Source organism: Silene latifolia, chromosome 1 (genome assembly GCF_048544455.1).
Source record: "Silene latifolia isolate original U9 population chromosome 1, ASM4854445v1, whole genome shotgun sequence".
Lineage (NCBI taxonomy): Eukaryota > Viridiplantae > Streptophyta > Magnoliopsida > Caryophyllales > Caryophyllaceae > Silene > Silene latifolia.
This window is the reverse complement of record NC_133526.1, coordinates 9,456,142-9,528,230: the sequence shown is the minus strand read 5'-3', so window position 1 is coordinate 9,528,230 and position 72,089 is coordinate 9,456,142. Positions and strand designations below refer to the sequence as shown.

Here is a 72,089-nt window from a genome sequence, read left to right as displayed (position 1 = left end):
TTTATTGGTAGCAACTAGTACTCATATTTTTAAATCCCTTGAAAAGAGGTGACGGCAATGGAGCGCAAATTCATGTTCCAATACTTCTATGGCATCAAGATTGTCCATAAGACCAGAAGTACTCGAAAATTCAATTTGACGGATTGTATCCTCGCTTCAAAACAACCAAGTTATTCACATTTTGGTTTGCGTATCATCCCGAATAAAAAATTTGGAGTGTATTAAAATTTTGTTTTAAAATATCGCTCCTTCAGTCGTGTTCATTTATTTAGCTTTTTTTTATTATTATTTGTGAGTGGTTTTTTTAATTAAAATTAAACAAATGATTGAGACAGGGGGACCACTCCATATAAGTTATTCACAAATTAAACACTTTAACACAGTCAATTATTAACGATCCCGTGATTTTCACGGGCTCCAAAACTAATTGTATAGATTTGTAAAGGTTATATAAATTTTGGAAGACAATATATTTAATATAAAAAATTAATTTAAGAATAATGACAATATCCCTTAATATTATAGATATAAGTGAATTAAATTAATTTATAGATAAATGATTTAAATTAACGTCATGTAATAATAAATTGATAATCCATGTCACATTAATTCGCAATGTCACATTTAAAATATGTAACATCACATTTAAATATGCCACGTCACATTAAAATTTAATCTAGGTGGCTTTTTGGATCCTACGTGGCTTTGTCTAGGTGGCGTTTATTTGTCATTTTAGGGTAACCTTTTAATTATATTTTATAGATAATAGAATTTTAAAAGGGTAGTAATACCATACATTTAGTTCATGAAATTATTTCACGTAAAGGATAACGTTTTGTAGAAAAAAAATTGCATTGTTTAGCAATATATTTAGTAAGTAAAACTAAAATAATTATATTTATAATTTTGTGTTCATGGTGAATTTAAATGAGATCTTCTCCATTCCACTTTTATTGTTTAATTATTCTTTAAAATTTATTCCAAATTAATTATTGTTTCGAATTTTAGTATGATAAATGACTTGACTATTAGTATCTATACAATATAATAAAAAGGCAAGATGAGTAGTTTATTATTTGACGTGTGTCATGTTAAGCAATTTTAAGTGCCTCATTTTATGTTATTTTCTTTGCATTTTATTAGGAGTAGTAAGAGACTAGGAGTTGGTATGTATAAATTATGACACAATGAATTATCATAATTAAGTTTATTAGTGAAATTATGATACAATAAATTTGCATAATTAAGTACATTAGTGGTGACTCTTCAGTTGCTCAGTTTGTATAAATACTCTCTCATAGAGAAATAAGAGAACAAAGCAAATACAAAATCAATATTGTAACTCTAAAGTCAAAACAAATTTTATATAACTCATCCTTAATTCTCCATGGGTCATATGAAATGTACAATGAAGACAAACATTTCATTCGCCTCCGTTTTATTGTGCTTTGAAAATCAATAGTTCAATTTCATATAAATTTTGGATCTCAAAGGCGCTACATTGCTACTAAAGTTTAAACTTTTTAGTTTGTTTGCAGGTTTATTTCTCCTGATTGTTGATAGTTTTCATAGTATAAAACTACAAATTTAAAAAATTAATATTTAAGTTCTGCGTAAAATAAAAAAGTTCAACTTCATAGTTATGAAGTCAAATAACCAGCTCTGGTTCCTTCCTTGCTAATCTTTAAATCACATGATTAGTATTTGTAATCTGCTTATAAGGTGATTAATTTGTTTACATGTATTTTTTTGTTGACATGCAGGTAGTACGCATAGATTATGTAATTGAACAAGCCAATATGGAAGATGTTGTGCATTCATTAAGTAGTTTGATTTATATTGCTAAGAAAAATTCATCCTATTTCAAGATTCCGACAAATTTGCAGTATGTAATTAGTCACAACAATTGTTTGGTTTGAAACGTGATGTAGAATATTCGGTTGTTACCCTACAAAGTAATTAAATACAATGAAAAATGATTATGCATATGACTTGAGGCAACAAGTTACATCATCATGTTTAGAATGTTATGTAAATTATAACTGTAATACAACTCAAATTCACAAGATAGTCCACCAAAATGAATTTAAGTTTGCATATTTTGTCATTAACATAAGAATTTCCACGTAAATAAATAATCTATGTGTTCCTTCTTTGTTTATAATGTCATCACATTAAGTACATGTCGACTTACTGACAAAAAAATACATTTCGACTTCGCAACCCACTTTGAACAAACATATGCATGAATAAGTTTTAAGAAGGATTATACTCTATATTAACTATCCACTTCTCAAATTAAATTCTTCCTTATTTTAAATCTTACCACAACATGGATTATTTCACAACATGTGTCACCCATTTTACATTTTATCTTTAAATCTTTTATTTATAGTTGAAAAAAAAATTGGTCTACATTTTCTTTCCCCTTCATTAAATTTTCGTATCAAAACAAAGTTTTAAGGAAGCATCTTGATAAAACCCGTGCATTGCACGGGTCACAAAACTAGTTTCAATTAAAATGTCAATTTTAATTATAAATTATGACATTTATTAACATATTTTTATTACAAAAGTTCAATTAAAATGTCAATATTGATTATAAATTATGAAATTGATGTAAATTTGTAAGGGTTACATAAATTAAATTAATTTATAGAAAAATGAATTAAATCTATAAAATAAGACAATTACGTGGCAATGAGTTTTGATGCTCACATTTACGTGGCATTTTCGTGGCTTTTTTGGATCCTACGTGGTTTTGTCTACGTGGCGTTTATTAATCATTTTAGGGTAGCCTTTTAATTATATTTTATAGATTTAAGGTGTGGATTTCTTGAATTTCATTGAAATTATCCGTATTATGCATGATTTAAATTGTGGGTTTCTTGAATTTCATTGGAATTATTCGTATTATTCATGATTTAAATTGTGGGTTTCTTGAATTTCATTGAAATTATTCGTATTATGCATGATTTAAATTGTGGGTTTCTTGCATTTCATTGAAATTATCCGTATTATGCATGATTTAAGTTGTGGGTTTCTTGAATTTCATTGAAATTATCCGTATTGCATGGTGTTTTAAGTAGCATGGATTTCCAAATTGTGGGTTGTATGAGTTTCCTTTTTTGGGTTTTGTTGACGGTTTCTTGAATTTTATTAAAATAATTTGTATTATGCATGATGTTTTTAAGTGGGTTTTGGGTTTCAAGTTTCTGATTTGGTTTTGGTTTTTAAGTTCGTGTTAGGGTTTCATCTCTCTCTGGGTTTGGATTTGGATTTTGCACTGGATTTTTGGTTACCAATTTGTATTATGTTCGGGATCTGAGTTGGGGTAATTTGGGTTGGGATTTTGGTTTTGGAGTTTCTTGTCGGTTTCAGGTTTTGGGTTTAGGTTTTGAGTTCTAATTTGAATTTTGGGTTCGGGATTCTTTGGCCTCGATCATTGATTACTGAATTGGGTTTCGGGTTGTGATTTATATCCATTACTGAATTTGGTTTAGTTTCAATTGTGTTGTTCTGACGTTGGTTTTCGACTTTGGGTTTGATTCAAACAAAGGTTTAATGGAGGATCCCATAATCGTTGGGTGCTTGGTTAACTACTCTACTGAAGTTACAAGTGTTAGGATTCATTAATCTCATAAGTTTACATATTCATATATGAATTAATTTATTTAGTCATAAAATAAATACAAGATCTTATGCATGCAAACATAAAACAAAGTAGAGAAGAAATCGTCACTTCTTACATTTGTGTTTCAGATATTTGGGCACCAACAAGATCTCCTTCTTGTTAATTCTTGAACTTTCCAACAATGGATGAACAAAGGTTCAAATTAGAACCTCTCCAAAAAGCACATACCCAAGGAATACCCTTAATAACCAATATTATTATGAACTAGTAATAATATTATTCTTTCTTAAAATTTGACACAAAAAAATAATTTGTATTTGCTCTTGAATATTTCGGTCCAAGAGGGAGTATTTTGTGAGGTTTTATTTCTCTAAGTTTTTCCACAAATTATAGAGAGAATGTATTTTCTACCACTAGAAAAATATTAAGTGAAGTAGTGAATAATAATAGAAAAAACCATTGACATTTCTTAGTGGAAAAAACCGGTTGGGGTGGGAGAACTAGAAGCCAATGCATGAGCTTGTGTTCTTCTCAAGATAAACTAGACATGCAAGGTAAGAGTATGGTTGTTATCATTGTGTTTCCATTTAAATAAAAACAACACAATATAAACTCTATCCTCCCACCCTTATTTTCGGTACATACATAAAATGGAGAATCCATTTTATTTTGACATTTGTCAATTGTGACATATGTGACATGTTACTTGACATGTGAAATTGTAATGTATTTTTAACATATTAAAAATCAACATACTCATAAAATATGTCATATACAAAATCGACTAGTAATTCGTAATTACTTGTACCAAAACGGTTTATCAAATTATAAATTACAACGTCTTGTATTTATAATAAATTATTCATTCAATTTCAATTGTTTCGTAAACAATAATTTTATTCTAAGTAATAAAACAATTCGATTACTTAGACCGTATCTAATTTAATCGAATTACAATAAGACACGTTAACTTTACTCACAAAATCATCCGTCAAATTTAAGCAATTTAATTAACTCGTATCGGCATACGATTAATTAAATAATCAATTAAGAGTATTTCCCTATAGGTATGACCTAAGGGGATCAACTGATCACCACCGTCGCACGACAGTAATGTCAAACTCTAGTCAGCCAATCATTACCGATATGTGTGGACCAGTTGACTGTAAAATATTACATCCCACATGTATTCTTAAAATGAGATTTAAACATGTGATCATTATGATCGACAGTTGTGATCGCATTATTGTCGGAGGACACTTATTCCAACAACAAGATCTATAAAATATAATTAAAAGGCTACCCTAAAATGACTAATAAACGTCACGTAGACAATGCCACGTAGGATCCAAAAATGCCACGTAAATGCCACGTAAATGTGAGCATCAAAACTCATTGCCACGTAATTGTCTTAATTTATAGATTTAATTCATTTTTCTATAAATTAATTTAATTTATGTAACCCTTACAAATTTACATCAAAATTTCATAATTTATAATCAATATTGACATTTTAATTGAACTTTTGTAATAAAAAACATGTTGATGACCGGTTTTTGCCGTCACTTCCGGTACCAAAAACAATTTATAAAGCCCAATTAAAAGTAGTATTTATTCGGGGTCGGACACAAAGATGGCGGGGGTTAGATACTTGGTTTGTTAAAGTCTTTAGTTTAGCCTAATAAACGAAGGAGGTTTGATTAGTTGTAAACTAAGATGCAAATAAGAAATAAAATTAAACTAAATGAATGGAGTTGTATTCAATTCATGGGAGAACTAGAGTCTTCGGATTCACTTGGGTAGGAGGGCATAAAACAAGATTAAAACAAGATATGGGTGATGACAATGGTCAAGGAATTAAGACTAATTTCCTAGTCACCTTAAGTTCATTAACAAGTTGTCACTTAATTAAGATGAACTCAACACTAACATGGCATATAGATATTCCAATAGCATAAGCACCAAGACAAGTCAAATATGTCAAAGAAGGTTCAAACTTTCATTCAAACGATTCTACGAACACTTAATATGAATGAGAACAAGACCGATCGATCTACTAATCATAGCATAAAGACCATCCAATAGCATAATGCACCAAGATAAGTTAAACATGCTAATGAAAGACTCAAACTTTCGTTCAAACATTTCATCGAGCACTTCATATGCATGAAAATAAATACCAAGTAATCACCCAATTCCAAATGTTAATAACCCAATTTTACCCCCATTAATGACCCAAGATCCCTCTAAACTCTAGATGAGACTACTCACACATATTCATGGATGAGAAATTACCAACAATTTCCAACAAAATACAAACAAGCATGGTAAATATGATAAAGATTGTAACTTTGAGTGAATAACAATTAACCGGCATAAAATATGTAAACTAATGAAGCAAATATAAACAAAAGATGAGAAATATACCAACTAAGAGGAAATGAACAAGCTTGGATAATAATGGAAGATAAATTTCTTATTTCTCCAAATTACAACCCAAATATTAAAATGTATACTATTGAGAAAAATAAAGAACTTGGATAAATTAAAGAGCAATTACATTAATTTTTGAGTAAGACTACAACTTGAGTAGAGGAAAACAAATCTAAGGTTCTAAACTATTGAGAGAGAATGAACTAACTAGTCTAATGTGTTGTCTTAAAGTGGTAGTAGTATTTCTTATATAGGAGGAGTGTTCTAATTACTAATCTACTAATAATCCTATTAATAATAATACTAATACCAATAATACTAATACCAATAATAATAACAACAACAACAACAACAACAACAACAACAACAACAACAACAACAACAACAACAACAACAACAACAACAACAATAATAATAATAATAATAATAATATACCCCTTCCTAATAGTCATAATCCCCAAATACCAAATGAAAAATTATTGGGTACACCCGGTGTACAAGATTATCGTACACCCTAGCCAATGATAAACCTTTAATCATATTCCACTTAGATTTTGCTTTGTTATTTATGGAAAATGTGGGTAATTCTAATATTCTTATTGGCTAGGGTGTACGGTGATGTGGTGCACCGAGTGTATCTAAGAATTTTTCATATCAAATAGACATAACTAAATAAAAAAAATCAAAACTATCGACACACTTGAAACAAACCAAAAGACAGAGCAGGGGTGGCATGCCGGTCAATCGGCCGCCGTTAGGGGCAGCGGTAGCAAGTCCATTAAAGAAAGGGAAAGAATCGAATGTCTTGTGTTGCATGCCGGTTGGTCGGCTGCCAGGCAACCGGTAGAGGGCCATTCTGCGCGAAATTCGAAGAGGGGGAAATTGTGTGCCAGCTTGTCGACTACCGGTGACCAGACCGGCAGCGAGGTCTTCTTTTAATTGGATCAAACTATGATGTATTCCCATGCCGGTTGGAGGGCGGCTGCCGGGGTACCGACACAGAACGAGAATTGGGTTGATTGAATTGATGGTGATGTGTGGTTGAAACAGAGGAAATTTATGGTGGTTGATGTCGGTTTGGTGGTTGAATGTGAAAGGAGGAGGACGGTCAATGACAATGGAGGTGAATTATGATGGTGGAGGTGCTTGGGATTGAAATGGCGATTGAAATGGTGATGTAGGTGGTTGGAGGTCTGGGCATGGTTGATAATGGTGATGTAGACGGGAAGACGGAGTGCAGGTTTTTGCGGGTTGATGGTGACTGATAAGTAGCATTTTAGTCGTATTTTACCCATACTTTTACTCTTATTCAACTCGATTTTGTGTGCTTGATTGTTTAATAGCTCATTTAATTTACTAATTTATAATAATTAGTCATCTAGTCATATTTAATAATTAGTCGTATTTTTATTATTATAATAATCATATTACTTTAATTTTACTAATTTATAATGTTTAATCGTATTAGTCATGTTTAATAATTACTCGGATTTTTATAATATTAGTATTAATCTTATTTTATCATTTATATTTGGTAGGCGGGGTGGCATAATAAAGCGGAAATTCGAGTAAGTAAAACGAGACCAAATCGAGACGGGTCAAAGAGCAAAAGCGGATCAAATGAAGACCAAAATGAAAAGTCAACCATTGACTTAACAGTTGGCCATCACCATCGTCCTTCATCACCCCCTTCATTCACCTGCAAACATTCACATTCACCATTAAACCATCATCAAGCTGCTCCATCAACAATTCTACTCGCCAACCATAATCCAACTCCCATTTCACCATCATCCATCACCATAGCTGCCTAGAATCGAGCTCCAATTTCCGTCATCAAATCAAACCACGCAACCCAATTCAATTCTGAACTCGGAATTAAAACCTGAGTCAGTTCACCAACATCAGCTGCAACTCCCTCCATTTTCGCATCATCATCATCTCATCGTCTTCACCATCGCCATTAATACACCAGTCCATCACCATTTTCGCCCACCACACGAGAACTCGGGCCAAACCCGAGTCCAATTCATCAGGGTCGTCTCGGGGTTTTGGGGGCCCCAGTGCGAAATCTAGATATGGGGCCCTATATAACATTTTAAGAAATAGAATCTTAAAAAAGAAGGATAAAAAAGTCCATATATGTAGCTACCAAGCCTTGAACCTGAGACCTTATGTATAAAAACTCAATTACTAACCACCAAGACACTATCCTTTATTGAATATTTAGTGTACTGCATTTATTTATTCTTTCTTTTACTTTGATTTCTGACCCAAAAAATTGGGGGCCCTGTGCAGCCGCACGGCCCGCACGGGTCCAAAGACGGCCCTGCAATTCATCATTCCCATCAACAATTCCTCCATCACCATCAACAACCTCCTTCACCTCCATCAATCCGTCTCATCACCAACCTCAGACAATATCACCACTCAATCAAATCTAAACAGCCGCAGCAGCAGCTCGTCACCATCAGTTCAATTCACCATCAACAATTCATACTTTCACCACCAACAACCAGCCGCCAGCAGCAGCACGGCAACCGCCATCCTCATCAATCAACAACTCCATTTGCGACATTTAGCAGCAGCGATAACAAACAATCCCGCATCTCCATTTTCATAACAAACGAACTCCCAGACGGTCCCTCACCGGCGGCCGGCTACCCGGCTCCCAACGCACAACAAGCACAAATTGTTCTCCCAGCCGGCTACCCGTCTGCCGTTCCCCATCCCGGCTGGGAATACATCAAAATTCAACTCAACTTTCCAGAGAACTCCCAGCCGGTGCTATCACCGGCGGACGGTGGACCGTCTGGGAGGACAAAGCCGCGTATTAGTCCATTGTTTTGCCTTTTTGTTCTGATTAGTCGTTTCTGTGTAAACTTAATCCCCTTTCCCTTTTGAATGGTTGGAGAGTCGTGTCTTTCTTTTGTGATGGGGTCATGGGTTATTAATAGAGTAAATTATAAATTACTCCCTTTTAAGTTTCACTTTTCTAAACTTACTCCCTTATAAGTTTTTTTTTTGAAATTACTCCCTTAAGTTGACCTCAGACCAAAAGTTGCTACCATTTTCGAACTTTGGGGTGTATTTCCGTCTCATTTTGAATTTTCCCTCCATTTTTTTAGATTCATGATGAAAATGCCCTTCACCCTATGTTATGTTAAATCACCTCAGACCAGCCGCCACCTTATCCTTGCTCTCCGACACCCCACCACCCGCCCTTCTCCTCCCTCATGAGAACCTTACCATCCGCCTTTATCTATTCTTTCTTGCCCCCATTTGCGTTTTTTTGCCGATAACGACCACCGGAGAGCGACGTCCTCGGCGATTCAACGACAAAAAATATTGGCGAAACCAGTTTCGGCCTTTAATTTTGCCGACAACTCGCCGGAGATATTAGCTTACTGAATTTGGGCGTCGTTTTTGGTACATCTAGCGTTTTGAATTTATGTCGACTTACGGTGGGCTGGTTGGGATAGTCGTCGGATGACGGTGGTGGAGGTTGTGCGGTGGTGTGGTGGTAGTAAGGTGGATCTAGGAGATGGAAGAGAATGAAGTGGGTAATTTTTCAGAGGGCAATTTCGTCTCTTTACTTAATTTTTCACCTGAGAACTAGCTTGATAGCAACTTTTGGTCTGAGGTCAACTTAAGGGAGTAATTTTAAAAAAAAAACTTATAAGGGAGTAAGTTTCGAAAAGTGAAACTTAAAAGGGAGTAATTTGTAATTTACTCTTATTAATATTAATAATTATTATTATTATTAGTATTAGTATTAGAATTATTAGTATTATACTATACGACTACTATTATTCGATCATTAGACTAGTAGTAGTATAAAAAGGAGAACACACACACCACATTAGTCTACACTACCTTACATTAGATAGAAAATTAGATTAGTTCATCATTCTCTCTCAATATTGTAGAACCCTAATATTTCCTTTCTCATTTTTCATTCAATAAAAAGTTGTAATCTTTCTTTAATTATTAGTTTAAATCTTCCTTTGTTTATGCAAGTTCTTCATTCTCAATAGTTTACAATTAGTATTTTGGGTTGTATTTTGAAGATTTGAAGAAATTCATTCTTCCATTATTATCCAAGCTTGCTACTTTCCTCTTTGTTGGTACAATTCTCATCTTTTGTTTACATTACTTTCATTAGTTTACATTTCTTATGTTGTTTTATCACAATTCATCTAAAGTAGTAATCTTTATCATGTTTACAATGTTTACTTGTGTTTTGTTGCAATTTATTGTTGAATTCTCACCCATGAACATGTGTGAGTAGTCTTATCTAGGGTCTAGGGGGAATTTGGGTAATTAAGGGGATGAATTTGGGTTGTTAACCTTTTGAATTGGGTGATTATGTGGTTTCTACTCTTAATGCATTTGAAGTGTTTGTGGAAATGCCTCAATGAAAATTGGACATCTCATTAACATGTTTGGCTTACCTTGGTGCATTGTGCTATTAGATAGTTTTAGAAGTGCTTATCGATGAGTTTTAATGAAAGTTAGAACATCTCTTTGATGCATTCGATCCGTCTTGGTGCTCATGCTATTGGGTAGTCTTTATGCTTTATTTGTAGCTAGTTAATCTCGATCAAGTGACAACTTATTGAGGAGCTTAAGGTGACTAAGAAATTAGTCTTAAACCCTTGACCACTATTATTACCCTTCTCTTGTTAGACCTTGTTTCTCCCCCTAATTGCCCTTTGTGAACCCAAAGACCTTAGCCTTCCCTTATTAATTAAAAGCAATTTCATTTAGTTTAAATTTTATACCTTGTTTTATCTTAGTTTATAATTAATCAACTTTGTTTTTGTTTGACTAAACTAAAGACTTAAACAAACCAAGTATCTAACCCTCGCCATCTTTGTGTTCGACACCCGAATAAATACTACTTTTATTTGGTTCTTTATAAATAGTTTTTGGTACCGGAAGTGACGGCAAAACCCGGTCATCAGTGACTGAGGATGTGGGTCGTTTGTGTTGATGATTGTCGAATTGTTGCAGGGGATGGTGAATCAGCAATGGTGATGTCAAAAAATGGTGATGAAGCTTGATGGTGGTGTGCAGCGGTGTTGCAGGTCTGGGTTGAGCTGCTGCTTTGATGACGGATGTGGTGAGGAATGGAGGTGAGTGGTGGTTGGATTGATAATGGTGAAAAGGCCGATGATAGACGAAAAGGATCGAGTCGCGGTGGTGAAATGCAGAAGATGATTCAGCTCGTTTGATTGAGGAGGTGATTAAATGTAGAATGGTACGGGTTTGTGGTGATTTGTATGACGATGGAGTTTGAGCTTGTTGATGATGAAGATGAAGTAGCAACAGGGACGACATTGACTTTGGAAAGTCAAATGGCAAGCTTTGACTTTTGCTTTAATGACGTATTCCCAGTCCAACCTTTTCAATTTGATTTCGTCTCAACCCGTCTCATTCACTTGATTATCGTCTTGCTTGACTCGTCTCATTTCCGTCTTCATTCTCAATTTCCGTCTCTCTCATTTTGGTACCTATAGGATTTAATAACGAAAGCAATAATCAAATTCCGACAAATATATACATTTATTCGCGATAAATAGAATTAAATTATTAAATACTAATTAAACTAATAAATGAGTTATTTAACGATTAGAGCACACAAAATCGAGTCGGAATAAGATATAAATGCGGGGTAAAAGATATCAAAATACTACTCATCAAATCTCCCCACACTTAAACCTTACTCGTCCTCGAGTAAGCTCATTAAATTAGTCTAAGGCCCATAATATAAAAGTACTATCTAAATTACTAATATCCGATGAAAGACAATTAACGGGCCTTCTCCGTCCCTTCAACTCACACCGAAACACAATGAGGTATGCATTCCAATGCAAGGCAAGTGGGGGCTTGCGGAAAATTTTGACACATCCAACTTTTAGCACGAATCAACATATAAGATGCATCACAAAAAGTCAAACCGCTTTCCTCATCTAAGCGGCCGTTTTTCTTCAAAAATCGAACAAAGAAATTTATTGAGGATGTCGTCTCCGGGTCTTACCAAGGTGTCGACTCCCTAATTTTGGCTCAAGCAACCTAAATTGACAACACGGGGTGCCTAAGAAACAAATTCTAGGCGGGAAAGGGGAAGTACTTCGCTATACTCCCAAGAATGACGCGACACACACAAGATTCGACTCCATATATATCAAACCTTTGACCAAAAGGAGACCAAAGCCCCCTCTTACGGGTTTCACTAGTCACTCAAATGAAAGAACGAGGTGAATTTTGTGACAAAAAGTAACCAAAATCACTCTCCTAACTCGACTTGCGACGCATGCCCGCAATCTAATATGGTACTCCATCCAATATCCGCAAGAGAAATGTCAAAATGATGCACATACAAGAGAGACAACCGGGTTCTAATGGGGCTTGGGTTAGGTGAAAAGGGTTCGGTGCAAGCACCATTTTAGGATACGTGGGGCTAAAGATCGAGTAGTCGCAACATTGTACGATGTCGTTGTACTTACGAGGGTCGAACCCAAGGGACGGTATTATGGTTTTAGGATTAGATATTTAACTACTAGTTCAGTTCAAACAAGAAAGGTTTAAGTTGGTTTAATTAACTAAAGAGAATTACTAAAGCAAGGAAAATTAGATGAATGCTTAAGATGGTGAATAACAATAATTAAGAGACTAGGATATCAGGTTCACTCATATAGTTGAGGGGAGACATGCATAGGGTGATAAATTGAAAAAAAAAAGTTTTGAAAAAAAAAAAATTGAAAAAAAAAATTTCGTGATATTGTGTTGTATAGTGCGTGATATTGTTTTATGGACTCATAGATTCAAATATATAGGTGGACTCACCGGATCTTGCCTCTCTCTCTCTCTCTCTCTCTCTCTATATATATATATATATATATATATATATATATATATATATATATATATATATATATATATATATATATATATATGAGACTAATCCCTAAGTTAAGATCGATTAGGTCCTCGCCTAATCAACTCAACTACAATTTTATCATGCGAATCCTACTTACTAGCCAAGTTCTCACTCAACAAGTAAAGATAGATAGTTAAAGCACTTAAATCCTCATTCAAGCATTAACACAAACACCTAGCATGCATAGTAAAATTGAGATGCTTAAACTCAAGAATTGTATCTTTCTATGGTATAATCTACCCTTATGATGTTATATGAGATCCCCCTCTATCCTAATAGGGCACTACTCACACATAGCTATGATAACAAACACAAAAGATGGATGCTTTGGCATGTAACAAACAAGAGGAGACATAATGTAAAGATGGATTAAGTAAATAAATTTGAATATGTAAACAATTGAAAGACAAACAACAATAAAGAAGAGATTATACCAATAATGAAGACAAAGTTGCAACCTTTGATTAAATAGAAGAATAATCTTCACCAATCTCCAATTAACAACCCAATACTAAATGTAAACAATCCAACAATACTAGTTCTAAGCTAGAATAACAAGTAACTAATGATTGATTAAGAAAATATTAAAGTTTTGATTAGGGGTTTGCATAAGATTAAGGTAGTAATTTCAGACCTAGGGTATGTATTTACAATTGATTAGGGAGGGGGTATTTATACTATTTCATTGGATTAGATAAAGGAGAGAATAAAGCCCAAATTTGCGTGTTTGTTGTCTTGTGCCGGCACACCGGCTGCCGGCCTCCTCAACCGGCAGCGATATCTCCAAATTATGGCCAAAATGTGACTTGGGGGTCTCTCTGCCGATGAACCGGCTGCCGGCCTGCCGGCAAAGAGTGCTTCTTCTTGGCTTTATTCTTCATAAAGGGGAGCGTGTGCCGGTTGACCGATTGTCGACCATGTCTATATATATATATATGAGACTAATCCCTAAGTTAAGATCGATTAGGTCCTCGCCTAATCAACTCAACTACAATTTTATCATGCGAATCCTACTTACTAGCCAAGTTCTCACTCAACAAGTAAAGATAGATAGTTAAAGCACTTAAATCCTCATTCAAGCATTAACACAAACACCTAGCATGCATAGTAAAATTGAGATGCTTAAACTCAAGAATTGTATCTTTCTATGGTATAATCTACCCTTATGATGTTATATGAGATCCCCCTCTATCCTAATAGGGCACTACTCACACATAGCTATGATAACAAACACAAAAGATGGATGCTTTGGCATGTAACAAACAAGAGGAGACATAATGTAAAGATGGATTAAGTAAATAAATTTGAATATGTAAACAATTGAAAGACAAACAACAATAAAGAAGAGATTATACCAATAATGAAGACAAAGTTGCAACCTTTGATTAAATAGAAGAATAATCTTCACCAATCTCCAATTAACAACCCAATACTAAATGTAAACAATCCAACAATACTAGTTCTAAGCTAGAATAACAAGTAACTAATGATTGATTAAGAAAATATTAAAGTTTTGATTAGGGGTTTGCATAAGATTAAGGTAGTAATTTCAGACCTAGGGTATGTATTTACAATTGATTAGGGAGGGGGTATTTATACTATTTCATTGGATTAGATAAAGGAGAGAATAAAGCCCAAATTTGCGTGTTTGTTGTCTTGTCAGGCACACAAGACCGCTTGGCCTCCTCAACCAGCCGTGCGATATCTCCAAATTATGGCCAAAATGTGACTTGGGGTCTCTGGAGTGAGCCGATGGCTTGGCTGCCTGTGCCGCAAAAGTGCTTCTTCTTGGCTTTATTCTTCATAAAGGGGAGCGTGTGCCGGTTGACCGATTGTCGACCATGTCTGCCGGCAACGGGCTCTCACAATTTTGGCTCCAAAAACCTTCTCAAATTTGGCTAAGTGTTGGCACATGTTCCCTGCCGGTGGGCCGGCTGCCGGCCTGCCGGCAGAGAACTCTTCTTTAGATAGAAACAGACGGCGTAAACGGCGTAGTGGTGGGCCGATGATAGTGGTATTAGATAGGTGAAAGGTTTGAGGGTGGTCGCCGGTGCGAGGAGAAGCTGGTGGGGGTGTGGTCATTGGTGATAATCGTTGGTGGAGAGGCCTGGTAGGAGGTAGATGAAGCTCCGATGCTCTTTTTCTACGCAAATTTTCTATGTAGTACATGATTTTTGGAGATGAAAGGGGTAAAATGGTCAAATATGTACTTCGATGAGTAAAATATGTACTGCGAAAATCACCACCCGAAATAAATTGGCTGAAAATTTCGATGAAATAAGCTAACGAAAACGGCTTGCCCAACAAGTCTCATAAGTCATAACCCATTGTTGAGCTCCTCCTCCCCAAAACCAAAAAAGAATTCTATAGCCCGTACCTTCTTTTACCAAAGAAATTGATTGCAATTGAATTACTCCTTTTCCTTCATCGTCTCCGTCTCCGTCTCCGTTTCCCATCTCCCTAATTTCTTCTTCAGCCTCAAACCCTCATTATTCTCCTTCTCTTCTTCATCAAAACCTAGCGCCCCCAATTTTCTCCCTTTTTCTAGGGTTTTTAATTCCCTCTCTTCATACTTCAATTCAATTTTCTGCACTTACATTCAACCTTCTAATTTTTATTGGTGAAATTCTTAAACCCCCGCGATGCCACCTGCGCGCAAAAAGGGTGGACCAATTACCAATAACAACAATAGTAATAGTAATAGTAATAGTAGTAATAATAATAGTAATATTAATATTAATAATAATAATAATAATAATAAAGTGAAGAGTGTTACTGAGTTGCAATTAGGCGATCTTGTTCTCGCTAAAGTCAGAGGTTTTCCTGCTTGGCCTGCTAAGGTTTGCTACTTTATACTTTCTATTTTCTTGCAATGCTGTGTGTGTTTTACGCCGTTTTCGATTGCACCCATTTCAAGTACTTTTTGTTGTTGTTATTGCTGCTTGTCTAATCATGCTATTCGTTTCGGTTGGAATCGTGTTGAGCCACCTTTTGTCGGAATCGATAATTTATTAGATGTATAGATAGATAAATCAATTGATAGAATCCCTAACCCTAATGGTTTGATCACTAGGGCGGGCGGATGACAATGGATTGGAGATTTTGTTGTCAGCTAGCCTTGCTGGCAAGTCATTGCACTGACCTGCGTTTGACGCGGTTGCGAATTCGACTTTTGGATGTTGAGGGGGATTTATGATTGCCCTTGTTTTACTTTGTGGCCAGATTGTCCGATTCTAAGGGTGTGTTTGGATTGAGGGATTTGGAGGGCCAGATTGTCCGATTCTAAGGGTGTGTTTGGATTGAGGGATTTGGAGGGGAAAGAAAGGGAGGGAGAGTAGGTGATTTAAAATCCCTTGTTTGGATAGGAAATGAGGGTGGAGTGAAATGGAGGGGGAGAGATTTGGAGGGATCCAATTTTCCTCCTCAAAGCCTAATCAAAATCTCTCCACAATAGGCAAGATTTGGAGGGAAATTGTCTCCAAACACGCACACCCCATTCTCCCCCCCTTCCCTTCTCTCCCTTTCCCTTCCCTCCTTGCCCCTCCCCTCCCTTTCCCTCCATTTCTACTTGTAATGGGCATGACGATTTTAACCAAATAGTTGGTTTCCTACCTATCTCTGTTGGTTAGGATCACCAGCGAAAATTACAAATGTAGTGGAAAGTACCAACTTATCAAGTGACGGACTATTAGACTTCTCATATTTTCGTGTTATATTTGAAACTTTTAATTGTTTTGTAAGTTTACTGATACGGATTGTTCAGTTAGGTGTTTTGTGTACGGTATCGTGGAATAATGGATGTGTGAGTCTCTAGATTGTGTTTTGGATGGATTACTGTGAGTGAATACGATTTGCCATGCAACTCTCTGAATATAGCTCTTGTAGTTGCGGCCTTTTTGAGGCATTGAACTATGGCATGTCATTAGTTGGTGCTTTGATGTTGGCCCTTTGTGCCTTTTGGATTCCATTGGAAGTTAATGCAATTTGGTGACAGACTGACAGATGTGTTTCCCAGATATATTTACTCTGTATAACAGTTTTGCTTTTTATATCTTCTTCGATTCGTTTGTTGCTTTATGGCAATTCCTTACATGCGTAGGCGTAGCTAATTCTGCCTAGTGAATCGCTTTGTGCTTTTCTTGGTATGGATTTTTTTCATTTATCTATTTTATTTTTCAGGTTAGTAGACCTGAAGATTGGGAGCGAACTCCTGACCCAAAAAAATATTTCGTGCAGTTTTTTGGAACTCAAGAAATGTAAGTCGCTTATTAGCTAGACATGGTTATGTGAGGCTGTTGGGTCAATTGCTTCGTTTTTTCCTTGTTCCTTCTCATCGTATTGTTATCCGGTACGACTTACGAGTGATAGAAATATATACATTGAGCGATATGGACCTTATTGTTGTTGTAAATGTCTTAAAATTTAATTAAACACACTACGATGCTCTTTCATTATGTGGTTTTTGCAGAATTAGTTGTATAGGTGAGTAAGGTGACACATAATGAAGTCATTGTAACTGAAAGCCTCTTTGATCCACAGGCTGAATAAGCTACAGTTAATTGTGATACGATTGCACTCCTCTTTCACGTGCTTCCATAACATTCTTTGTGCAATTTTAGTACTTTACAAAAAATGTTGATTCCTCTTAGTTTGTTTTTCTTTTAGGCAATTTTTGTATATTATGGGTGATAGAGGTGTGACTTGTGAGAGACAACTAACCTGATGTTTCAAGAATGTAGTTCAAACGTATAACTGAAAGTAATCTCATAAATTGATTACACGGTTATTCATCTATATTTTCATTATAACAACACAGTTTTATCTTTGATGTAAAAGCCTGTTTATATAACCTGAAATGTAGTCATATAACCTGAAATGTAGTCATAAAATCTACTCTCCTCTATTAGAATAGTTTTTCTTTGGTACTTTGGGCCTTTTGGCTAACCCAAACCAGGCTCGGTGTTGTGGTGTTACAACTTGTGCTTGCACAGGTCCCCAAGATATTTTGGCCCCAAATCCACTCGTATGGTTCATACATAGCAAGGTAAAAAAAAAGAATGGTATGCTTGCACCCATAAACAAATGGCATTAAGGGCCCAAATTCCGAAACTCTGCCATTGAAAGCAAAAAGCTTTAACGAGAAGTTTATATAACATGTTGGGCCTAGCTTTCCAAAAGGGCTTATTTCCTCTAATTTCCCTGCTAAGTGACACTAAAATTACATTGTCATTCCTAGAAAATAACTTTCCTTTCGTTAAATTATATTATTTGCACGTACTCAAAAGTCAAACCTTGGTTACGCTGAACTTTCTCTCATCGCTCTCTCCTTTTATTAGTTGTGTATAACTAATCCGATTTCTCCGATCTCTTATCTTTCCTTAGTTTGATTAAGATTTTTTTTAATATGTTTTACTATCAAAGTTTCAGGGCAACTTATTTATCTATTCAATGTAATTTATTGAGTCTATTAGTTGGTTTTACTCAAAATATCGTTCTAAAAGTTTTTTTTTTTTTTTTTGTGAAAAATAATCGTCTCTTTCCTTCTTAGTATATATTTGGGGGCTTGGGGCCCTTTTTTTATTTCGATCGAGGCCCCTAAATTAAGGACAGTGGTTATGTGAACTTCTAGAAGCAGATATCATTTTAAGCTGTTCTGATTTTGACCCTATACATTGCTTTGGTGAATAAATGTTCTAAAAAACATCACCCCAGTACCTCATGGCTCTTACGAAGGACCCCCTAGAAAATGTGCCATTGAAAAAATTGCATCTTAAAATACATCCCTTCCACCTTCGCTACTTCACCAAAGTATAAAGTGGTATTGAGCCATTTGATTATCCCAATTGGAAATGGAAATGTCAAATGCGGAATCAACTGTGTCAATGGAAATAAAGTTCCACAATCTCTTAGATGATTGATGATTGTAATGTGGGATTGGTATTCTCGGCAATCCCAAAAGACCCAAATGATAGCTAAGTACCTGGAGCGTGTTGTGGGATCTATTTCATTGTCTTTAGGCTATTTGTTATCGAGATTGTAAACTGTCTCTATTGCACTATTGCATGAGTGTTCCCCTGTGAGGAATATTTGATCCTATAGGGTTCTACGAAAATTTCCCACTTTCATTGGTTTTGTATTAAGATGGAATGGAGCAACATGGCTAGTAGTTTGGTGTGGTTTTAATCTATTGTGAAGTAGCATTTGTATGGTGCAATTCTCGGCGCACTTTTCATCATGAGTCATCCAGAAACCGCTTTTTGTGTTGTTGACATGTGGATAAAGTACAACACAAGAGTAAGCCTACTCACACCCAACTCCCCCCTTTACCTGGATATTTGCTGAAGCCGTGGAGGTGCTTGGGAGGTTGTTATAGAGCTGTAAAAAAAATGTGATTTCCAATCCTCGTTTGTTGTGTGTATCAGCTACCTAATCTCAAATATCTCAATATTGAATACAAATCTCCTGAGTTTTTCTAAAAAGGTATTTAAAATTTATTGTCTATTGAATTTGTTCCTTTGAGAGACGGTTTCTATTGAAGATACTTGTCGGATTCTTGGATCTATTGCTGTTTGGTGATATCCTCTTATCATATATTATACCGGTATACCTACTTCTGGCTTGTGTGATTTTGAAATTTTTATCCTGGTTATTTGAACATCTCCATATCTTTCCTTGCTCTGTACTTTTACAGCCATTAAAGACCTTCTCAGCAAGGGCTAGAGTCTTTACTTTATGAACTGGATTAATATTTGTACAAAGGTAGAAGTGGATTTCATGTCTAATGATATCTCACTGTACGATCATCGTTTTAAATAGAGTCCCCACCACTCTGTTTTAAATAAAGGAATGTCGAAAATTCATAGAATGATGAAAACATCATCAATGACAAGCCTTGGTCGCTAAAATAAATGAGATGGCTGAAATGTACTTGATCTAAGTTTTTGTTAATTGATGCTTATGCTTGTTAGACATGTATAACTTATGTGCGTGCTAGCTCATGAGGAATGGCATGGACAGTCTTTTAGTTTCTTTGTGGGATAAGGCAGTGCCCGCAGTGGGTGTTTCAAAGAATTATTCCAATTACGTTGTTCTAATTAAATCGGGCCTTTTTTAGATAACATGGACATCTTGTTTTTGGTGTGTGTTTGGGGGGGCATGAAACTAATTATCGAAAATGTCCCCATAGGCTAATTTTTTTCTTAGGATTAGATAAAAATCGCTGAGTGACAAAGTCACTGAATGTCTCAGCAATTTTGCAAAGTCACTCAGCCAGTAAGTGGCTTTCCTCTGATTTGTGTTTTTCAAGTTTCTGCAATTTTGAAGTTTGCAGAGGCGCTGAGTCACTCTGCAGCTTTAGCCTAAGCTCACCAAGTAATTCAGTTACCTTTTCGTAAATCTGGAAAATAAACAGAGCAATGATATAAGCTTCGACCTCATGATGCTGGAGATTAATTAGTATATCCAGACTCCAGTTGACCACTTGACGTTGGATTTGATGGTTGTCTTAAAGTGTATGTATCTATTGTTTTCTCAAAGCAGTGTACTACTCATTACCCTGGAGGGCTCCTATCTTCTTGTGGTATTTTCTGTAATGGAATCGAGTGGAAGAATACCATGATGCCACTTATTCTCAGAAGTTGACTGTGTGGATGTTGAGCTATATGCTGAAAGTTTGATGAAATGTTTGAATCATCATAAATTGTTTTTTTTTTTTGTATCCTTCGCTTCCCTGACGTTTTTGAGTAGTGTTTGCACTTATCATTTATCCTTGAGCTAAAGATGGCATGTGTGGCCTTTGTGCTGTAATACGTAGGATGCAGTATTATTTTAAGATGCATGTGCCTTTTCTGTATACTTTTGTAGAGCTTTTGTCGCCCCAGTGGATATTCAAGCATTTTCAAGTGAGTCCAAGAGTAAATTATTGGCTCGGTGCAAAGGGAAAACTGTTAAATATTTTGCTCAAGCTGTGAAGGAAATATGTGAGGCCTTTGAAGAGTCGCAAAAGCATAGGGACGTACAAGGGGGTCTCGGTCAGACGGCTAATGTTAATGATGGGAAAATGAACGGATCGTATGCAGAGTCGACCAAAATTGTGAAATGTGGAGAAACTTCTAATGATGTACCTGAGAGCGCCTCTTTGTTGTGTAACGATAAACAAACTGCTACTATGAAAGATTCTTCTGCTCATAGACATGAGAATATTAAACCAAAAAAGGAATCAAATAGTGTTTCTACAGGCCGTGTTCAAGCAGTATTTGCAGCTCTGCCAAGTAAGGAAAAAACTTCACATGAGATTAAAACGGGTTCTGCCTGTCGCAAACGCAGTGCTGATACTAAGGATATATCAGTGTCACTAGAAGATTCAGGTCATCTTAAGGTTTCTGGTGGGGAGGAGAAGAAGTCAGCAATTAGAGATAAGTCAAGGGATATAAAGGTTGGGGTGAAGAGAAAGGTTGAGGGTGTAAGTTGTCCTGCAAATGACGCAAAATCTGGTGGGTACTTTGGGGATGGGACACCTGGGAAATCTTCCAATGGTGGACCTGCTAAAAGATTGGCTTCAGATCTACGCAAGTTCGAGTTAAGCGATCAAGGCAAGGCGTCAAAGAATCTGGCTAAATGCTCGAAGCTGTCAGCAGCTGCTAAAAGTTCTCCACAGATTTTGGTCACTAATGCTGAGGTACATGTGGATGGTGTGCATCCACGGCAGTTGAATGGCCAAGATGGCAATGATCAGTTGTTGTCTGTTAAGAAGGCTAAACTTGTAGATGGTAAAAGTGATGTCTTGAAGAAATCAGTTTCTAAGAATGAAAAAAGTGACTTGGAGGCAGAGGTGCTTGATGATGAAGATGTTCCACTTGTAGTAAAGCGTCGTCAGCATGCATTGGATGCAGGGTCCAATAACTGTAAAAGAAGTTTGGGTATAGCTTTGACAAATGATGTGCCGAAGAAAAGAAGAGCTGTTCGGTTGTGTGACGACGACGACGAAGAAGATGAGCCTAAAACCCCAGTTCATGGAAGTTCAATGAAGCCTGTTGCCGTTGTTAGTTCATCTGCATTAGTATCAGATTCTGTAAACAAAAATGAGAATAATGAATCTTCCAATTGTACTGGACAAGATTTGAATTTGGCTTTTCAAGATAGAGATGTCTCGCACATGGATTATCAGCCATCTGCTAAGTCAGTTGAGGAGTCTTCTCTTGGTTCTTCTCTGCCATTGAAGGTTGATAGTTCTATTAATGCAAATGTGTCTCATAGCCCATTATTAAAAGCGTTAGATAAGCGGGTGGTGAAGGAGAGCCTGACAGATGTGATTTCTCCAACGAACTCCCCTCAGGTTGTTTCTGCTGTTAATATGTCAGTTAACCAACAAAAGCTTAATAAATCTTCGACGAAGGTGATCAATTCGGTTTCTCATAGTAAGGCTCAAGTTGTCTCTGGTAAAGACCCAACTTTTGCTTCTGGTGGATCAAACTCTTCTCAGACTAAAGTTCATGCACAAAAAATTAGAAAACCTATTTCTGGGGAGAGGGCTCGAATTCCACCAAAAACAGGTGCAAAATTGCCTGAGGTCTCTCTTTCTGTAGAGAACCCCAAAGAACTTGACTTCGAGTTCAGCGGAAGGTATACTTTCTTCTGCTTCTATTTTTCTTTCTTCTGCTTCTTGATTTTTAGGTCGGTCTGATTTTGTAAGTTTCACATAAAAAATAACAGACTCGAAGATACTAGAGACAAATCTGGTTCTTTGGTGGAGTCAAAGCCATCAGATACTAGCAACTCTATAAAAGATTTGATTGCTCAGGCTAAAAGGCGACAAGCTCACATGCAAAATCTTCCTCCTGGCGATGGTGATTCTGTAATAGTTCCTATTGCAGATCTTTTGGAGAAGAGTCCCAGCCCATCTACTTCAAGTCAGGCTTTTCGTGCTGGCGGGGTCAATGTGACACAACTTGATGCTCAGGGAAATGAGCCCCGGGGACGTATTGCCTCCCCATCTGTTTGCTCCCCGAGATTGGCATCTGAAGAACCCGATGAAAAGGGATTTAATTCAGGAAATCCTTCAGCAGGAAGTACTCTTAGCGGCGGCACAGAAGCAGCTGTTGCACGTGATGCTTTCGAAGGGATGATTGAGACACTTTCAAGGACCAAGGAAAGTATTGGTCGTGCTACCCGTCTTGCAATTGATTGTGCCAAGTATGGGATTGCAAACGAGGTTAGTCTCTTATTACTATCTACTACGTCCTCCCATTTTATATGTTCTTCCATTTTCCGTATTAGGTGAAAAATATTTGCTGTTCTCATTTTTGTTCCTTGTTTGACAACATTTTAATGGTAGTTACTATAGTGTCTTGATGATCGTTACATATTTACACGTTCTGCCATCGCTAAACCAATTTCTAATGTCGTAACTAAATCTGTTACTCTTACTCTAGTCACTTTTGTCAGTTACTTTCCAATGACCCAAATTACCAAACCCCTTTAGGGGGTGTTTGGTTCGCGCGTGGGTATGGGTTTGGAATCAAGAATCATACCCGGGTGGTATGGGTTTGGAACTTGATTCCACATACCATGTGTTTGTTTCAATTTTGGGTGGAATGAGATCGAACTTCATCAAAGTTAAAAAAATCTAAAATACAACATTAAAAATAATTATTTTTGATACTAAAAAATCATGAAAATGAAGAGTTGATCAAATAAATGTAAAAAAAAATTCATTTAAAATGTTCCATCTAAGTTTTTTTGGTTTTATTACTTGACACCCATGGGTATCAATCTCATACCCACCTCCCCCCTTGGGTATGAGAAACCCATACCTCATGGGTTTGAGGTATGGGTATGAAACCTCTATTTTTGCCAAACAAACACTTGGTATGGGTTTGGCTCATTCCAAACCCATACCTCATACCTTTATGAGTTGAACCAAACACCCCCTTAGTCACCTATCAAAACCTGTTGGTTTTCGTATTTGTTTATGCTAGAATGGATGGTATTTACGCCTTCTGTGTGTGTAGACTTGGTTGGGGCTTACGGTGGCACAATTTTGATAGTTTGCTTCTCATGTTTTGGAGGTAGAAGTGCACTTTGTGATGTTCTGGCAATTCTAAATGGTTACTTCATTAGCTAGTATTGCCTATTTTTCTAAGGGTAGTCTGGGTTAAAGGCTAAAGGTGCAAGGACTGTACAGATACCCATTTCATAGAGTTCTTTGTATACGAAAATTTTAATAGTTCTATATGGTTTGTTCCATAAGAGAAGCATTTGCGTTTGGTAGGTCCCATCATTGTTCAAAGTGTTTCTTCACTTGTATTGGTGTTAAGTTCGGTTGTCATTGGAATAAACTTTTTATCTTTACTATTGTGGATGCTATCTAGTTTTGTGATCATTAATACATTTTTTTTGGCATTTCGACCTAATCTATAGGTTGTGGATCTGCTCATCCGTAAGCTGGAAAATGAGTCAAGTTTCCATCGTAGAGTAGATCTTTTTTTCCTGGTGGACTCCATCACCCAATGTTCACATGGTCAAAAAGGTGTGGTACAAATTACTGAAATTAGAGCTTGATGCTTGAGTAACCTATATGGCTACTACTAATAAACTAAACTGATCATCCATTTGTGATGGTCATGTAACGGTAAATATGTCTGTATTATATGACTTACAGTTCTGAGTGCGTTTTTCAGGTGTTGCAGGGGCCTCATACCTGCCTATTATTCAAGCATCATTGCGCCGCCTTTTAGGTGCTGCTGCTCCACCTGGTCATAGTGCCCGGGAAAATAGGCGACAGTGCTTGAAGGTACATACTATGATATGAAGCTGTCCGTATATTTCATTATAAGGAATCTTATCAATTTGCTCAACCTTCAGGTTTTGCGGTTGTGGCTTGAGAGGAAGATTTTGCCAGAGTCAGTCCTTAGGCGCTTCATGGATGATATTGGAGGTTCAAATGATGCTTCAAGCAGCGGGATTTCCTTTAAACGTCCATCAAGAGTTGATCGTTCTGTGGATGATCCTATAAGAGGAATGGAGGGCATGCTTGTTGATGAGTATGGAAGGTTGGTTTTGTCACTCTCTTCCCTCTTCCCATCTTCCGGTGGCAGGCTGATATTTTCCCTCTTCATACTTAGATTTTATGTTATATGACTTCTGTCCCTTTGGTTAGAACATCTTGTGTGTTGTCTTCTTTCCTTGCCATATCTGGTGAGTGTCTTTGCTTTAGGATGGCACACTGCAACCAGGCATTTTGTATATGTATATAAAGTGACCGTGGATGTATTTTGAGGTTTGGGTGCTATTGGTCTCATTTATACTCAATGAGCAAGATTAAGCCACGACAATCGATCCCATGATCAAGATATCTGATATGGAATACCATGATCTCAGGGGTTTTTTCCCAGCTAAAGACTTCTGGTCCAGTTCTTGACCAGTAAAAATAGCTGAAGGAATGATCTCATAAATTACACAATCAAACATGAAAAGTAAAACCTTGTGTAGTTTGCTAAGACTAATCCTTTGTTTGATGTAAAGCGTTGGAGGGAAAAGGAGAGAACAATTCCCTTGTTCGGATAGAAAATTGGATAAGAGGGAATGGAGGGGGTGGGAAATGGAGGATCGGTTTTCCCTTCTACAAGTCTAATTAAAATCCCTCTAACGTACGGAAGTTTTGAAACATTAAGGCTCCACTCTTGACTCTTCCTTCCCTACTCCTCGGTCCCTCCCCTTCCCCTCCATTCCCATCTGTCCCCTTCGCTCGTACTATTTTATCCAGACGAAGGGTAAGAGGACCGTTACTCTTTACTCTGTAGAGCTATTTAAGTGGATGACTACTTGAGTATTCCAAACTTCATTTGCGAGGAACTCACAACAGTGAAAATGTACCAATTGTATTAAATCACGGTATTATCTGATGAAGGCAATGGCGATGTTGCAGAAATGTACTATGATGGGATGCACGGTGCTGTGGTGTGCCTTGCTTTTCAATCAGTCATATGGACTCATACCGGTCGTTCTTCGATCACCTCAAACATTAGTGATAGCCAATCATCGCTTGTAGGCCAATTATCGTCTTAGTTGTCTAATATTGGGCGTTTCTGTGAAATGTCGATGTTCTTTTGTAGCCTTTACGTATCAGATGGCAATATGAAATTTTTTTTATGTATTACGGAGTAGTTGATATTTTGGGATTAAGGCTCTGATGTTGTTGTTGTGTACGGAGTAGTTGATATTTGTTTTAACTGCCTTTGTTCTTATTTCAGCAGAGATTTCAATTATCTTCCTCTATTTTGAGTTTGTGGGATTGAGTGTGAATCTCTCACTTTTTACATCCTTGCTACTATTACTAAGATATCAGTTTACTACGAAGGGCTCTTCTGACCTATAACATTTCTTACCGTGGATGCAGTAATGCTACCTTCAATTTGCCTGGATTTTTAACTACTCATGGATTTATTGATGACGAGGAAGATGAGGATGATGCTCCACATACCCCTCGCAATGAGCCTGAAGCTTCACCTCTGCTACAGCCATGCACGAGTGCTTCAGTTAGGCCAGAAATAGGGAGCGATACACCAAATGATAGGCGTCACCGTATATTAGAGGATGTGGACGGTGAGCTTGAAATGGAGGATGCAACTGGGCACCCAAAAGATGGAGCTTTTTCTTCCTATGATTTTTCTAATAAAGGTGAACGAGAAGGTCAATTGGATACTGAACTGGACCCTTCTACTAATAATATTGTTGAGTCTCCTACACTTGATGGTTCTCCTCCACTGCCTCTTGAATCTCCTCCTCCACTTCCCCCTCTACCCTCTTCACCTCCCCCACCACCACCACCACCATCATCGCCTTCGCCTCCGCCACCCCCGCCTCCACCTTCCACACTGCCTTCTCAGCCCCAGTCACTACCTTATTTGCTTCCTCCAGGCCCTTCTCAAGCCGGAAACCTTCAGCCTTCAGCTCCATTACAACCTTTGATGACTCAGATAGTACTGCATCCACCTGCTGCAGCTCCTTCTGTACTGGTACTAACTCCAGATTAGCTTACTCATTCTGTACACTTTTGTGTTTCAAAGGCGTGGCCTTTATTTTATATTGCTTGTCTTGACGTTCTTCTGTTTCAGGTAGGACACGCTGGTCAAATGGCTGGAAACACCTCACAACAGATTTCTCGTTTTGTGCCTGCTGGAGCATCAGTATCTAGGCCAATGGAGTATGAGCAAACTGACATGCGTCCAGGACCTCTTCCTGGCCCATCCAATCAGCAATTTCAGCAACACCAGCAATTTCAGCCTCCACAGCCAACATTTGTGCAGAGAGCTTTCGCACAGGTCTCATTGCCTCAACCTCCTTCGATCCCATTTTCATATAACAAGCCCCCAGTTCAGCAACATTTGCCCCATCCTCATTCCCATCTTCCTACATTTCCCCAGCCCCCATCTCTTCCATACCCGGCCACTGCGGACTATAAAGCTGATAATCATCACAATGCATGGGTTAATGGGGGGCGGCCACAGTCATATCCAACCACGACTTTTATTGGAGAAGGTATATGCGTGTCTTCTTTTTATGCACTGATAGCCATTCGATGCAGTTCTTTACCCAATTTTCGTTCTAGGTCATTCAACAACAATCTCTTTGTGTTGCTAACACAGGGGTAAAGCTACGTATGTCCCTTACCCGCACTTTGCGGAAGCCCTTGAGGCACTGGTGTGATGTTGCTGTATATGCGTGCTTTCTTTTTAGGGTCTTTGTGAAAGGGATCATGTTTGTACCAACATAAAACCTTGTGTTGGTATGAAACTAAAATCTTTGAGAGCCAACATAGCAAAAGTTCAATGACAGATGATTGATACTGTGCTTCCTGCTTTGCTGATGTAGGACTGTAAAATTTTGTCCCGTATTACATTTCAAGTCTCAAATGTATTATTATCTGTGGTTAGACATTTTTTTTACCTTCTGTTGCAATACCTTCTCTGTTTGACACTTTGACTTCTGAAAAGGCATTTTATGTTGTTTGCGCTCTGTGAGCAATGTTTCTGCTCTTTAGTCCAAGTGCCTAAATTTTTTGACGCCCATTTTTTGGTACATCTTTGTTGTTGGGCAACCCCAAATCTTGTTGTAACTGAGTCTTTGTTGTGGTTATTGTTTTTGTATTTTTAGGCGTGTCTTTCTCAGCTTATCAATTTTTTATAGGAATTTTTGTTCACCCATGAGCGTATCTTTATGGATATTTTCCATCCTTTTTCTTCTTGAAATCTTATTTGGTTCTGAAATTATTTTGTAACTAGAGAAATTTAGCTCTAACTCAAGTATCAATTTTTTATAAGCCTAACGGTTCTGGTGGTCCAGTTGTCTCTCTTGCCTGTGGCGTCGTTTGAAAGGGAGTGTGCGTAGAATTCTGAACCAGGTGTATCTTCACCTTTTTACAGTTGCCGCATGATCATTAGTTTATTCTAATTTTGCAAGTGTATGTTCGTACAGTCAGTAGATTTTTTGATTGTTTGCTTGTTATCTGTGTTTTGTTTTTTTAAAACTTTGCAGCTGCCCTTTGTTCTTAAGCTTGCTTGTACTTCGTCTTTCTTAGTACACCTTTTTGCGTGCATATTTTAGGTTTCTGTTCATTTGGTGGATTATTTTGCTTTTTCTAGTTTATTATTTTTTTTTTCTGCCTGTCCCAATGTCAATCTTCTGTCGTTCATGATGCACTAGCTATTGATTGAATTATGATGCCAAGTACATTGCTCTGTATGCACGTCACTTGTTCTAGGCTTCTAGCTTGCCTGATTTGATTTTTGACAATCTGTACACTGCTGCAACTTCTATTGTCATGATTCATGAGCTATTTGACGTGGAGAGTTTCTAAGTGGTTATTAATTGAGCAGGGTATTTTCGACCTCCTGAGAGGGCACCGACAAATACCTTCAGACATCATGGCTCTGCTGCAAATTCCACTCTTGGGGGTCCTTCATCCTCAGGTATAATTCTTTCTTTAGCTTCTTCTGGAGAAAGAGAGGGGAGGGAGACATTAAACGTATTTGGCTTGTCTGTTAACTCTACTTCGTTACCTTCTCCAGGACACGGTATCAACCAAATGGTACCTCCAAGGCCTGATATGTCGTCCCTTAATTGTTGGAGGCCAGCGTAGGGATCAGATCTGTATCCACAACGTGAAAATCGTGAGCATGTTGGTCTCGAAATACTGGACGCTTAGCTAAGATGTTTTATATACCTGAAGTTGAGCAATTTTGGAAATACTGTACATATACACTTTACGGTATTACTCGGCGCTGCAAATGCTCCTGTCGATGTCAGGGTAGGGGGTTCCATGTACGTAAATCTTACCCTTGTGTTGAGATTATGATTCTGTTTCTGGATGACTAGTAAGTAAAAGTTGCTTCGATCTACTTCTACTCTACAATATAAAAACCAAAAATGGTTTTTTAATAAACTATTTTGCCTGTTCCCATCATAACAGAAATCCTTATTGCAAGCCTTAGCATTAATTCTTATCCTTGACAGGATTATTTTACCCTCCCTTGAAAATTTAGCAATGGTGTCGTCAAATGTATATCAGATAGGAAGATGCATTGGATTGCGGTTATTGGTCGTAGAAAATCTGGAAAGTTTTTGCAATAGCATAATTCCATGCATCTACTAGTGATTTCGATACTGATTGCAAGAAGTGGTTTCCTTAATGTTCTGTTGTTATAGATTAACATGTCTATTTATAATCACATGCGCTATAAATCTCTAATTATAACGAGTTTAGTTAAACAGGTGATGAATGATTTTTCCTGCTAGATGGCATATGCTTAATTGAAATTTGGATGATTAGTTATCACTAGTTAATTTCGATAATTAATCTACCGTGTGTATCCCCATGGTCTCTTTTTGTAGATCGGCGTCATCGATATAGGCCATATCTTGTAAAAAAATGGGAAGACCACTGTCTCCGAATTTGTAATGTAAAAAATTGTGTTAGAGGTAGTGGCCGTTTGCACGTCTTATTCGGGAGTAATTTTGCAGTCTTGAAGGCGACTTGTTACAAGGGGGCGATACAGCCTACTCTAAAAATGTTGCATCAAGAACAAGAACGTGCTGGGTATTCTGGCCATGCTCGCTGCGAACTAGTATGTTAAGTAGCTTTTGTAAGTAGAACTCCTCAAGTAGTCATTCTGGCAAATATTTCAGTACTTTCTCATTACAAGTTTCTTCGATTTCGACGGGTGTATAGATTTTGAATTGGAATGTTGATATTGAACACACTTAAATATGCTCGTCTTTGTATAATGGAGCTTAATTTTTGTAGAATACATATTCGTGTTAATTGAAAGATTAGCAATGGTTTAAATGGTTATACTCTAAACAAAATCTTGTGGTTGAATGTATGTGTTGATAATTCGGTCCATATCTTTTGTGACCGTTTCCTCTCAAAAACATTTATATTATATATTTCAATCTCATTTATTTATCTTTTTATTTCCAAGGATCGCTCTTAGATTTAATCCGAATTATTGAGAAATAATGGACCTCCATTTCTTAAAAAGAAAAAAAAAAAAAAAAAAAAAAAGAGTATCCCTACTCTGATAATTCGGTAGCTAAAAAACCAAAGTTGGCTGGGGTGAGTGGTAAGGATAGGAGTGTTCACTGGTCCAAAACCGGACCGAACCGGATCGGACCGGATGAACCCGCGGACCGGATAACCACATATCCCAAGACCGCGGACCGGACCGGTTAGAAGGGGACCCGGACCGGACCGGACCGGAACCCTTTAGGTCCGGTTTTTTCCGGGTTTGGACCGGACCGGTACTAATTTATAAGGCAAATTTATTTTTATTTTTTAATGTGGTCAGGGGTAAGGACTCTTATCTCTTAAACAAGTGGTCAGGGGTTCGATTCCTGACTTTTGCGAATGAAAAAACCAAACTTACGAGGGGTCAACCCATTAAATTGTCTTGATTAGAAGGAGATTGCATTGTCGATAGGATATCTGTTTGACATAAAAAAAAAAAAAAAAAAAAAAAAAAAAATTCGGTAGCCAAAAGTGAGCACGCATTTACATTGATCTTGAGGATGTCTATAATCTGAAAAAACCCAGCAAATTCTACTCCATTTAGTCATTTAAATGTTAATTTGTACTATCTTTTAATCTACGTTTATGTTGTAGCGATGCCGATATAAAATTCTAAATTTTAACCTCTTCATTTACTCCGATTTTCATATAAGACGGTCTCTTAGTAGTGTTTATGTGAGACCTCTAACATAACAATTTTAAAGCTTGTTAAGGGTGATGAAGCTCTAGGAGTTGCTTATAAGCATGAAGTCCGGGCTTGCAAAGAGGCATTTCGCAGGGATGGATGGATTGTGGACTTACAGCATGTTTTTAGAGAGGCGAATATGTGTGCAGACTAGCTAATTTGGGCATTGATCTGAGGTTGGTTGTTATGGAAGATGGTATGGGAGCTCTTCAGTAGCTCATTTTGGTTGCCTGGAAACACCCATTATGCCTGCACACATACTAGCTAATGAGGTATGGGAGCTCTTCAGTAGCTCATTTCGCAAGACATAATGGGTGTTTCCAGGCAATGAAGAGTGCCTAGGTAGTCGTTTGTTTTTCAGTTTGGTTTGCTAACTTGTTTTTTTTCTAGCTTTTTTTTTTTTTTTTTTTTTTTTTTTTTTTTTTTTCTGTTCTGTTTAGTTTTTTGTCAGGGTTTTCACCCACCTTTTTCACTAAAATAAATAAATTAAATAACAAGCCTAGTTATCAATTTATATTTTTTTTTTATTTTTTTTTGTTAGTTTCTTTTTTTTTTTTTGAAACCCAAAGGGGTAAATATATTACTCGATCGAAATATAGCGACTTACTACATCAGGTAATTTGTCTAACCAAACAAATCGTCCCGAGACTACCGGTAGCGCATGAGCCAAAGCGTGAGCTACCTCATTGTTTTTACGAGATACAGAAGAAAAAACAACCGAACCAAAAGAAGAACAAAGACGCAAAATATCGTCCAAAACAAGAGCAAAAACACTTCGACCCGTTTTCCTTGACTTCAGTCCGTCTATAACTTGAGAGCAATCACTTTCGACAATTACCGCATCATGACCTGCCTTGACTGCTTCTTCGAGGCCTTCGAGCACTGCTACCGCTTCAGCAACATGGGCTTCCCACACTTCCAATCTCCGCGCTGCCATGCTCCATAGTACCTTCCCCGCACTATCCCTACACACCCCACCTATCCCCACACCGACGCCTTCCTTAACTCCCGCATCCACATTCAATTTTACCCAACCTTCACCAGGAGCCATCCACCCCTTACCGTGCTCATTCTGCCCCTCCTCTGCTAGCCTCCCTTCCCGTTTGAACTGTGCCACCCTATCCCCCTCGACCTCCTCCAAAACCCGTTGAACACGTCTAACCACCCTCTCAATCTCTCCCTTCTCCCCCTCAAAAGCCACCTGATTTCGCATCTCCCACAGAGCCCAGCACCCAACCATCAACAACCCATAATCCCTCTTGTCCATCTCCCTCCAACAACCTTCCACCCAGTCCCTTATCCCACCTAGCCCCACGGTCTCCTCAACCTGCACCCCCAACCTGTCCCAAACCTCACTAGCACAACCACAGTCACGAAATAAATGAAGACTTGACTCGACTTGACACTGACACAAAGGACACAAGACATCCTCCCTACCGACCCGAAAAGATAAATTTACCTTGGTTGCTACCGCGTCGTTGCACAGCTGCCAGAAGAATAGCTTGATCTGTGGCCACACTTGAACTTTCCAAAGGTTATTCCATATCCATTTACTTCGTTCCCATGTCGATGGCTCAGAAGCACCACTCTCGAACCCCACTAACATCTTGTAGGCAGACCGAACAGAATACTCACCATCCCTCTCCGCAGCCCAATACCACATATCGTCATGATCCTCTTCACTGAGGCGAATATTACGCACTCGTTCCCTCTCAAACGGTAGCAAATAAATCGACAGCTTCTCCTCACTCCAAGCCCCTCCACCCGTGGCCATAAGCTCAGCCACCTTCATTCCCACATTCGCCCCAAAACACGGTGACAAAACCTTCCCCGTCTGAGTATTCGGTACCCACTGATCGCCCCAAACCAACGTGTCTAAGCCATTACCAATCCGTCGACGCATGCCATTTAACAAACCCTCCCTCGCCCCTAAAATGCTCCGTCATGTATAGCTTGGATTATGTCCCAGGTTTGCCGTTAAAAAATCACGCCCATGGTAATATTTGCCTCGCATCAATTGAGCCCACAGACAATCCGGAGAGGTTAACAAACGGCATGCTTGTTTGCCTAAGAGAGCTTGATTCGACTTGAAGAAATCTCGAAATCCCATTCCCCCTACACATTTTGGTTTACACATATGATTCCACGACACCCAAGAAATGCCCTTTTTCCCCTCCTCATGACCCCACCAAAACCTCGAGATCATTCTCCGAAGATCGTCACAAAAAGCAGCTGGAAGTTTAAAAATACTCATCACATAGGTAGGGAGCGAATTGGCCACAACCTTTATAAGGATCTCCCTACCAGCCTTCGACAATATCTTCCCCCGCCACCCTTGAAGCCGCTTAAGCAGCTTATTTCAGACTATATCAGTGATCGGCTTTTTAGACCGACCAATAACAATCGGTAAACCCAAGTAGCGCTCCTGCTCATCAACCTTTCGAACCCCCAACAGCCCCACAACTCTCGCTTGTCTCTCCTCCGACACTCCACGGCTAAAAGACACAGTTGTCTTATCCAAGCTAACCAGCTGACCCGAAGCAAATTCATAAGCACGTAAAATATCATTCACCTTCACGGCCTCCTCTTCACCCGCCTTGAGGAAAAAAATGCTATCATCCGCAAAAAGTAAGTGAGAAATTACCGGTGCTTGTGGCGCAATGCGAATGCCATGAAGCGAGCCATCCTCCACCGATTTCCTTAGCATATTTGATAGGACTTCGGCACAGAGAATAAAAAGATATGGCGATAAAAGGTCCCCTTGTCGGAGGCCTCTACCTGGCTGAAAGAACTCCTTAACATTACCGTTTATCAAAACAGCTGACTCTACCGTCGTCACACACATCATAACCCGGTTAACCCAATGCCCATCGAATCCCATAACACGCAACACACGGTCCAAAAATTCCCATTCCACCCTGTCGTACGCCTTCGCCATGTCAAGTTTTATAGCCATATGCCCCTCCCTGCTCTTCGAATTTTTCATATGGTGAAACAATTCAAAAGCGATGAGCACGTTATCCGAAATCAATCTTCCCGGGGTGAAAGCACTTTGGTTAACGGAGACAATTTCAGCCAAGAAAACCTTCAGGCGGTTCACGAGAATCTTCGACACCAATTTATAAATTACATTGCATAGACTGATCGGGCGATAATCACAAACCTTATCTGGAGCTTTTTTCTTCGGAATCAAGACAATATGCGTATGATTCACCTCATCCGGCATAGGAGCACCATCCAATATTCCCAACACCGTACTAGTAACCAGTGGACCAACGATATGCCAATATGTCTGATAGAATAAACAATTAATCCCATCCGGACCTGGAGCTTTCAATGGGTGCATTTGCTTAAGGGCTTCAAGAACCTCCTCCTCGCGATAAGGCCTAATCCTTGTTCTTGCATATTTTTTGCATGAGGTGGTCTTTTAGGACTTTGAAGACCTAATCCTTGTTCTTTTGAAGTTAAAATCACTTTTTTTAAGTTTAGTTCAGCTTTTATAAATTCTTTTCAGCGCAGAAAAATCTAGGCCATGTTATTTTCGGTTGAGAAGAACTGAATTGAACTGAGGCTCTGTTTGGAACTAAGCAAATTATTATTAGCATAAACAAATTGGCCAAACAGGTTATAAATAACAGATTGAAAGGTTTGACTAGTACTCCCTATATTTTAATTAGCAAATTTAGTAGAAGTGTTTGGTATTTAGCAGATTTAGGTTAATAGATTGTTATATCCATGTGTAAATGGCTGACGGATTCATTTTTTACAATATACTAAAGTGAATATGTTAACATATTGTAGTTCAATCTACTGTTTCAGTATGTCATTATGAGTACATGCCTTATACTAAGGCGGGAAACCATCAAAAAAATTGCTCTTCTCGATCAAATAGTGAATAACTAACCATTCAATCATTCAAGGATTAATGCTTGTTACAATGCACCTATAACCAAGGTAGCACCAAAACGGACACGGACACTGTCACGATACGGACACGCGATACGGCATCCCATGAAATTTAGGACACGGGACACGTCATTTAAATTTAATAAAATATATATTTTATAGTTATTTATGTGTGGTTTTATTTTTAAAAAAATATTGAATATTAAATTTAAATAAGTGAAAGTAAAACTTGGCGTAATTATAACTCATTCTCATTTTCAAAACTAAAACCAACTTATAATCAATTTATTTCGACATCTCATTACTAATCTAAAGGACATCATTTGCCTAATTCAACTTATGTCCCCACCAAATTCAGCCATATAACAATTCACGCCATTTACCTTAAATTAAACTTGATTCCATTTAGGGGTGTTTGGTTGGGGGGTTTGGAATGGAATGAAATGGTTTCTAGCCATTCTAGTGTTTGGTTGGGCTATTTTGGAATGGAGTTAGAATCCTGATGGATTCTCATTCCACCCCAACCCCTTGGAATCTCATACCCACCTCTTTCCCATGGATTCAAACTCCATTCCTTCATGTTTATTTTTCTAATGAACCAAACATGTTTTGAAAGGTATGGAATTGGAACCCCATACTCCTATGGTTACTCATTTCAATCCATTCTATTCTTAAGTAGTGAACCAAACGACCCCTAAAGGTGTGTCCAAATAACATGGACACGGCTCAAAATATCATGGACACGTGCCCAAATAAAAGATGAAGTTAGACACGGCTTTACAAGTGTCGGACACGTTTTGACGTGTGTCCGGCGAGTGTCGTGTCCGACACGGGAACACCGATTATGAGGAGTGTCCGTGCTACCTAGCCTATAACTATATAATTTTGGAATTTGGGGTTAATCCTTGTACATGATTAAGGCTGCCTAACCCATCCTACCCCAAATTCGCCCCCTGGAATATTTGTTTTCATCCGGGTCTTGATTCACTATCAAGTCCGGTTCTTTTCGGATGAAAAAAAGCTGAACCGAATAGAATTTAATGGAGCTGAACTGAATAAAGTTGAAGTAAAATTAATTTGTAAAAAGATAAACTAAACTAAGCTAAATTAAAATAAATTGAAAAATTAAATTGAATTAAGTCGAAAAGAACCTAATTTGAGTAAAAAAAAAAACCCAAAAAAACCAAAAAAGAAAACAAGTACACCAAGTTGACAATGTGACACAAATATCTGTGGAAGCCATAAACCCTACTTGCGAGCTTCTCCCTCTAATTTCATTACCTATAAATACTCTTCACTCTCACTTCTCATTTCTTTCTCTTTCATCCGCTTTCTTAAAACCCTTCATCCTTTAGGGTTTACCACTTCTTCTTCTTCTCTTGTCTCCCTTCCCTTAAACCTAAACAGCAATGGGCAAGAAATCTGCTACTAAAGTTTGTACCTTTCTCCTTTCTTCTCTCTTTTGTTTTTCTGGGTTCTCTTCTAATTATTCTGCTTGTTATAAAGTTATAATCTTTATATGTTTTATTGTTGTATGTAGGTTGCTACAGCTCCTGCTGCCGCCGCTGTTGTTCAATCTGGTAAAAAAGGTAACTTTTTAATTTGTTAATAGTTTGTATAAGCTTCCTTTTCATGTAATAAGTTGTATGGTGTTTCAAGTTTTCTGGGTTTTGTTGTCATTGCTTTGTACCATGAAATTGAAAGGGTAGACGTATATTCAGTGGCGGAGTCGGGATTTAAATTCAGTAGGGACAAACGGGTTATGGTATAAGGGAAACTCGAAAAAAGTTGGAAAATTTTAATTAAAAACTCTGCTAGCCCCTCCCCAGCTCCACCACTGTGTATATTTATGCTTACCTCTTTCTGGGATTTCATGTAAATTGTTTTTTCGAGTGGCGGAGTTGGGATTTAAACTTAGCGGGGGTGGGTTATGGTATAAGGGAAACTCGAAAAAAGTTGGAAAATTTTAATAAAAAACTCTGCTAGCCCCTCCCTAGCTCCACCAGCCCACCACTGTGTATATTTATGTCTAGCTCTTTCTGGGATTTCATGTAAACTGTTTTTGTTTGTTATTTGCATTGTATACAGAGTCATATGTGGTATGGTCTCTGAAATTTTGTGTAATATTTTTGTTTGATTCTGTTCGATTTAATGATGTTAAGGTAAGAGAGGTGTTGAGAATAAGGGGGCGAAAGCAGTGAGTGCGAAGAAACAGAAGGTGGAGAGAGATGAGACTGTTGTAGCGAAGCAAAAGGTAGAGAAAAAGCTGCCGAAGAAAGCAGCTAGCAGTAGCGAAGAGGATGAGTCTGATGAGTCTGATTCTGAAATTGAACCCAAGGTAGATTTTTAATAACGTTAATTCTGTTTCAAGTTTTTAAGCTTTAAGCTGACTAGAGTTTAAGCTTGTGAATGGTTTTCGTTGTATTTGTAGTTTAAGCTTTAAGCTGACTAGAGTTTAAGCTTGTGAATGGTTTTCGTTGTATTTGTAGTTTAAGCTTTTAAGCTGACTAGAGTTTAACCATCACAAATTTGTAAATTCAATTAGTCTTCTTGTTATCTCATTATAGTTAAATGGGGATGACTTTTTTTTTTAATTCTGTTGGGCCATTAATTGACTAATAGGGGTTGTATCAGTATCACAACATAGCCCTAAGCCCCTAATCCCTAAGTGTCGATGCAATAGATTTAAAAAATCCTCGTAGTTTATTCTTTTGGTTTATGCTAGGTTATGCTTCTATTTTGTCGCCGAAAACTACCAAATGATTGTAGCAGATGTCATTAGAGGTTTAGCTGAATTGCTGACCACATTCTTCACTTCTGCAGGTTGTTGCAAAGAAGACGCCAACTCCTGCTAAAAATAATGCCAAAAAGGATAATAGCTCAGACGACTCAGATGCTTCAGGAAGTGACTCTGATATTAGTGATGTATGTAATATATTCATCTTGTCCCATCTCCTACAATCAAATATTGAAAGTGCTTTCAAATAACAGTTGTTATGAAGGTGTAATCATGTGGAACTATTATTTACAGGATAAGCCAGTTGCAAAAAAAGCTCCTCTTGTAAAAAATGGGTCAGCTGCGGTCAAGAAAGGCTCCACCTCAGATTCCTCTGAAGCCTCAGATAGTGATTCCGAAGATGAAGATGACGATGTAAGAAATAAATCAATTTTTTTTATGTACGCACTAGAACCTTATATAAATGAAGAGATATTGCAAAATAAAGGTAGCAGTTGGTTTTGATGGTTTACTTTTAAGGCATTCCGGATCCTTAATTCTATTTCGGTTTTTAAAATCGTTTTAATCTTTTCTCTCAATTTAAATTTTAAGTTTTTATAAAAAAAATCCGGAATTCGATTTTAAAACCCCTAAGTTTACCTTGACTTTCCATTACATTTTCGTTCTTCCTTTTTGTTTTTCATTTTCCCTTTTTATTCGCATTTTGAGGCGTGCGTTCACCCATGGACCGTTCGAAAGGATGATTCATGTCAGCCGACCCCAAATCATTTTGGGATTAAGGCTCTGATGTTGTTGTTGTTGTTTCTTTATACCATGTAGTAGTGGGGTCTCTTACTTGCGATAAAGGCCTGATTTTATTGCTTGCAAAATTTTAATAGGAGAAGGTTGCTGCTGAACCTAAGAAGGTTACTAGTAAACCAGCTGAATTAAATGATTCTTCCGACTCTGGTGACGGCAGCTCGGATGAAGATGTGAGTTTGCGTAACATTGTCTTTTTCTTTTTGGTTCTCTATTTGGCAGTCGTGAAAATTTGGCACATGTGCTTGTTTTTGTAGATTAGTCCTGGATTTCTGATGTAACTATATTGTATGGTCGCAACCTCTTCTGTTATAATTTTCATTGTCCAACCTTAATTGTCCGATGGTTGAAGGGCTTAGTTCACGTGATGATTGTTTCCTATGGCCCTGTATGCTGAGTCTTCTTTTGTTCTAAATTTTTGTCCAATACCTTAATCGTCCTGGTGTTCTTGCTACGTGACCACGTCTGCAGGATGAGGCATCTGGTGAAGATGAGAGTGATGAAGAGGAAAATGAAAAACAGTCAATCAAGACTCCAAAGAAGAAGGTATTGCCTAATTGTGTTGCCCACTTGGACTATATAGGAGGCATCATTCACAATTTGTGTTCGATGTTGAGAGTTTTATCATTTCCTTTATTTTAAAAAAGGATTGGAGCTTTGTGCGTATTGGTTTAGTGAGTGATGGTCGTTCAATGAAGTTCAGGTTACAATTGAAGGTTGTGTACATACGAAACCCCTTACCTCACACTGAATCAGATCCTTGTAAGACTGTGGGTAATGTTTGTGTATTTTGTTGGGGTTTGTGTAGGTAAAAGGATTTCAAGTGGCCGTTGTTTTTTATTATTTGAATTGAGTTTGTAATATTGTTTCACATAATGGCTATTTACTGTACATCTTTTGTGAAGATATTGGTATAAAATTGGCTTAGACTATTGTGGGAGATGCGTTTTAAAATTCTCTCTTGCTTTACAGGGTGGAGATGTAGAAATGGTTGATGCTAAAACAGTATGTTTCTTCTCGTGTTAGTTGGCGCATGTTTCGTTCTTGAGACCATTTTGTAATATTATTTGTTGATTTTCTTTGCTGATTTTGTTTTCAGCCCAAAACTCCAGCCACTTCAGAAGCTACTGGGTCAAAAACCCTATTCGTAGCGAATCTTGCCTTCGCTGTGGAGGAGTCTGATGTGTATGTCTTACATGTTACTGAAGTTGGTATTCATTTAAGTAGAGATTATATAGTTTAGTCCCTAACTGTTTAGTAATTATCTCAGGCGTGATTTTTTCAAAGATGTTGGTGAAGTTGTTGATATTAGGTTTGCATCAAACGCTGAGGGCCAGTTTAGAGGTTTTGGCCATGTCGACTTTGCCACAGCTGAAGCAGCACAAAAGGTAATTATATTTTTTATTTTTTGCTTCGTAATCGAGCAATACTTGTCCGGTTTGCAGTCAATTGTTTCCCTCTTTTTATACTATGTTGCCTCTGTTCAACAATATTGTTTTTTTAGCCATAACTTGGGCTAAACTGCTCTATTCTGTTTAGGCTTTGGAGTTGCATGAGCAGCCATTGTTAGATCGTCCGGTAAGACTTGACTTAGCACGCGAGAAAGGAGAGAGAAGTGCTAGCAGGTAATGCCACATGATGGTTCATTTTTTCTGTCTGCTTTGAAAAAGTTCTGTAATTTTTATACAAAGAATCTGTATTTATTATGTAGAGAGAACAATTCATTCCAAAAAGGAGGGAAAGCCCAAGGCCAAACAGCGTTCGTGAGAGGATTTGATACTTCTCTGGGAGAGGATGAGGTAACTTATAAACGTGTTTTCCATATTCATGTTGTCAGATTCATTGTGACAGAAATTGATTATTGCGGATGTGGTGCTTCAGATTAGGAGTGCTTTGCAAGAACATTTTGGATCTTGCGGAGAAATCACAAGGGTATCTATCCCAAAAGACTTTGAAAGTGGCGGTGTTAAGGGGTATGTATTTCATAAAGTTTGATCTTATACTACTTGATTTTTTTGCCAAGCTTTTCTTGGATTGTAGCCTGTAGACCATTTTCTTGTCCTTAGCATTGTCTTGCGCAGTTTTTTCTTGGATTTTCAGAAGGTTTCCCATCCATTAGGGTTTGGCTTTTTAATCAAACATGAATTCTTGCATGAGACGATTTTTGAAAAAATAATTTATGTAACTCCATTTTACTCCGTCAGATGACTCCTTGCATATTTGGAAGAATTCTCTTGGCACCCTTTTAGCTAGAAACCAATTTCATAATATTGCTGACCATTTTATCATTAAACGTTGATTGGGCATACATCAGTCGTCTTGTTAAACGCGTCTCGTTGTATGTATATGAAATCATCTCTTTTGGTGTAATTGCCCATCATGTATCTTGATTATTGAAACAAACCTGTGATGGGCCTAAAATGTTGTTGGCTGATGATGCAGGATGGCCTACTTGGACTTTGCCGACAGTAATGGTTTCAAAGAAGCGTTGGGGATGGATGGCTCTGATCTCGGTGGTGGCTTTTGCTTGAATGTGCAAGAAGCGAAACCAAAAAGTGACAGCGGTGGTAGGTTCGGAGGTGGAAGAAGTGGAGGAAGAGGCGGCGGCGGTGGTAGATTCAGTGGTAGAGGTGGCAGGGATGGTGGCAGATTCAGTGGTAGAGGTGGCAGAGATGGTGGCAGGGGTAGGGGTCGAGGAAGGTCGAACTTTTCAGGTAACTTTATTTGTACGTTCTCCAACATTTAATCATGATTTAGGCTTCAAAATGTGTACTTTATCTGAAATGCTGTCTGTTTGTTAATAATGCAGGAAGGAGGTCCACATTTGGCGATCATTAGCGTATACTGCTCATCCGCTTGTTATCATTAGCAGTTAATCGTTTGAGTCGAGTGTATTATTATTATTAGTCTTAATTTGTGCTCAGCTTTCTTGTTGCTCTGCTTGTAAAACTAGCTGAGAAACAATTTTGGTTTGTGGTTTTTCTTTGTTATTTATTTATGCAGACTTTTGTGGCATCTCAGAGAGGAAGTTGTCTCCATTAATTTGTTATGTTGATCTATTATATCACTTTTTAACCATTGCAATAATCTAGAGTATAAATAAACCTACCAAATAGAGTAATTCTTAAAACCTCCATTATCATTTCTTGCTTCATAAATGAGGTTTTAATAGTAGTTTTTCTTTGTTAAAGGTGATTAGTAATATCACTATATTAGGAGTCCTGCCTCTCTTCGTCCTCCCAAATCTGGACGATCACTTGACCTCGTACGGATGTTCTCAGATTTGGATGACCACTTTCTGCAGCATCATTCTGGGGTAGAGTTGGTGGCAGTTGAAGTTGGGGTTGTTCTGGGATAGAATTGTTTGTCTTTGAAGTCGGGGATCGTTGGCTCTGGTTGATCACAGTTGTGTGAAAACCTACGAGGCAAAAGGCAAAGGCAAGAGGATGTGGCGGTTGGTGTGGGGTTAGGTGGTAGGAGGTTGGGTCGAGGAGAGTGGCGGACTGGTGGGGTTGGAGGAAGGCAGGACTTGTGAAGTTCTCTCACTTTTATGGCTGGTGTCTGGTCATGGTGTGGGGAAGAGTAGTTGGTATCAGAAATTGAAACTTTCGGGTTTTAAAAGCGTGTAAAAGTAAGCAGGAACCCTGATAAATTTAGGAGGGATTAGGATTTAGGAAGCAGTAACTACCTTGACTTTAAGAAGAAAAGTTGAGCACCAAAATAGTAGCTTTTTTTTTTAAATTCCTTCCGATGCTTCAGTATTTTCCCCCATGGTTCCATGAGTAGTTTAATAAGACAGTGCCCTCAGAGTTGTCGGAAAAAACGAAGGAATGAATCAAAGCCGCAAGTCTATAACCCGATTCTTAGTAGTCAAGTGGTCATAATCTTCATACCCACGCGGGCCGCAGCCGCATCCTACACCAGGTGGTTCGACATTTGGATATTTACGTGCTAAAACAAGGTGCTAAACTATTTCAGGTTCTTTTTTCTCAGGGGGTTGATGGTATACACAATTGCACAATCTCGGCTTACAGCACAACACACACGAATCATATTTGTCGGCACCAAAGGCTGTTACAACTCACAAGCAAAGACAAGAACATTCGACTTCCAAGCTTGGGTATATACAAAAGCACAAGGCTAGTTTTGAAAGAGCATTACACTCATAAATAAACCTACCAATTGAGCGGTAAAAAAAGAGATGTAGGAAACAAGGTTAAATAATTACAGCACTGTGTTGATATGGAGAGCCTTTAGCAAGGAAGTAGCCATTTGTTTAACCAAGACCTGGCCGCCGCCGCCGGAGGCGGCGGATCGCTGTCCATCTCTACGCTCTTCTATTAGATTCTGGAGCTTTTGTGGCAGATCATTTTCCACTATCAATTGTTTCGGCCGAGGATGATGCTCATACACAGCCTAGTAGATACATTAATATCATCAGATTCAAAAGTCAGCATCTAACTAATCGCTAAATAACCGTTTTTTTTTACATAAACGAGAAGGGGAGATAAAATTGGTGAAAAATAATAAAGTGAGCCACAAAGGTCAAATGGTAAAAAAAAAAAATTATACATGATACTCCGTCCTTCCAGGTGTAAATTTGTCGGCATTGGATTTGGCCAACAAATACTCTTTTGCCCTCATGTTCAGTAATTAAAAGTAGCAGCAAGGCCACTGATGACCAAAAATTACAAGGAAAATTCTATGTTGTACCCCTTAACTCTACACAATAGTCTACACTAGGACCTTATTGATTGTCTCCATTAACTTGTTTTGTTAGTTGATCTATCAAAATCACTTTTTAACTGCTCCAATTACCTAACCTACTCGTTTACCCCTATTGGGCCAATTCTATTAGCTCCAATTACCCCGGTGGTGGTATTACTTTCTACAGTGGTCCAGTGCCAGAGGTTGGTCGGGCCGTTAGGGTTATCAACAGTGGTGAAGTGGTGGGCAGGTGGAGTAAAACTACAAAGATATGTAAGGGTAGGCTTGTAATTTATATGTTTCACGTTCATACAAAATGAAAAGGTAAACAAATGACTACGACACCTTAAGACAGCTATTACATGTTTCACGTTTAGGTAAATAAATGAGCGAATGGAGGGAGTACCTATCACAGCTATTACCCATGACGAACAACAACAACAACAACATCAGAGCCTTAATCCCAAAATGATTTGGGGTCGGCTGACATGAATCATCCTTTAGAACCGTCAATGGGTGAACGCACAACTCAAAATGCGAATAGAAAAGGTAAAATGAAAAACAAAAGGGAGAGCAAAAATGTAATGCAAGGTCAAGGTAAACTTAAAGGTTTTAAAATCGAATTCGGGGTTTCTTTTATAAAAAACTTAAAATTTAAATCGAGAGAAAATATTAAAAGGATTTTGAAAACCGAAATAGAATTAGGGATCCGGAATGCCTTAAAAGTAAACCAAGTAAAAAAAATATAAGAAAATGGTTGGTAAAAAAATGAAATAAAGGGGAGAAGAACAAATAAATAAATTTTAAATTAAATAAAAACACTAAAATATGTCAAAAAACCATCAAATACTAAAAATCCACATGTATCCTTTCCCATGACGAAACATAAGAAAAAAATTCCAATAGGCTAAATGGCCAATTCTATAGCTTAAAAGCCAGCACATATCATAAGTTCATAACAGTAATACAGATTACGGATAAAACATAAAACTGATTGAGCATATAGTACTTATATCCTACACATTTCAATTTAGTCTGCCCTTGTAGTTAACATATCCTTTCTAGACTTGTTTTGCGTGGTAGAGCGAGTATTGTATTTCCCACCTCACTTGCATACATGTACATAAAAAGGCGATCCCAAAGCAATAGCAAATAATTCACGGGCACATAGAAGTTGATGTTTCTAACCTTAATTAACTTCAGCAAATTTAGCCGAGCTATAGCATCCCGATGATCCAGCTTCGCAATGAGCAATGGAGTTAATCCGTTGACAGCTAAAGTTGTGTTTATTCGGGGTGATTTCCTGCATTAGTGATGGAAATAGACTTATAAGAATTTACACAAAGTCAGCAGGGGTGAATGGGTGATGAAACAAAACAACTAAACCTACACACTACTTCAAACCCTAAGCACTAAAAGGCTGCTTAATTTTGTACCTAATTAAATTAAATAATGTGTCTATGGTTGTATAAATCCTACCTCCTGACCTACCATAGGCAAGAGGTCTTGAGGCTTCGAGGTCATGTTGACTATGAACTAAATTCAGAATTTAATTAGGGACATGGACATCTAAGTTGAGAGACACCATACACTGTTCACATAGATGCTAACGACAACAATATTACGCTAGTACCCTGCAAAGGCTCCTTCTCATGGTGAGGTATGGCGGTCAAACGTAGGCAACGATACCGTGTTTGAAAGCACAAAAGGGTGCTTGGGAATGAAACGTAATGAAAAATGCAGCGATTTGTAAGAAGCGCGCGCATACAGTCTCGCAAGTCATTCATGAAGATGCTACAATATAAATAAACGCACGCATTATGCACCCCGAAGAAAAGAAGCTTACGTGATAATTTTCAAAAAAGGCTCCAAAATGTGCACAAAATATTGGTCGGGGCAATTTTCGAAAAACTTAACCAACTTCTGAACTGCGTCCTTCTTAAGCAACGCTTGTTCAACTTTCCGGCTGTCATTGTCATGTGCAAGACAAACTGCAATGGAATCTAATGCTGTCACAGACCAAAGTTCATCATCAAGCAAGCTCAGATATACATCCAATCCACCATGGGCTCGTAACTGCTCCCTTGAATTACGTGATGCATGTGCCATGTCACACAACAAAGGCAATGCATATTGTTTCAAAGGAGAATCTACCATGATGAAATTCATCAGATGTGGGATAATTCCATTTTCTGCTGCTTGTTCTTGTCGTCTCTTATTTATTTTACAGAGGTTGAACAGCGAATTGAGGACCTTAAGAGGAAAAAAAACTAGTCAGAAACGTTAAAAAAAAGAAAAGTCGAAAGATCAAAACAAATCACTACAAACGCATCATTTTAAAGGAGCAGTCTGGAAGAGTTGGTGCTGAGACTTAGGAGGGAGTGTAAAAAGAAGAGTTTAATTCCCAACTTGCTAACCAATTTTATTCAGAATTTTCCATTGGTAGAGGCACACAATTTATTTAGCAGAAGCATTCTATCAAAATCCAGAAAGCCTTCTCATAAACGAAATATCCACGAAACTACACCTTGTCATAATGAGTACAAGTTTACAACATGTCAAGCATAGCATACACTCTCCACGGATATTTTTGTAAGGAGTATTATATATCTGTTGTTCCATTTCATATAAACGTCTAATTACTCAGTGATTTGTAAATCTCATCTCCCAACAAAGTAGACAAGAATCCAAACTTTCAATCCAATATTGTTCCACAAAAGCATCAAAAGTTATGTAACCTTGCCCTCACTAATGGCAGGCTTATCAGGAGAATGATGACAGATGCACAACTCCGAAAGAGAGATTTAAAAATTGATTATACAAACATTTGCCTCTTACCTCATGATGAATTTGTGAAATCAGAGGCCCTTCTTTCAGCTCAAGGTTAGGGATAAGATGTTTAATTGCCTCTGCCCTCTGAAGATTCTCGAGACAGTTAGGGTCAGTTGACAAATGGTTGATGCACTTCAGCAACTGCAACACCAAGTAAAACCATTAAAACCTCAAAAGTTCCAACAAAATCTAGGCAATCCCAATGCCCTAGCATCTAAAAGGTACACAAATAAAATGAACAGAGAAAATAATAAACATCAAGTACCTTCAAGAGAATAGGAGGTTCCACCCTGTGGAACATATGAAATAGACGGGTAAGCAAACTTTGACTACACATATAGGACTTGACAGTTGTATCTGCTAGGGCAAACTCAAGAAGGAGCTCTGCCACCTTTTCAAGATACTCTCTAGAAACATCAGCATTCAGAGATGAGACCATATGTGAAAGCAGCCCTGATGACGCTGCACTCCCTGCCCTAGCATTTAAAACACCTGAACCAGAGAGTACACCAGATGGTGTCTGTGACGCAACGCCAGATGTAGAGGTAGCTCCGTCGTTAGCAGGTAATGATCCCAGCTTCTTGATTGCTGTTTTCTGTGACAACCTTGGAGTTTCAGAATTTCCATTTTCTTTTCCACGTCCAGAGACCTCTGCATGGAATATTCAATTTTAATCCAACACTAGTGGTTGAAAACCTATGTCACTTCAACTTGGCTACAAGTGCCAGATACGACACGATATTGAGTCGCAAACACGTCTATTTTTGTGACAAGTTTCATGTTTTGATATAGTTAACTAACTAAAAGTGTAAGAACTGCTAATTACTACTCCGTTTTAGAAATAATCGGTGTAGTGAACATATCATTATTGCCAACAATGTAAAAACGCCCACTGATTGGCAGCAAAATAAGCATTTAGCCAAGGAGTTGGGCAAATAAGACAAACACATGATTGATCTCAAAGAGACTTCCCCACATTTCCCCACATTTCCCACATTTCCTTCACTATGTAATATGTATTGGATGGAGAGCTCAGTGAAAAGGAAACAAGATATTCCATCATTAGGTATATCAGACAAATATGATAAGTATGCTTAAAAGTCTCAAAAGGAAAAGAGTTGCATATCCTAGACAAACACATGATTGATCTCAAAGAGACTAACAGTCACTAGAAGTGAGACAGAGGTTAACTTCTTGCATCTATTCAATATTTCAATATAAAGTAGTTATATACATAGAAGATGTATTTATCTGCAGAAAGTTGAAGAGGCTCGACTATTATCAGTTTCAGTCTTTCAGATTAATTAATACACACACATATCTCTGCACCTAAGGGCTTCATGCACCCCTAAGGCCCATTAGCCATTTCGAAAACCTTCTATGCAAAGTATGATGGTGCATTGATACAATTGGTCAATTGGAACGCACAGTGGGCCCACAATAGAAGACTACTATTTGAGCAAGAAGTGTTGTGGGGGATTTATAGGAAGATAGGATCTACACAAATATAATAAAGGACCTCAATGTGAGCAAGCAGAGTGCAAGAAGACGGAAACTACACAAACAACTAGGTCACTACCAGCTACCATAATTTGAGTAGACTGCTAGAAAATAGACCAAATAAAGTATTGAATCATGACTGATTTGGTATGTACCATGTGACAAATATGGTCTTCGGATCCTTCCATCGCCAAGTTCTGGTATTCGGTAATTTGATGCGACAAAAGGATTTTTCAAAACTCCAGCTCCCCCCCCTGTTAATGTAGAAGTCAAACATATAGCCAATTAAAGGTTCTGCCCTAATCTACTGACCAAACATCCTTCCCCGCTGAACACAAAAACAAGGGTCACATGTGCAAACAGTCACCAACAGATGGAGAATTACCTGCAAACTCTGCCATCAGGAAATCAAATTCACCATTTACTTTTTTATCATTTGACGTATGCAACAAAGGCACTACACTCTCATGTCTCTCAATTCCTGTGAAATTGCGAACATCTAGTTGACCAGAGAAATGCCGGGAAGGAGGTTCCATCTCTAGCAAGCTAAGAAGAGGACGAACTTGTGCCTGTTGAGGCGAAACAACACCCGGAAGCACATTTGAAGCACCTTCAGCAGATTTTCGTGGCCTATCTGTAGAAATTCTACGGGTGGAATCAGCAATTCGTTTATCTATTTCAGCTCGAGCGGCCTCCTTTACCACATTCACAAATTTGTCCGTTGGGTCAGTCGATCTAGAAGTAGCTGCAGATTCAGCAGTTGTATTACTTGTATGGCTTGACTGAGGCTTATCTGCATCAACTAGAAAATATTGCTTTTTAAGATGCGTGCTGCTTGAATTGGAGAAATGGAACAATTGTTCTCTACCTACCAGTAATTGAAGACTGATCAGCCCAACTAAGTCTCCCCCTAAAATCAACCTGATCTGATCCCAAATGAAGTGCTTCACTTGGGCTGAAAACAGGGTGGCTAGGATCCAGTTGACCGGAACGTGGCTGCTGAACAGAACCATCTGCTAAAACTCCACCACCAGCAGTTACAGAAGCAAGGCGAGTAGCTTCATTCAAACTATAAAGTGTGTTGGTAAGCCTTAGTAGAATCCCATTTTTAGCAGCAATTCGACAGAAGTCATTTCTTGGGGTTGATCTCTGAAGTTTGAACACCTGCCACATGCCATCTATAGCCAAATGAACCATATCCCTGGAAATAAGCAGCCTTTCTTAGATGAAGTAAAAAGGCAAGTTGTATTATAATATATATCTCAAAACCGGCAAACAAAATCATTATAGCAAGCTGAAATGAACAATAGTACCCAACCGTTAGTACATGCAAATGGGACCGGGCCTTACCCGAACGGAGGAAAGATGGACCACTTGACAAACACAAGAGAGGTTCCATCCTAAAACCAATTGACAATAGAAGGAGTAGCCCCCTTGGTTTACAAAATGATACAAAGTCTCTTCTCCAAGCAATGTGGGACACTCACATGCAGCGACAAAAAGAAATTTGATTGACAAACACTAAACCAGGATCAAACATAGCTTCAGATCCAGGGTCTGACTCAGTGACTCAGGAGTCTTTTCATCTCAGTGACTCAGGAGTCTTTTGGTTACCTTCCCTAAAATACATGAATTACTACAATTCATGAGATTTGGGAATTCAACTTCCCCCATGATGAAGGAAGTTGCTTACCTAGCCACCTACCCCAGGCTGTCGAATGCATATTTCTAGTATTCACAATATGTAAACCGGTGATCTTGCCTGTATTTCGCATAATCAGCCTCCAGAAAGCCAACCAGAACCGGTATTCCACGGCAAGCAATGAACATTTGCAACGTTAGCGAACTGCAAGAAGAGACACAAACATCGTTGTTAGGGTATAATACTAAGCAGGTAGGATAAATACTAAACGGGTGTTCTACAGTAGCACGCAAAATTGAGAATTGCAGAAACAATTGTAACTGAAAGGAAAGAACATGCCAGCACATCACAGCCACGTGATACATAAGACAACGGTAGCTACTGTACTCCAGGGGACTAAGTGCATAGTCTATTATGAAGTAACTGATTCATGTATAAGTGTAGATCACAAAAGTATACCAAAATAATACGCATATACTATATAGTCACACTAATCTTTCCTAGGCTGGAGAGATTTAAATCAGACTTGCAGGAGGGAAAATGAATCTTTCTGTTTCCCTTCCCCTTCATTTTCCTCCAACCACATTAGCTAAGCAAACAAGGGATTTTGTCCCACTACCTTTCCCTTCAACTCCTTCTATCCAAACAAAGACTTGTTTGCTAGCAAGTTTTTTTTGAAGATTTTAAGGAAGGACTAGCCCGTTAACACGTATTTACAATACACTGATTTTCACGTTGATTGATCAGAGACTCCGATTGCACAAGATTATGCTTACGTTCTCCATGGGGAAAAGAAAAAATCGATGAGGTCTACTGAAGGGTTTGAACTTTGACACTTCTGTAGAAGTAGCATGGCTGACGGTCGATCTGCAATACAGATTAACCAATGTAGGTAACAATGTAACATGCTCGTAGAAAGTCAATTTGGGCCTACAAAGACACCTACTTCAATTACTCCAATACAGCTGAGGTCCAATATAAAATGGCTTGGCTTGACATTAGACCCAAGTATCCCAAAGCTAGATAGGATAACTAAAAGCTTGAGTTGATTGATCCGTCTGCAAAATCCAACACATCTCTCACCCTTCCCCGTTACTGATACATATTTCATCCTTCTAGGGAGCAAGGCCATTGAAAAGGTCTAAAGTACCCACTCAAAAGTGCATAGCTTATAAACAAAATAAAGGTAAAAAAACTTGACCTTGACTGACAGAGCTGCTGAAGGAAATAAGCAGCTTCCATACGAACTTCCCGAGGACGGTCAGGGACTGCAAAGCTCATCACAACAGGTATCTGCGGTACAAAATGGAAACGTGGAAAAAAACTAAACTGGCCACAGATCGATGCAAAATGAGAATATTGGATAAGATAAAAAAAAAATGCCAAACAAAAATCCAGCACTCTGGTAATAAAAATCTTCAAATACTAACAATTGGGTTATGGTCTAGGTCTCATTTAGCAATCAAGATTCCACAGAAATCCGTCATTTGACAAATCAGAATATTTGAATTTGAAAATATTTTGGATATGATCCAAAGCTGAACCTAATGCATTTCAGCCCAATACGTGAATACGACCTCTACTCCTTTCATTTCCAAATCCCAAATATCTCTCTACACTGCTGCCTTCTCCAACAGCCTCTCCCCTTCACTACTAAAACCACATTACCATCTTCCTCCAACAGCTTGTCAAAACTTCCCTTCATTGAACACGACGAAATTATGATGGCACAATCTGAGATTAGGATGTTATAAGCACATACATCAAAGATTGGATCAATCATACCTAATTACTTACGTTTGGGACTAAATGCATCATGCGAAGATTTCGATATGATGTTTTCAATGGATTTTTAACCAAACCAAGCAAATTAATTCTGGATTCTGGAAGAAATAAACTGTTGGATAATGCTCCAAGATTGAATGATTTGGCACACAAAATGTAGATTTGGAAATCAGAATTCTATATTATCCCAAACAATAAAATTCAATTGGGAATTTATAATTTTTGATTTTTGATTTTATCAAACAACGTAAATTGAATTCGAATTTCACATTTAAAAATACAAATTTCATATGTAGCATTTTAAATAAAATCAATGTCCCCAAACATTATCTTAGCATATTTTATATTGTGTCAGGTCTTATTAAAATACATGCATATCCACGATTTAAAATACATTTAGGTGAGTGAATCAGACAGCAGTGACACAGTCGTCAAAGCCTTAGTTTATTGTCTGATAGGTAGGCTAAAGAAAGAAAGTCCTACAGTAGGAAAAAGGAAAACAAATGCTTTCCTACGCGTGGGTTTTACCAGGTTCTCTTCGGACCAATTATTCTTTTGGATCAAATCGAGTTTGGTTCGCCCATTATTAGTAAGTTATTATCAAGATTATTAGCAAGTCAGGTTATTATCGTCTCAGTTCAAGTTTGGATTTGTAAATTGGTCATCGTCATGCAGAATTAATTAGTTTCTAAGTTAATATTATGTAAAATGTTCATATTGATCTCATTTGAATCATCATCAAGTTATTTCATGTCGGATCAACAATCAGCTCAGATCCGGTCATTATTGAGTCACAGGTCACCTCAGGCCGCATTCAGTTTGGGTTTGAATGGGACAAATAAGGTTGTATCTACTATTTGTTTACCCTCGGGTGTTCACCAAATTTCATGTTCAATAGTGCTGTGTTACAGGCAGTTCAGGTGGGCTTTCTCAAGTAAGATTTTGCAAGCTCGACATCCACCCAGTAGGAATTGTAACTTAACGCATGCAAATATAACCATACCCATGCCGTCCTGTAACTACTTTTTTAAGTATTAAATTCGTTGAAAGTATAAGTTCAATGCCAAAACAAGGAGGCACTTACCAATCCAACAAGACAAGCATTCTCCTGGAAATCAGTGTTATCTTTGATAATCTGATTTATCATTCGTAGGACTGAGCATATAACCTGTCCCATGAAAAGTGCAAAAGCATTATAAGTTAGTATTGGTTAAGTTAGATCTGGATGAGGTAATTTCTAAGCCAACAACTACATAATAAAAATCTACACACCCGAGGTCTAGGCACTTCAAGCAATTCCATAAGAGGAAGTAAGCCATACTGAGTGACAAAAACAATTTTCTGCTCTGGACGTTGATGAAAAAATGCTATGAGTTTCTGACACGAATTGACAATCACATCCTCTGGTTCCTCTGGTCGCAGAGACCCAACTAAGCGACTGAACTCAACAGCCTACCAATCATAGAAGTTGATAATTATTTCAGTAATTCAATCAAAGAGAAATCAGTGTAACATAAGTATAATAGGCTTATGAGTTAGTGAGTTACACTTCACTAAGGACATTTACCAAGAACTAAGGCAACACTAAGATAGTAGAGTAGAGTAAACTGGAGTTAATATGTAGGTCGGAAAAGGTAGCAGGAAAGTAAATAAAAATGCGATATTGTTAGCTGTTGGCTTAGCAGAAATATTGCTTTGGCATGCTGCTAAGCAGTAATCCCCACTCACCGAGCAAGGCCTTTCAGTAGAGTAATTGACATACCACGGCAAAGTGTTACTATGCTCATGCATCAAAGGATCTTAACCATAGCCATAGAAACCCGGTAAATAGAGGAACACAGAAAGATACTTTTACCTTTACCTCTTAATTTGAGTAACTAATAGCAACACTAGAATTTTTTTTATTTTTTTTGGTGTTGACCAGGAGTATCCTCTCTCCATCGGGGTACTGAAGGCAACTTCATGGGTAGACCCCTCCCAAGTTTGGTTTTTTCATTCGCAAGAGTCAGGAATCGACCCCCTGACCACTTGTTTAAGAGATGAGAGACCTTACCACTCACACCAACCAACTTTGGTAGATTTTTTTTATGAAACCAGTAAATGCAGGGGAATTAGCTGAACTACTGATTGTGCTTTTCTTGATTGGCTCTTTTTAGATTTCAGGATCGTACTCGACCACTCTGATTCCTTATTCGACGATCACCAATTTCATCCGTCTACAATCCATTTTTGAACTTTGAGTTCAAACCCAGCTACGGCCAAATTCTCCACTTGGATTAACACTTTCTTTTTATAGATTACATTACTCATGACAGCTTGAGAGCATAACCACTTAGCTCACAGTTTGTATATGGGTGTCACCCCATGGTGTCTCTTTGTATATGGGGATCACCAGATTCACCACATTGGTGTCCTTAATGAATGATATCACTAACTTCTTAAAAAAAAAAATTAGGATGCCTTGAATTAGCCCCTATCACTGTTTTTTTTGTTGTTGTAATGGACCGAGACTAGACTCTAATAAGAATCTTCCAATTAAATCAAATTTTCCATGAATTTTTTAACGAGCACGAGGTCTAGCCTTGTCCCCGAAAGACGATGCTTCCGAAGAGGTCAAGATATTTGGAGAGGTTAATAGGATCAATGATGATGTGTGTGTGATTGCTTAGATATAATATTGGATCCAAACAAATATTTCAAAGACCATGATGGTTTAGCAAAAGTAGTTTGTCCTCACGTACGAACTCTATTTAAAGAATTCACCTGTTTGTCACTTCCATGGCTGAAGAATGAACTGACAGGTATGCTTCGTCATTCTGATTTAATTTTACTATCTACTATAAAGCCGTTCTTTGTAAAAAAAAAATTGATTATATTGGCGAACTATCGTCAGTCCTTGGTGTCGTTTGATGAATATTCTACCTTACACAAAGACTATATTGGCAATTAAGTCCACCGTTTTTCGGGGAAGTGGTGATTGACCCCCATAACTTTGTGCAATTGTGAAATTAACCCCCACAACTTTCAATTGTAGTGATTAAGCCCCATAACTTACATAATAAGTGAAATTAAACCCTTTTATCAAAATCTCACGAGAAATTCAATTTATCATACCACACAACTAAAAATGGTTATGTTTTTTTATAAAAATACGTTAAAAAAAAAAGTTTAAAAAAATTAATCAAAAAAATAGCATAAATTAGATTAAAAAAATTAAATTTTTTTACGAAAATCAAACAATTTATTATTTTTATATAAAGTAGAACTTTTTTTACAATTTTTGTTAAAAAATTTCAATAGTAAAATATTTTTGTTAGGTAGTTCTGTTAAAATCAGAAGTCAGAATAAAAGATTTTATGACAAAAAAATATAATAAAAGGGTAAAAAAATATTCAAAATTTTTTATTTTTCAACATTTCAAAATAATTCACATAAAATTGTTAATTGTTTTTTTTTCAAAAAATCATACCGGATTATATACCTATGTAAGAAAAATAGGTTTAGTATGCAATACGTATGATTTTAGTATGTTATACGTATACATGTTGGTATAGCTGTTAGGTATATAATGATATTTTGGTGAGATTTTGTATTAGGTTTGATTGCACCTTATGTGAAACTTATGGGGTCAAATTACTCCAATTGAAAGTTGTGGGAGTTAATTTCACAATTGCACAAAGTTATGAGGGTCAATCACCACTTCCCCGTTTTTCATTATATGATTGTTTGTATCAGTCGGTCGTCATAGACTAATATCTAATATCTAACCCCACGCCATAAATGCTACAATAATAGATCAAATTGTAGACACAATAACCTTCAAAACCTTTAGAAATTGACTGGCTACCGACTACTGGGAAGCATGACAAGGATCATGAAATCACACGCTGCAACATGGAATCAATATGTACTATGACCTGAATAGATTTCAAAACAAGATTATAGTCTCTAAAGATTGTTACGTACCTGAAGAGGAAAAAGGTTTTCTCCAGGCAACTTGTCATCAAAAACCTGTGATATGGATTCAAAGATAAATAAATAAACTAAAATTACCATAGCAAAGATGCAAAATTCACTCAGCACATACCACACCGCTATCTATATCTATCACGTCTTCTTCCAATGAACGTATCATAACACGAAGTAAGTTGCCTCCATCTGGTTGTCCCATCACATTCTCCATCTGTTTTTGTGCAATAGCAGCCCTTAACTTTGTAGCTAGGTCATTCTTTCCAGATTCAGGTGCCAAAGTATTTGGTTTAACATTTGAATTAGATGTTGACGCAGACATTTCAGGAACACGGCCTTCAGTGTTTTTATTAAGAGGGTGAAATAAATCATCCAAAGATGCATCGGCAGGTGGGTCACTGAACCTACTAAGTTCGTTCACAGCAGAAATGCCCTTTTTAGCCACCTTGAAAGATGGTTATACAATCAGTAGGCAGTGGAATACTTTATAGCATTAAGGGCATTTTCGATAAAACAGAGGCATAGGGAGAACGGAAATTTTTTGACATCACACAACATTTGGCTTAATTAAGGGGAGAATTAGATGTTTCCCTGATAAATATGCTCACCGGGAAAGCAAAATAAGAAGAAAATAAATACGAAAAATAGTGTTGCTCCTCAGAAAACAGAGAAGGGAGATTCCGTCTCCTGCACACCATGTTAACACCACCCTTTGTCGCCAATAAGTTGCACCAACTCTGGCTATCACAAGACTGAAACATAAATAAGCAAAGAGAATTTTGAACGGTCATGTCAGCCGACCCCAAATCATTTTGGGATTAAGGCTCTGATGTTGTTGTTGTTGCACAAAAAAAAGCCACGATGAAGAAGTTGTCTCATGGAAAAACAACCATCATTGGAATATTTTGCTTGTTGGATTTCTGAATGACTGAGAAGAGCACTTTTTTGTCGAAGCTTTTAGAGTTGCTCTATTGTGTCAAAAATGTGCAACCAAGGTCTCATATAATTTGGAAGCATGCGGGATCTTTCTCTGTCAAAAGTTTCTGCATCTTTTAGAACAATTCACGACTTTCCAGCAACGCAGATTTAGAAGTGTAACTCCTACTAAAGCTTTTTTTTTTTTTTTGCTTGAGCAGTAACCAAAAAGAAAATACCTACTGAATATTTGCTCAAAAGAAGTTTTAGCCTTGCTAGTCGATGTTATCTTTGTGGTGAGCATGAAGAGTCTATAATTAGAGGTGGCAATCGGGTCACTCGGGTCGGTTACGGGTCGGGTCAAAGCGGGTTCGGGTTGTGACGGGTTAGCGACGGGTCGGGTCGGTTACGGTTCATGTCAGTCGTCTTCGAGTCGGGTCATCAGCGGGTGGCAAGTCGGGTCGGGTCAGTATCGGGTCAGATTATAAGCATATATTTTCTCTTATGTATTTATTTTTAGATGGGTAAATTTATGTTTAAACAACGTGTAGGTATATTAATTGTAATTTTAAGTGAAAATAATTAAGATTAATGTCAATTTGGTCTTATTTACACCATTATTAAGCTAATTCATTATCGGGTCATCTATCGGGTTGAGTCAATATCGGGTCACGGGTCGGGTCGGGTCGGTTCAGGACGGGTTCGGGTTGGAAAAAATAAGGATGTTACCGGTTATCGGGTCGGATCGGTTTCGGGTCACCCAATTTTCGGGTTGTGTCGGGTCGGGTTTCGGTCGGGTCGGGTCGGGTTCCTCGGGTCGGGTCAACTTTTGCCAGCTCTAAGTCTATTGATCAACTTCTTCTCTCGTGCTCGTGGGTTACGACTTTGGGGAATTTATCATTGTCTCTGTTTAGAGTGAATTGGGTCTATCTCGAAAGACAAAATATGTACTCTCTACTTGGAAGAGGAGAATGAAAAAAGGTTAGGTTCCCGAAGTTGGGAAGATGGTTCCTTTGCCTATTTGGTGGTGTACTTAGATTGAACAGAACCGTCATATTTTTGATGATGTTGCCCTTCATATCAAGAGTTCAAATTCATTCTTTTATGAAGCTAATATACATTTGGAGGCACAACATATGCTTCATCAAAGTCGAAACTTGTCTTTTGTTTTTTTTTGTAGATAAGATTACGCATGATAGTTCGACAGCGTAATTATTCATCTCTCATCATGCATATGGGCGTCGCATTTAAGGTATCTTTTTGTATATGGTCGTTCTTCTTATCGTGAATTTTTCTAGATGGGCCCATCTCTATGATAACTTTCGTAAACGGGCGTCACCCCCTTGGGGTGCCTTCATTAATATTTTATCTTATCAAGAAAAAAAGAATTAAAAAAACCATTCTACTTATTTAAGAATTATAGAGTGCAAAAAGAGCCCATCAACATTTCCCTAAAATAGTAGAAGCTGAACACTGCACCAGTCTAAGACTCTAAGAGCAAGAAACTATCTGTTAATAATGACATAATGGTGTTTAAGACATTATTGAGATTGTAAAACAAGCTTACCTTTTGAATATTTTCGTCGTGACTCCTTGCTCCAAAACTAAATAAACTGTTTACTTTATGTACTGCACTTGATTTCCCTTCAATTTTTCCGGACACGTCTTTTTCCTTAGGCTTTGTAGATCCCGCCTCACCATTCACCAACACTTCATCATGATCCATCTTATGACCTGACTCAGAAAACTGCTCAGATAAAGCGAGAACACCATCTGTTTGGGAAGAAACCGCAGAAGTGGATTCAATAGATACTTTATCATGAATACTTAACGTCGGCACCTGATCTGGTGGTACGTTTCCAGACATTTCTGCTATTTCTTCAGATAGATTACTGCTAGGTTGACGATCAACATCATCAAATTTATTATCACCATCATTACTTGGAAAGGTCTCTCTCAGGGCAGCCTGCAGTGACAATAATTGTTCACTCAAACAACAGATGAGGGACAAGAACACAGTAGAATTTATTAGTACCCTAATTGGCCTAATATGCATAGAATGGAATCAATCAAAATCGCAAAACAAGAATTTCACGACAACATTAAGCTTTTTAGCAATATTTACCCTTGTTGGCTTCAAGCTTTAATTCAACGCTTATCACCACCCACAAAATTTATTAATAATGTGGATCCTCCAACAAAGTAAAATTTGACACAAATACGATGGAAGTGAAACCGGTGAAAAATAATAGACGGACAAAAAAAATTGAAGTATATCCCAAGGGCTTTCTGCAAAAGACCCAATATGAAAAAAAGTACATTTCATCCATTGAAACAGCTACCAGCAACTTCTAATTACTCAGAAGTATTATAAAACAAGAGAGTTTTTCTTACTCCATCCAAAGCGTGGTTTTCAACCATGCCAATTTCATGCCCATTAGATATCTGCGCTACCATCACTGCATCTTCCTGTGTATTCCTGCAACAGTAAAACCATTAACACCTGATGGTAGAGAGGACTCTCCATAGACCATTGTGTAGATATTACAACAATACAGAGGACAACACTCTCTTTTGAGTATAGTAAAACATAATAAGACCACAAAACATTGAAGCACTACCAATACATTGATAGTCAAATGGAAGAGTGCAGAACATTGTTTTCCAGACCACAAATATCATCTCTAAATAATGCATATGGTTGCTTATAGGAATATAATTATGCCACTCTTTTTTAGAATGATAAAGCGAAGCAGAACTATTATGATAATATAAAGCTAGTTATATGATCCTACACATCTTTGTCATACAGATAGAGAGAAAAAGGTGTAAAATGCACATCCAAAAAATGAACTAGTATGTTACTACAAAGATAGTTATATGATTCCTACATATCTTCATCATACAGATAAGGAGAAAGAGTGCAAAATGCACATGTAAAAAATAGTGGTAGTAGATTCATAGTTCTCAATCACCCTAATCCGTGTTTGTTATGGTCTTTCTCTTCCCCATTTTTCAAACTTCCTAATCGGGGCCTCCTGTGATCTACGGCTCACATGGTCAAACCCACCTTAAACGGTATTCCCACATCTTATTCTCCATAGACGCAACTCCTACCTTACCCGGACCACCTCGTTCCTCAACCTATCTCTCCTTGTCACCTTGTGTAGACACACATGCACAGGAGCATACGCATTTTCCATTAGCCGTCTTCTGCACGTGACCATGTTTCACCGCCCAACATACAGTTCGTGCGATAGAATTTACCATTTAATTTATAAGGTATACCCCAATCACACAAAAATCCCATGGCACTCTTCCACTTCACCCGTCCTACTTTAATACTATGTGCTACATCACTAGGTGAGAGTATCTCTTCTCAAACCAAGTGTTCATTATACCCAGGTCATAATGCTAACGCAAAATCCAATATACCACCCCCTGCTTCATTCCTCTCCTCAAAAACCTCCATGAACGCCCTCAAAACCATCTCGTTGAGCCCACATGGCCATTAAGGTCACCAACGATAATGACGTCACCAACGATGTAAAAAAATAAAACCGTATTAACTATTGAATTGTCTTCCAATCTTGCTGAAAAATCTGATTAGAACCCCGTGGTAAGAAATGTGATCACTAAAAACTTTTATGCACCCCATAAGTCCATAGAGTTTTACCTAGTGGCCAACCACCATGGGAAAACACTTGAACACATTAGCTAGCCAAAAAAAGACCCACAAAAGCCCTTAAACTCCTCAAATCCTTAATCATGATATTCGTCGTTCTAGCAGCAGGTAGCATGTTACATAATCTGCTTTGAAATAGCAAGTCAAGACTCAATAGTACAGTCTCATATTCATTATTTTTTATTCATGATCTCCTTTGAGCATAAAGTTTCCATTTCCAATGGAGCCAACTACTCGTTATTCTTTGGTTCTAGATTATTATGGAATACAGGAAAATGACCCACTAAACTGACTACACTTCTTTTTATTGTGAAGTAGCATCATTTTATGCAATTCTCAATGCAGTTTCATCTTGGGTCACTCCGAAACAACCTCTTTGTGTTGCTAACACAAAGGTAACGTTCTGTACATCTGACACCCCTTACCTCGAAATTTGTGGGAGCCATTGAGACACTAGAATAATGTTGTTTTTATTGTTGTTGTCATATCCCTTTGAGCAGAAAAGGTATTACCCAGATGTAATAGAACTTTAATCTACTATGAAAAATTTGAGAAGACCTAATGTGATGTTCAACAACTGAAATTAGAAAAGTCCGGTAAAATAATGTTGAAGGATTAAATAATCAATCATAAGCAGATTTGAATTCAGAGGAAAACAAACAACTACATGGTCTAAAAGACAAGTGCTACTATCACACAGCAGCTGTACCTATCTGCATCACTCGAAGGGAGAGGAGGATGCAAGGTACGCCTATAATTATGTATCCAAGGATGAGAAAGCAGCATCTTGGCATCAGGTCTCTGTCTGGCATCCTAAATTAAGAAATAAAATGTCACTATCAGAAAGAGAAGAATAAGTGAGGAGACAATGACAAGTTACAAACAGATATTTCCTTTCCCCTTCCAAAATCTCAGTTACGTGACTGACTATATGTGTTGAGTGTTAGCCAAGAAATCAATTGAAACACTGTGAAATTAATCTACTCTAGTCAAATGCTCTTAACATGTCAATTGTGTTTGAGATAAATAGACAAATACCAAGTTAAAAACTGTAAATGCTCTCTTAAAGGGGAAAAACGGGAATAAGAAAACAGCAAAGGATCCATAATTGCGATCTCTAAAAGTTCAGGAAGATAATTTCTAACTACCCCAGAATAAGGAAAAAACAGGAAGCCTGGAAAAATATAAGGAGACCCAAAAAACTATAGCTTCTACATTTTGTTACCGGCTCAAGGCTAACCGCAATATAATACTAAGTTCACCATTTGTAGAGTATAACAATGCCGACAACATGACCTCTTCACTATATTCTTTTCTAGTAAGTAATACTATAAAATATTGACCGAGGGGATGGCGCATGTATAAAAAGACACCAAAAGGGTGAACCTGTACAAAAGGAGGAAAAAATGCTTAAGCTCTTAAGTTCACATTAGAGATTTATCTAGAAAGAGAGAAAATTCGAATGCCATTGAGACTGCAGCACTTGACTCCAACTATACAACTTTAAAAAGCCAAATTTGAACTCTTGAGTAACCCTGTCACTATATTCACTTTGACAAAACCTAAAATGCCAAGATATAGGATGCATACGATATTACTAAAACCCATCAAGAGTATTAGGGGCTATGGAACCTATCTGTGACTTATAAGATAGCCAAATCAATTTGCCATAGTCCAAGCAATTGCTGAATGAAAAACATGTTATGAAAATCCATTTTCAATCCCTCAAGTTTGCAATATTCTCAACATCATATGTCAGAAGGCTGACAGTTAACAAGGATGGCACCTGATATATCTTATAACATTGAACCATCATTTCAAAATTACCTTCTTAAAACATAGGCGCAGAAAGTCGGACATATCAGCAGAAAGACCATCAGGAATGGGAGGATTTTCATCCTGTAAGTAAAGATCAAGATTTAGGATCCAGCACTTTCAGACTAACACCTAACTGAACGATCAAAAGATATGACTACACATAATCTCTAATTTATCATCCTCTGTATGTGCTAAAAGGAAGCCACTATCACTGCCACTATCACTTCTCTCATCCACCACCTTTTAAGATTGTACAGTGATGTATCTGTACTGTACGTGCTACAAGGAAGCACTAATGATCACAAACAATTAAAAAAAGGTCGGAAAAAGGCAGCCTCCTGAGCACTACAAGTAAGTCTACTGAATTAGCTCTCCGAGTCTCTTGAAGGAGATTTTCATCACACTAGTGATTCATTGGCATGGTGTTTCTAATTTCACTGATCAGAAAAGTAGAGACTAGACCTGCACGATACGAAAGAGAGCTGGCATAGGTTGTAAGTCGTAATATGGCGGTACACATGTGAGAAGCTCAATTACAGTACAGCCAACACTCCATATATCTGATGCAGCGCACACTCCTGACATTTCAATTACCTGAGAAGTTCCATGTACATTCAGCAACTGAAAATTTTGAAAACTCCAACAACATAACAAAAACAAAGGCCATGCATGTTCACAAGAGTTAAGTTAGCAGTGATCAGAAATCAGAAAGCGAACAAGCAACATACTCAAACAGTTTTAAAGCAAGGCAGTACATTTCACAGGTCTAAACCAATTAACTTCTGTTACAGGGAATCAACACTTAAGTTTTGTCTTACTATGTACAACAAAAAAAAGGAGTCAAAGATGTCACAAGAAAATGTTACTAGCACCATAGGAAACAAATTCAAATCATTAAAGTACCTCAGGAGCCATCCAGTATGGTGTTCCAACAACAGAGTGAGTGTTGACATCTGCTTCCGTCAATTTTGTTGCAACCCCAAAATCAGCAAGTTTCACTAAACCCTGAAAGTATATCAATAATTAGGCACGTAATGAGCAAGACCCGACCTCCCAGAAGAAAGTGTGGAGAACATTCTATTCAAGAGAGACAACATAGATTTTTCTGAAAAAGGCAAATATATAATTATATCATCAGGAGCTAAGTGCAAACAACAGATAAAGGCACCACATGATCGCAAACATTAGCAGCATACAAGAACTATTAGTCATAAAGATCGCAGAGTTTAGGTTTTCAAACTTCTAAAAATGGTACAGAACTACAGATGATGACTTCAGAACTCTGAGCAGAAGTTGAAAATCTGGGTAGCATGATTCTCCATCCACTGGATGCAATTGGTGGTAGAAAGGTAACACATTAGTACGCTACCCAGTGGTGGAGCCTAGTACAATTATACCATGAGGAGTCAATTGCAGACAACAGATAAAGGCACAACATGATCACAAACATCAGCTACATACAGGAAGGAACTTTTTAAGTTTTCAAACGCAAGGCTGCAATTTGCATTAGAAAGGTTACATGCTACCCAGTTGTGTATCCTAGTACAATTAGCCAGCTAGCTAGACACCTTTTACATCTATATTGGTCTTCAAGTAGTTCTGCAGAGAAGATTCATGGAATTTGTAATTAATCTGGTCGTCATAACCTAAAGAAAGGGCCTAGCCACTATGCTACGACCCTGGCTTCAGTCACTTTTTACCAAGTGCCTCAAAGGTTTGCGCCTAGCCGCAAGATTCAGTTAGACACTAGCCAAAATTCCTCAAGGCGCCTAAGGTGTACCATGCACACAAAATACAGACCGAGCCTCGAGATCTATGTTACTCTGACATGGCTGCAAGTGCCTGACACGGCACGATGCCAGAGGATCAGATACGGTTATTCTCCGCGAAGTTTTCATTATTTTTTGAATAATATGAAGTGACAAACAGTCATGTCAAACAATTCAAGTGTCGGACACGCAACATGTGACCTAATTGAAGTGTCAGAGTAACATAAACCAAGGCACATTCCTATTCAAATTCTATATTTCTTCGTTTGATACTTCTACTATGCTATTATCTTTCACTTGTTGCATGTTAGCCCTCTTTACCATAAACAATAGTATTGTTGCACAATATTTTATTTTGTAAATATAAATTTGTTTGCAAAAATGGTGCCTTGTGTGCATGGTAGGTGCGCCAAGACCTTTCACTCCGTGCACCATGTACCTTTTTATGCTAAGCTCCTAGCAAAGGCAGGACAGGGGGGTTGGATGTAAAAGGCTTGCTACACTGTTGACAAGACAGTGTTGAAAATACACAAACTGTCTGACGAGGTAAGGGGTTTTTTGCACTACTTTTCTAGCTAAAATAGTTGAGGAGGGCACAGGAGTCCAAAATGCACATTGTCATTATCATCATCCATCTTCCAAGCTGATCAAGAGAGAATGTAACGCTTCTAATTGAAAGAAATGAGCATGGTAAAAATTGCGATCTGAACCAGATAATCTATCACTATGTAAATTGTATTTAAAAGCACCCTTTAAGCACCTTAGGGCTCAAGTGCTCGAGCCCAGTGAAGTGAAGGGGAAATTTCGAACAAAATCATTGATATGAAAAGTTAAATCACTTGTGGCACAGAAATAACTTTGAAAATTTTATATAGCAACGTAAGCTACTATAAATTTACTGGCCAAACTTAAGGTCTCATAGACCCTTGAAAACTGAATAGGGTGTCATAGTTTTAAAAAGAGCATAAAAGTACTACTCTTATGTTACTGAACTGTCTACAAAATAATGAGAGAGTCCTGCAGCACAAAATGCCTCGATAAAGGCCAAGGGAACCACTATGAGGATCAATAGAATTGATATATAAAACATAAAATCAAATGGCAGAAAGACATACCTCTTTTGTAGTCAATATATTAGCACCCTTGATGTCACGATGAATAACTCCTTGTTCATGGAGATATACGAGACCTTCTAAAACCTATACCAAACCAGCATGGATAAGAATATGAATATAAATGAAGACATATACTGAATGACGTGAGGTAAAAGTAAACCTGCGCAATGTAATGAGCAACTAGTTGTTCGGGAAAAGGCCCAAATTTGTTTGGCTTGATGATATTTGCAAGTGATCCATTTTCCACGTACCTTCAGAAACATGAATTGGCCACATCGCTGAGTTACTACAAAGAAGCTAACTGGAATTTTTACTCAAAAAAAAAAAAGGCCAAACAAACAGCGGCCCTTACTCAAGTATTATGTGAAGGTGGCTCCTGGTCTTTAAGGATCCAAGATATTTTACGATGTTTTTGTGGTTGAGATTCTGCAAAACGCAGTTATGTTTCAGACTGCATGAATGACCTCACACCAACAATTTACTAAAAGACAATGGCAAGAAAAGCTACGTTTTATCAATGACTCATCATGCACTCATGCACTGTCAACTGATAACGTCTTAAGTCTCTGATCAATATGCTAGAGTATTTGGAGGGGAGCATTTTCCCTCCAAACCAGATTATTTTCCCTCCAACAAAGGAAAGATTTGGAGGGAAAACTCCTCTCCCCATTCTCCTTACCCTTCCCTTCCTTCTCTTTCCCTTCTCTTCCCTCCTTCCCCCTCCCCTTCCTTTCCCTCCAATTTTTGTATCCAAACAAGTCCTTAGTCTCACCATGTGACTCTCACCAGGATATGTTCATATTTTCAAAAATTACTATGTTAATGTTTATCTCATCAAGGAATCCGTGCAGTGTGTAGGCCTAAAAGGCTGCCTCCGGCCCTCCACATATAATGGAAACTTCTTTTCCGTTCACATTTTTACACAAGGTCATTACTTGACTGAAAGCATAGAAAGAGTACCTTGAGGAGATCAATCTCTTGCTGAGATAATGGATTCCATACGTCAAGCCAAGCGATAAACATCATAACATAAAATAAAAGTACAGGTCAGTCCTATAAGTAATGGATCTTATCGTAAGAGTGACCACATGCAAGACAAAAGTTCTTTACAAGACATTTGTTCAGTCATAATACAGATTGCTATAGTTCAACAACCACCAACTTAGAAGCGCCACACATATTCTTTTTCGCCTCTTTAGCCACAGCGCAAAGTGAAATCTATCAGCATTGTCATACACTTAAGCAGACACCGCAGCCAACTAGAATCATAATTATATGTAAAGAGACCACAAGAAAAATTGCTACCACACAATTTTTTGAAAGTTTAAGAACGAAATGTTATTTGTTGTTTGTAAAGACTAAAGAGCTGAAATATCCTCTTCAGTTTTATTATTTTATATTAGCAAAAAAGCAATACGCCAAGAAAGCTTGGTCACTTGTAATTTTCGAGAGATGAAGAGAGTGGGGAAAGAAAATTAAGTAGACAAAGCCTCCGTGGTAAGTAACACTCTAAAAGCAAATATGATACGATGTTGTAAGAAATATGGCAACAAGAAACAAACCATAATAATGTTAAGGTCCTCCTGCGCAATATTCTCCAATGAAACCTGCTTAATTGCTACAAAATCTCCATTTTCTAAGTCCAAACCCTTGTATACTCGACCATATGCACCTTTGCCAATCTCATCACCAAGCATCTAACATGGAAATTTCCACGCGATGAACATATTAGCAGAAAAAAAAAAACAACGAAAACTAATGTAACCCAAGTAATTATCATTAATCAAAACGTATTGCCTTTCAAATATACAAAAAAACTAACAGTGCCGATTTATTTAGGCAGGAAAGTGTGATCTACCTAAATCAACAGACTTTAGAGAACTTGAATAATGTAATGATTTTATTGAATACCGGAACCAAAGCAACTCTCTCCTTTAGGAAAACACACTAAAGAACTACACTATACTGAGATCCACTATGCTGAACCTAATCACAAGGTATTCATCAGATCATCAGATGATAGTCTTCTGATCACAAAGCTAAAACCAAAACAAATTCTAGGTCACCAAAATCACTATTTTAAATATTCGCAACGAAGTCATGAAGGTTCTTTTAGCACATTTTGAGGCGATATTGGCTGCATTTAGCGAGATTACACCGTAACAACTGATACAGTGACCGTAACAAAAACCGAAAATTTTGTAGCTACACTCATCAGAAGCACAAATTCTCATTATAGACGGGGAGATATCCGTCTATAGTTATAGACGGGACAAATATCCACTCATTTTAAACATAAGACAAGCAATAAGTTGCATGTCCACCCAAAAATATCACCACTTTAAGCAAATTTGATCCGTCTTTTACTTTAGACAGATATATCCGTCTAGAGTGAGACTAATTGTAGAAGAAGATGATCACAGCAGAAAAATCAATCAATGAATGCAATTCAGCAAACACAATTGTACTCTGAATTAAAGTAAGTAGCAGTTCAATTGAATGCAATTCAACAAGAAAATTGGACTTACGTATTTGTTATCGAGGGTTTTGGATTTGTGAAAGTGAGGCGTTGTAATTTGACGCGACATTGTTACCGTTTATCCCTTACGTCAGAAGCGGAATCGGATGCCTATGACGTCACTTCCCGGCGAGTCCAACGAGAGAGGTGATCGCCGCCGGGATTACGAGAACTCTGCGAAGAGAGAGGGGTATTGTTGTTTATTTTATTTATTTTCGAAATAGTTTTTTTTTCTTGGAACGAAAATAAGTGACGAGAGGATTAATTGACAAATCTAACTAAACTCAATAAAGTTAAATTGAATTTAACTAAAAAGAACTAAACTAAATTGAATGGAGTTAAACTAAACTTAAATAATTAAATCCAAAAGAATAGGGTCTATGAAGCCTCAATTCTTGTATGAGATGGTTTTATAGTTCGTAAATCGTAATTGATTTACGAGTTTTACTCTTTCGTTAACTTTTTGTTATACATCTCTGTACTTCCCTTGTATTTAAAAAACAAAATACAAATTTTCTTCCTCTTAAAAATAATCAAATGTTCATCAAATTACTCAATTACTAATCTTAATTTATATTGACCAAGTAATTGTTCTAACTTTATTAATTACACTTTAATTTTATTTGTTTCAATATAAATAGATTAATTAATTGAGGAAATTGAGGTTTATTAAAAAAATAAGGTTAAGGGTTGTGGCAGGAAGGGAAAGGGCGGCGATCGAGGTAGCCATATAGGTCAGGAGGCGAGGGTGGTGGCACGGGTCTGTGTGGGTAGGTGTAGGATGAGGAAAAAGTCCATGGGGGAAAGGTGGTGGGTCTGGTTGCCAGTAAGGTGGGGTTGGGGGGCGGCAGTCGGAGGTCCGTGGGAACGATAGTGTTGGGTCTGGCTGACAATGGGAGCGAGTCGGTTGGCGAGGGGGCGGTGGGGCAGGGTAGTGTTGGCGATTGTTAGGTGGTTGTTGAAATTGAAAGGGTTACTTAAGTGAGAACAAAATTGAAAAATAGGGTGTTGAAATAGGAGGGGGAAAGTACATGACCAAGTAAATCATATACATGAAAGAGTATAGATATTACAATTTAGTAACGTAATTTATTCGAGATTTAGGGTGTCTCCGAGTCTCTCGGTTACTGTTTTCAAGGCTGTTTCACCACCTGTTAGTGGCAGGTTATCTCTCTTGCAATCTTTGTTTTAACAAGCATTTTCAGGTAGAGTTGGACATTTGTGCGGGTTAGCCTGACCCATCCACCGAGCTCTCATTCTTCTTGCCCGATACCTCGTATAAAGGCCCGTATGGGACAACTCTATTAAGCAGGATGGGCTCGAGTTGTCTAATAAGTAACGAGAGGACGTAATATCGCCTAGATAGGAGCCTAGCCTTGACATCCTGACTTTATTGATCTCTTTAGCATTTATATGAACCTGACTAACCTTAGGTTTCCTTCTCATTGATACATCATTTCTTTTTTTTTTGAAATTGTCATCTCATTAATAATCAACTAGGCGTAGGTTACAATGAAGATAACAAATAGACAAAGGAAAATCAAGATTGCTAACGTAAAAAATACATTCAAAATAACTATCTAAATATCGTAATGATGCGCCGCTCCAAAATCATAAATTTCTTGAATCTATGAATAATCGATGTCTTTGCATCCTTCTTGATGGAGGGAAACAGTGTAGCCGTCTTGATGTATTCATCCACGAAACAAATCTGATAATCTCCCCGTCGATTAAAACTTATTATATTGATAACAATCCCACGAAAAAATGGAAAAACCCCGAAAGAAGGGACGGAACAACAGATCTCACCAAAAGGGAGACTATTATTGAAAATAAGATAGATCTGCATTATATTAGTTGTTTAAGAAAGCTTTTGAGGGGCTTACCATCGATGGATGATCGATGGAAGCCCCCGAATAATAATGGAGGCTAGGTTTTTAGAGAGGGTTTTTTTTTTTAGAGAGAGAGAGATTGCCCTAATTGAATATGATATTGATACATCATTTCTAGTTGATCGTTGCTTTAGTATTTTAATTTTTACACAAATTCTCATTATAGACGGGAGATATCCGTCTATAGTTCTTCAAGCATAAGACAAGCAAAACAAGTTGCATGGTGTGGGACCCAAAAATGCCACCATTTTAAACATATTTGACCCGTCTTTCACTTTAAACGGATATATCCATCTATAGTAAGAGTAATTAATTTTTATATCCGTTTAGTTTACTTTAATCAGTAGCGGAGCTTGAGTAAAATGTTAAGGAGTGTCAAAAATCGAAATTAGTAACTCTTACATATGAAATTTTAATATTAAAAATAAAATGAGGGCAAATGGAGGAGTGCACCCTAGTCTCCTTGAAGAAAAGTTGTCTTGCAAACCACTAAGCCACATTAACTATCATGAGTTCATGATTAATTAGGTCATAGTATCAGACCCTGTCCAACGTGGCCTTAAATTCGCCACTAACTTTAGTTCTTTAAACTTAGATAATCAATCTAAACCCCTAAATTGTGACTTGACATTTCAGACCCCATAATAAGAACTAAAACAACCACCGTCCTCGTGAATTTAACTTACCCCATCTATTTTTCTTTTTTTGAAAGTCTCAAAATTAGGATTAACTTATGACATTCCGACCAATCAATTGTTCTCACAAAAACCAGGAAGATAACCTTCCCACAATTTTCTACCGACTTCTACTTTAGTTGAGTTTATATCGTTTGATTAGGTGTGATGACTTTTAATTTTCAACTGTAAAAAAGAAATTGTATTATGTTATTATTTAGTTTTATTTCTTTCTACGAGAGTCGCGCGTCTTTTTTATTTACTCAGTAATCATCTCACACTTTCACAAATTTTCGATTGAGTCAATTTTGTAAGAAATATGGGCCTAATACAATATTATATATGGACAAATTATTAATTCGGTAATAATTGTATTTATGCGCTATCATTTAAGGTTAGCCCAAATATAAAGTGATCCACTACGGTGTATTAAATATGGGCTTATTTACGTCATAAAAAGTATGGGTCAGTCTTTTATCTAAGTGTAGATACCCATTAGGTTTGCTAATGCATGATGAGCGCATTAGACTAAGGAGACTATATATAAGTCACCTGGGTTATGGTCCCTGGTAGCACACAATAACCTAATCTCCCCGCATCCCATCAGTAGAGAGATCCCCATGGTATGTGTGTCTACTAGAAGACCTAATCCGAAGACCGTCCCTTCAGACGGTTCATTCCAACCTTTCGTCATGTAATCAGGTACGCTTCCGCTCTACAGTTTATACCGAATAATTTAGTATGGAGTTTATGGTCTCAATTCGGATTAAATCTAACAAGTGGTATCAGAGCCACCTTCATATTAAATTATTTGGGTGTGATACGGTTCATGTTTTCCTTGAATTCAGTCTGCCGCAAGTACGCAAAGTATTCGTTCACAGTTGCCTTTATGGGTGTTCTGGATTTTGATTGTTCTTGTGTTTCTCGTATATTTTGACTAGCATTAAAGTTTGTTTGATGTGGAGCACATGATTAACTAAATCTATCACCCTATTTTATGCCATTATGATTAATTTATTTCAAAGTTCATAGTGCTGTTTGGTTTAATTCAATATTTGGTTATGGGTTTGTGAATTTAGTTTAAAGACAAATCCTAATAATCAATTAAGGATTATCGCACCAATTAGGCACCCTTTTAATTGGGAATTGTGGGCATAACATGGTACTCAAGGTGTTAAAGATATCGGCCCAGAATCTTATGTGGGATTCAAGTGTCACTGTTGACTGTTAAAGTTCACAATTTGGCATGCTAGTGATGAGTTTATGTGGAAATTTAGTGCACTATGTATATGGTAAGTAATTTGTTATACAGCAGGCCATTATTTGGTATCATAATGGTTTTACGATTTTTGGTTTGATGCTTAAGGAGTTATACACGAGTTAGACATGATCATTATATATGCCTTCTTTAGGTTTGGTCTTCACTAAAGTACTTTGGTTATACATGGTTAGAGTCTTAGAGACTAGAGTCCATGGTTGGTGAATTAAGTACCCACTGATCTTTGTTTAACAATAAGGTTTATTCACATGTTTGGTTGGCTTTTCCCACGGTTTTTTTTGGGGGTTGTATATTTACTGTATAATTATTTTGTTATAGTATTTCTAAACGGGGAAGTGGTGATTGACCCCCATAACTTTGTGCAATTGTGAAATTAACCCCCATAACTTTCAATTAGAGTAATTTGGCCCCATAACTTACTTAATAAGTGAAATTAAACCCCTTTATCAAAATCTCACGATAAATTCAATTTATCATATCAAAAAAGTAAAAATGGTTATATTTTTATGAAAAATACAAAATAAAAGTTGACAAAAATAAATTAAAAAAAAAGCATAAATTAGATAAAAAATTAAAACTAATTTACGATAATCAAACAATTATTATTTTTATATAAAATACATATTTTTCAACGTTTTTTACATTTTTTGTAAAAAAATTTCAATTGCAAAGTATTTTGTTAGGTAGTTGTGTTAAAATCAAAAGTGGAATAAAAGATTTTCATGACAAAAAATATAAACAATATAATAAAAGGGCAAACCAATATTCAAAATACTCTATTTTTCAACATTTCAAAAAAATTCACAAAAAAATGTTAATTGTTTTTTTTTCTAAAAATCATACCGAATTACATACGTATGTAAAAAAAATTGAAAAAATATTTTGCAATTGAATTTTTTTTTACAAAAATTGCAAAAACAAGTTGAAAAATTTGTGCTTTGTATAAAAATAATAAATTGTTTGATTTTTGTAAAGTATTTTTTATTTTTTCTATCTAATTTATGCTATTTGTTTTTGTATTTTCATAAAAACAGAACCATTTTTATTTTTTTGATATGATAAATTGAATTTCTCGTGAGATTTTGATAAATGGGTTTAATTTCACTTATTATGTAAGTTATGGGGCCTAATCACTCTAATTGAAAGTTGTGGGGGTTAATTTCACAATTGCACAAAGTTATGGGGGTTAATCACCACTTTCCCGGTATTTCTAAATCATGCTTTACAGTTTCGGTTTTGGTATGATATGCTATTAAGGATTAAAATAATGTAAGGGTTCTAATT

The 72,089-nt window shown here is 37.5% G+C and overlaps 3 protein-coding genes across 8 annotated transcripts; 2 read left to right on the top strand and 1 right to left on the bottom strand.

Annotated features, from left to right (window-relative positions):
* The first annotated feature begins 15,318 nt into the window (after positions 1-15,318).
* Positions 15,319-30,358, top strand: LOC141597306 (ENHANCER OF AG-4 protein 2). Of its 3 annotated transcripts, none has more exons than XR_012522737.1 (12): positions 15,328-15,853; positions 17,193-17,269; positions 20,877-22,634; positions 22,725-23,223; positions 24,432-24,540; positions 24,692-24,804; positions 24,876-25,063; positions 26,410-27,028; positions 27,128-27,551; positions 28,889-28,981; positions 29,081-29,333; positions 30,033-30,358. XR_012522737.1 is itself a non-coding variant. In XM_074417720.1 (11 exons), exons 1-11 carry the CDS (start codon positions 15,656-15,658, stop codon positions 29,149-29,151), a joined length of 4,149 nt encoding a protein of 1,382 aa, XP_074273821.1. In that variant the 5' UTR covers positions 15,319-15,655; the 3' UTR covers positions 29,152-29,530. The 3 variants fall into 3 exon arrangements, 1 of the variants encoding a protein (XP_074273821.1); XR_012522738.1 differs by having other exon boundaries at positions 15,361-15,853; positions 29,904-30,325; XM_074417720.1 differs by lacking the exon at positions 30,033-30,358 and having other exon boundaries at positions 15,319-15,853; positions 29,081-29,530.
* A 6,017-nt stretch (positions 30,359-36,375) lies between these two features.
* On the top strand, positions 36,376-41,718 carry LOC141597297 (uncharacterized). Of its 2 annotated transcripts, none has more exons than XM_074417698.1 (15): positions 36,376-36,603; positions 36,711-36,759; positions 37,333-37,508; positions 37,994-38,095; positions 38,202-38,321; positions 38,786-38,878; positions 39,177-39,251; positions 39,678-39,710; positions 39,805-39,890; positions 39,976-40,093; positions 40,245-40,330; positions 40,417-40,504; positions 40,587-40,678; positions 41,148-41,419; positions 41,515-41,718. In XM_074417698.1, exons 1-15 carry the CDS (start codon positions 36,580-36,582, stop codon positions 41,541-41,543), a joined length of 1,443 nt encoding a protein of 480 aa, XP_074273799.1. In that variant the 5' UTR covers positions 36,376-36,579; the 3' UTR covers positions 41,544-41,718. The 2 variants fall into 2 exon arrangements, with proteins under 2 accessions (XP_074273799.1, XP_074273809.1); XM_074417708.1 differs by having other exon boundaries at positions 36,464-36,603; positions 38,789-38,878.
* A 1,041-nt stretch (positions 41,719-42,759) lies between these two features.
* LOC141597279 (MAP3K epsilon protein kinase 1-like) lies at positions 42,760-67,234 on the bottom strand. 3 transcript variants are annotated; one of them, XM_074417680.1, is made up of 25 exons: positions 66,971-67,234; positions 66,005-66,139; positions 65,403-65,423; positions 64,795-64,868; positions 64,603-64,693; positions 64,443-64,526; positions 62,462-62,563; positions 62,021-62,152; positions 61,568-61,639; positions 60,450-60,553; positions 58,450-58,534; positions 57,623-58,021; positions 55,259-55,585; positions 55,138-55,182; positions 52,444-52,623; positions 52,256-52,339; positions 50,588-50,679; positions 49,507-49,590; positions 48,617-48,945; positions 48,130-48,537; positions 46,510-46,895; positions 46,251-46,385; positions 45,259-45,665; positions 44,601-44,715; positions 42,760-43,121 (listed from the first exon to the last, which is right to left on the bottom strand). In XM_074417680.1, the coding sequence occupies exons 1-25, from the start codon at positions 67,028-67,030 to the stop codon at positions 42,930-42,932; spliced, it is 4,143 nt and encodes a 1,380-aa protein (XP_074273781.1). In that variant the 5' UTR covers positions 67,031-67,234; the 3' UTR covers positions 42,760-42,929. The 3 variants fall into 3 exon arrangements, with proteins under 3 accessions (XP_074273781.1, XP_074273773.1, XP_074273788.1); XM_074417672.1 differs by having other exon boundaries at positions 48,130-48,546; positions 66,971-67,229; XM_074417687.1 differs by lacking the exon at positions 55,259-55,585 and having other exon boundaries at positions 48,130-48,546; positions 66,971-67,182.
* Positions 67,235-72,089: the final 4,855 nt, after the last annotated feature.

Excerpts from the sequence above, each read along its gene's own strand:
- LOC141597306 (XM_074417720.1), top strand. The coding sequence starts at position 15,656 with ATGCCACCTGCGCGCAAAAAGGGTGGACCAATTACCAATAACAACAAT. Across the intron at positions 23,224-24,431 it reads AGTATGGGATTGCAAACGAG|GTTGTGGATCTGCTCATCCG; the intron begins GTTAGTCTCTTA and ends CCTAATCTATAG. Across the intron at positions 24,541-24,691 it reads ATGTTCACATGGTCAAAAAG|GTGTTGCAGGGGCCTCATAC; the intron begins GTGTGGTACAAA and ends TGCGTTTTTCAG.
- LOC141597297 (XM_074417698.1), top strand. The coding sequence starts at position 36,580 with ATGGGCAAGAAATCTGCTACTAAA. Across the intron at positions 38,879-39,176 it reads ACGGCAGCTCGGATGAAGAT|GATGAGGCATCTGGTGAAGA; the intron begins GTGAGTTTGCGT and ends CCACGTCTGCAG. Across the intron at positions 40,331-40,416 it reads GGAGAGAGAAGTGCTAGCAG|AGAGAACAATTCATTCCAAA; the intron begins GTAATGCCACAT and ends TTTATTATGTAG.
- LOC141597279 (XM_074417672.1), bottom strand. The coding sequence starts at position 67,030 with ATGTCGCGTCAAATTACAACGCCTCACTTTCACAAATCCAAAACCCTC. Across the intron at positions 62,564-64,442 it reads ATATATTGACTACAAAAGAG|GGTTTAGTGAAACTTGCTGA; the intron begins GTATGTCTTTCT and ends ATATACTTTCAG. Across the intron at positions 44,716-45,258 it reads CCTTTTTTGAAAATTATCAC|GAAATCACCCCGAATAAACA; the intron begins GTAAGCTTCTTT and ends TCACTAATGCAG.